Source organism: Rhea pennata, chromosome 1, assembly GCF_028389875.1.
Source record: "Rhea pennata isolate bPtePen1 chromosome 1, bPtePen1.pri, whole genome shotgun sequence".
Taxonomy (NCBI): domain Eukaryota; kingdom Metazoa; phylum Chordata; class Aves; order Rheiformes; family Rheidae; genus Rhea; species Rhea pennata.
Window position 1 is genome coordinate 142,608,451 of NC_084663.1, and position 72,089 is coordinate 142,680,539.

Consider the following 72,089-nt stretch of genomic DNA (forward strand, 5'->3'; position numbering starts at 1 on the left):
CTAAATATCCAGTTAATCAAGTACATATAGCAACACCTTTTGCATATGGTTGAATTTGTCACCTAAATATTAAGAGAATCCACCACCCTTTAACTATACAACATAAGGGTCAGGTCCCACTGCTTTTGTGAGGACTTGTAAGGAACAAGACTAGACTCTGCATATGGATGTTGCCTGTTAGAAAAAGCTTCACAGAAGCCTGACTGCTGATACTCAGGAACTGCCTCCATTAGCCATCAGCAAACTGGTAACACAAGAGCCTTCTTGTGTTAACTACTACAATTAATCAATCTGTTTATTAATTGGCTCTGTATCATGGAGATGTGAGTGCTATAGCTCAAGAGGCTTAGACAATACTAGCAGTCTTTTTAAAGTAAACATTTTGCCCAATAGACTAAAATACTTACATTAAACCAAGAGCTGATGAATCTCACTCTAATTTCCACGCTACCACTCAGTGAAACACTAAGTTTAGGACTGTTCTAACTCCTTTTTCAATAGTTTATAAATTTCAACAGTGGCTCCTAGGGCTTGCATTGAATTTCCATTTAACTGATTACGTTTTAAAAGAAGGATTTTTTTTTTTCATAGGCAGATGACAGTCACAGTTGCTCTTACAAAAAATATAAGGATATTTGTCCGAAAGCTAACTTCTACATTTACCTTGGATATGTTCAGTCTATTTATGACGAGCAGATTTTTTTGTCACTTACTATATCTATCATTATGACTGTAGATAGAATTTTCCTGACAAAAGACTACAAAGGAATTTCTTTGCAATTTTTTAATCTCACGAAGTAGGCCCATCCCTGCACTGGATCCATATGGACAAAGGTTGTGGCCATTAGAATGACCCAATTTAAATGAGACAACATAAACATTACCAAATGAGAGTCAGGTTATAGGGCATATTAAATGAGCAACTCAGGCATTTAATATGCATAGTATAGTATTAAAAAATGAAGCTAAGATACGTAAGAAAATGTGTGTTTGTATGTATGCATGTGCACACAAGTATACGTGTTGATATACTTGTCTGGACAACAATATATATATATGATATATAAATGTGTATGTGTGTATTAGATAAGTTCTGTTCTTTTGCCATTGACAAGATTAAATTAATGGGCTTTGAGTGTATTCATAGTAGTTGAATGACTAAGATGAGAGTGCCTGTGCTATAAATAAGTTGGAAATCAAATAACTTAGAGATGGGGGCATAATTAGGTAAGAATTGTTTTACTCCTGTGAATACAATGAGCTTAAGAGATTATAAAACTGGCAGAGACAGAAGAAGAAATTAGTGACTCACAAATGAGAATAACAGATTTCTAAAAAGGAACAATATGTTACTCAAATCACTCATGGAATTTCTCTTGTTTTCTTTTTAGCTGAAGCAGTAAGATAAGTTATTCTTTGTACAGTTCACTTCTGTATATTACACAGTCATGATACATATTTCCCTAGATTGAGGGTATAGTATATACTCTCCCAAGTATACGATTCAGAACATATTTGTTTACTGGCTCAACTTTATTCAGGAAGGGATTACATTTGTTTAAAGGAAATTACTCTTACAAGAAAAGTTATGGGTGACCACCAAAGTGGACATTTTGGACAAAATCTCAATGAGTGGGCACTATTTCTTTGATGTAATGCTGTCATGATCCACACTTCCTGTTGAGGTTACTTCAGCTCTTTTTTCCCATTGTGCCCCTTCTGTTCCGTAAACAATGACCAGCATTACAACCCCTTGGTGTAGTGACGGAAAATGAGCGTGCTTTCAAATCTATAATTAAATCTAAGTTCCAGTCCATAGACCACAATGCATGGACTTGACTATTGGATTTGTCCTTTTGTCAAGCTACTTCTGTTTATGTTTTTAATTCAGGAAAAATGAAAAAGTATCTCTCACGTACCCATACTAAAACACTTAAAAAAAAATTATCTGCAAATAAGATGTGTTAATGAAAGAAGAGCGGTATTATTGCTTTAGGTCTGTGCAGCATGTTCTCATTAAATATTAAAGAAAATATCTTCTATTTTTATGGTGTTTGCTTTATTGTGGACAAATAACAGCTGTTCAAAGGTAGCTAATGTTCTTCATGGTGTGATATGCCTTGCATGCCTAATATAAAATGTATATAATTTTCCACATTTTGCTTCAAAGTGAGTGCTGAAAAAGCTGGTCCATCCTGTAAAATTACAGACAGTGCAAAGGAATTGTGTTCTTTAATTAAGTAGTACCATATGTGTGTGCATCTGTTCCACTTAACTGTCTGTTAAGTGGAAGACTGAAGCTAAGATTTTCACTTTTGTGTCACAAGGAAATGGAGCAGTATGGAAGCATCAGGCATCACAAGTATCTGCCCACATATTAATCTGAAAGCTGCCAGCCCATTTCAGCCATTTGAGTACTATGGTATCAGGTATTAATTACAGTCATGTTACATGAAAGCTGTACAAATAGATAGACCCAAAAAAAGAAACCTATGCTAGTGTTCCTACTGAAAGATGATAGTGTAGCACAAAAAAACCCCATTGTGTTTGGCTCACTGAATGGCCAGTTACTGCACAAATACTAGCTTATTTACTACTCCACACTTTCCCGAGCTAGTACTTTAGAGACATGAGAGGGGGCTGAAGATAAGGCAGTGAAGTCAGGGAGATGCCAGGCTTTATTTTTGTTGCTCACAGGGAGTCTTTTAATGTTTACCCCAAATACAATGGTAAAGTACAAGCATTATCTTTAGTTCTTCAGAAGGCAGGATGGGTAGCCTCAGTAATAAGCCTCAGTAATGTTGCTCTGTAATTAACATCAAGTTAAATTTGTATCTCAGATTCCATTGTATAACTCATCTTGTGCCTCCTGAAGTCCCAACGCTCCATCTGCATAACAACTTGTATTGGTTCCAATACTAGTTCCAGACTGCTAAGTCTGAGTGGCTAATCAGGGTGTTTTGTATGCTTTCTTTGTTCAAGATGCAAGATGGCAAGAGGCAAGGCCCGCATCCTCTTCTCTATTTCATACCATTTAAAATATTCTTTCTATGAAAATAATGCTAGAAAGAGTTGCTGGATGCCAGCAAGCAGGTCTGCTGAGCAACAGTCTCTGTTGAGGTTTATGAGCAGCCTGTCATCTGGAATAAGTAAGAAAAGTGATTAGCGTTCCTTTAAAGAGCAGAAAAATCAGAAGCCTCTGCACATACCACTGGAATGCACAGAGAAGCTTCAGTGAACAACCTGGGCAAATGGTGATGGATGACTAGTTCATCTCCATACTTACTTCAAAAGCAGGAGAATTGGAAGAGAATCTGACAGCACTGTCTTCAGAAGGAACAGAAATTAAGATTCCTGGCTTGCAGAATGATCTATTCCTAGTTCCTCCACCATAGATGTCATAAGACATGGCACGTAAGGAGGAATTACCCCTTATACAGTCTGCTAATATTACTGCCTACTCTGGACTTTGTTTTCATTTATTCTGGAACATGGTTACCTTCTGAAAATGTTACTGTGATTTGACTTCTTGAGTAAATTGCTCAAGACTTCAAGAAAGCAGTGATGACAGACAAAGCTTATACCGTGAAGTTGGGGTGTTACACTTCCATAACCCATTCAATATCTTTCTTCAATTGGGGCATTTTATTTGGCTTCCTGAGAAAAAGATATTACATGGGAATCCAAGACTGGCCCACTATAAATACAATCAGATATTATCCCTTAATAGTCAGAGAGTTCAGACCTCCTGCATAGAAGTAGGCACAGTTTTACTGTCATAGTAAAACAAGGTGATCAAAACAATCTGAATTGCTCTCTTACAAACCACAGGGCAAATTGCCACAGGAGGCCTCTTTTTATTAATTTTTAATCTTAAAATAGCTATGACATTTATTTATCTATTATTCTCAGTGAGATGGAAAGGGATTAACAATCTCTGATGTAAATCAGGGAAAGATGCAAACGGAAAACGGGTAGTTTGGCTACTGCTTTCAAGACTTACAAAACAGTAAGTGAAGTCTGAAAAGTGAGGCAGAGAAACTGAGTAAACACACTAGCTCCTCCCGAGCTCTGATGTTGCAACAGCTCTGCTGTTAGTGTTTCAACAAGTTCAGGCATGTCTATCAAATTGCAATCACACCTTTGGATGACAGTAGTCACATGCCTACAGATGATAGCAAGTATTGGGAGTGAGACAGTTTTGGGTTCCAGCAACAAGAGGACTCACTGTAAGGTATAGCCTAGCTGATACCACGAGTGTTTCAGCACGTACACAGGGACCTTGCACAGAATGACAGGGAGGATTGCAGCTTAATGGAATAAAAATAGGATTTTTTTTTTTTTCCTCTCTCCCTTTCTATCTTTTAACCCCAGTGAAAACTACATCTTTCATAAAACTAAATCACATACTTTCTCAATACAAACAGATCTGTAATTTTCTCCCCATAAAGTTCCCAGATAATTATCCGAAAATACAATTACTTTGAGTCAAAATCTTTGGAAGCCTTAGATGACAGTGGTCTGTGGTTTCCTGGCTAACAACAAATGCTTTAGCTGAATAGCATGTACTACGGGATGGAGTAAATTTAATGTAATATCATCAATAGTTGCACTGTCTTTGTTACTGACTAAATATGTGATCTATCAGTTGGCCTTCAAGAACATGGATACATAGTTTGTGTCTATGTTGGGAATTTAGGGAGCAATTCTGGGCAGCCAGGTCTGGGTCAGAGTCACAGTTGCTTGCCAGCTCTATACAGGAGACCTCAGTTTGCACTACTTCCCCACTACACACACACACACACACACACACACACATACACAGTGAAAACAGTGATGTATGTGGTCTAAATGTGACCTTCAACATGTTTCAGACAGCTGTATGATCTTGATTACTGGGGAGTAGGACCTCACACACCTGCTCATCACAGCACACTCAGAGTAGGAAGTATAGACATAGCTAAAGCTGAATTACTACAGATCAGGTGAGCTGCAGTAAATTGACTTTTGGCATTAGGATGGACTTCAGTTGGAGATCTTTCATGAAGTTGTTTTACCTTCCATTTGATTTGGGCTAAGAGTCACTCAGGCAATCAGTTGCTGCAGCTCAGATTATGAGATAATTCATGTAACCTGCCTAAGCCTGGAAATAACAAAACCTGCAAGATCATAAATAAAAGTATAGAAGATTGCAATAAGTGTGTAAGTTTCTGAACTACATGCTTACTTCTGAACTCAGGCCTCACTTTTCTTGTGCCATGTGGTACCTGGTCATGTCACCCTTCTGTTCAGAAGGGCCCATCAAGTTAGTCTAGACAATTAAGTGAAGAAACCCTGATAAAAAGGAAACTCAAGATTGTAAGGGAACTGATACAATCTGGCCTAGCTGTGGTGATACAGACATTTCTAAGAGTTATCACAGATGGTTACAACTTAGATTAGAATTAAGGCTGCATATAAAAAGGTGAACTATGTCATAGACATTCCCACCATAAGGACTTAGACCAGTCTTTTACCAGCAGCCCTAAGCCTTTCCCATATCATCTCTTGTATAGGAGTTAGAGGTGGTTCTTATGAATGTCTCCTACATGGTAACACAGTAACATGGTAAAATAACACGGTAAATATTTTGATGCTAAAATTCAGTGGTTGTTGCCTTAGACTAAAAATAATTCATTTTGCTTTTCTGAAACAGATGAAATAGTTTCTGCAGTCTTAAGACTGTGCTGAAATACCGCAGTAGCATTCAGAAATGACTTGTTCCCCTAAACGAGGCTTGGACTGGCTCTAAGTTCGCACATGTGTAGAGTAAGAATGGTTAAGTTGACTAGCCTTGTAATTAAAGTGATAGAGCATATGGAAATTGGCTTGCACATGCTTGTATAATTTGGATAGAAATATTCAGCATAAGAGACTTCTCCAAAACAAGAAAGTCTGCATGCCAATAATGTGAATCATTGCTGTTCAAAACAATGCGGTATCTACTGTCACCGTTCTAGTGCTCTGTTGTTTCTACACCATGTTTCTGGCTAAAAGACCTCCAAATAATTCTTCATTTTTAAATATGAAATTATGGTAAGAATTAAGGGCAAGTTTTTTTTCACTACTCATCACTGCAAGATCTCCTGAGGATTCCATTTAAAGTAAAGGGAGGACAGAAGAGGAAAAGCCACAGCAGCTATTTTAGAACTAGTTGTTAATGACTGATTTCTTCCTACAGTAATTCACAATTCTAAAATTATTTGCAATAATCACCATATACAAATAGCAAAAAGTTACAAGTCTACAATACAGCACATTCAGATGAGGCCTGTCCTATCTGCTTTGATATCAATAAAAGTTTTACAGAATGTTTTGCTAAAAAGAAAATTACTCTGAAATTTAGATCAGAGGTTCCCCAACTGCTCTTCTTTCTTCAAAAAGTATGTACAAAATGCATTCAATTCTGCATTAATCCTAAATACAAAAAAAAAAAAAAAAAAAAAAAAAAAGTGTATGCCTATATATGGGTTTTACATATTCAGGAATATAGCCGTTCAGGTTAATAAATTAGCTCCAGTATTAAAACATGAGTGTCTTTTAACTGCATGAGCAATTGTTTTTACAACATAACTAACACATCTCAAAATACGAATGAGCAAGAAAAGCTCTTAAAGCATGAAGTAAGTATTTCACTAAGGATCTTTTGGGAAATCAGAAATTCCCCTGGAAGCTCTCATTTTAAACCATCCATAAAAAATGTTTATACTCAAGTCCAAGCTTGTAAATGATTTTAGGGGAGCAAGAGAAAATGAGAAATGAAAATAAACAATTTCTACTTAATATGCCAGCTGTAACTTAATTCTGTTCCTCTATCAAATTAATTCTTCAGTTTCCCTTTTGGACATTATGAGTGATCATCCAAAAGACATGTATCTTTTGAGAAATAAAATCTACAGTGGTACTCCTATGCAACTGTAGCAACAACAAAAAACAGTAAATATTTCTAAATAAACATATATTTGAGGTGTTTGGGCTTTTGTTGATTTTTTTTTTTTTCATTTTTAATAATCAGAGCCTAGAAATAAATCTTAAAACAATGTAAATCTCACTTACCCCTTACATGAACCAGAAGAAAACCAAAGCACAAAAGGAGGATATTTCTTAATCTCCCCATGGTCTTCTATGCAGTGCTCTGACTTCACCAGTTGTTTTTTCCAAGCGATGACAACAACAGATGCTGCAAGCGCAGTGCCAAGGTTCAAGGGAGACCTTTTAATCAGTGCCTCTTTCTGAAGAGTTCACTCACCATCACAGTCAAGCACTGAGAATCAGAACTGAGAGAAGTCCTTAAAAACCTCCTCCTATTTCTTATAGGAGGAATAACAAAAGCAGACAACCACTCTACAGCCACACCACGACTAACAACGTAGACACCACCTGCCCTCTAAGAAACCTATTTATCAACCAGGCAGCTAATGTGGAGGGTAGAGGAACCAGCACCAGCACCCAATAAGAAGAAGGGAGCCAGCGCTCTCTTAATTCACCTCCTTCCCTGAGGGAAAGCCAACCTGTTTTGCATGCTCACCTACTAAGTAGGGTGTGGTGCTGTAGGAGCTAAAATAACTTCAGGCCTCCTCTGAAGTGTACTTGAAAAATCTCTCATATATCTTCTGTCTGCAAAGAGCTGTCTCCCTACTCACTTTTTGAACTGGTGATAGAGGAAATCCTGACAAAGTCCTAATCAGTAACTAAAGCAGTGGAATTAGGCAAGTGAAGGACAAGAATCTGCTTTGCAGAGACTCAGGGATTATCTACAGAGGGATAACAAAAAAATCTAGGATGCTAAACTCAAAATGTGATGTCAGACTCCTAAACTGAAGAATGCTAAGCTCCCTGGTAGATGCCCTTATTCATAAAGTAAATTTTGTCCATATATTTTTTTCCATTAATCCAAACAAATTTTTAAATACAGATATCCACACACTTCCTAAATGAAAAAAAGATCTCAGATCATGCCATAGCACAGTCTGAGCAGAAGAATAAAAAGCTTTGGAAAGTGACATCATAGATGCATACATCAACATCACTGATCTGATTTAAATACAGTTTTGTCAACATCTCTTTCTAGGAAACATATATGTCAACATTTGTGTGTTGAACTGGATTGTCACTGTCACACTGGTGCCCTGCTCCAACAAGAACCCTGGTCCACTACTTCCCTCTCATTTGGGTTAAGCTGCAGACAATTTTGCCATCACTATTTTGTCTAGGGCAGCAAATACACTCAGGACGTTGTTACCATTAATAGCAGACCCATACGCAGCCAATGTTGCTGGGTGATCCAATCTGATCTGGAGCAAAGGTGGGCCCCAGGTGCATTCCTGTTGAATTGCCTACAACAGGTGATACAGAGTTTGCATGAAATTCATACTTCTTTGTTAATTACAAGAAAACAGATGATCCAAGCTAAGCTGGACTGATAAAAAATGACAGTTCTGGATCTTCCAAGAAGCTTGGTGTTGAAGCTGATCAGCATATTTTTTCCCCATAAATTTCAATCAATAAAACAGGAATAGGTTTATGCTGTACTGGCTTTATGTATCACATGGCTTCACCATTTTTAAGCTGTAATAGAAACCATAAAGTTGAATTTATGTGTTATTATTCTGCTTGTCAAAGTCAATTGCTACACCTCAGAAAAGTTAAGGACATTTAGGCTTGAGAGATGACTTTGTCAACCACAGACTTCACAGACATTCACTAGCTTTATTTCAAAATAGTTGTTCTCATGAGTGAAGTCTTACCTAAATGCCTTATCTCAGCAGGTTACTGATAGTAGTTCTTAGGGATGATTTATTTAGGATTGAAGATTATTACATTAAGTTTGAAGACGATAATACCCTCTGTCTATTTCTTCTGTCTAGTTTGACAAAAGCAATAAATACAAAGATGGCATAGGAGGGGTGAGCTGGATGAGCACGCCCAATGTGGGAGTCAGGATGTCCCAAATACTTAACCAAGTTATGCTCCAGTGCCTTCCAGGAGCTTCTTAGCATCAGCTCTCTCTGTCAAATAGACATGCAATCACTAACCAAAAATATCAAGTATATTGAACAGTAAACACAAATACAGGGCCTTATAACAAACTATAAAGTTGTTTCTGTCAATTTGAGAAATCATTTACTCATCTTTTCCTACTTAAAAGGAAGACAAAGCTTCACCTACATTCACTTGACATGGCTCATGACTTGTCTTATTTTTGTACTTGTTCTTTCAAGAAAAAAAAGAACATATATTTAAGAAATAGCAAATGAGTGGAGAGATGGAGCCAGTATGTCTGTCTATTCTCTACACCATATACTTTTACCTCATCTTTTAAATGAGACAAGTTAAAGAAAAACAAGAGGACAGCCACAGCCTAACAATGGTTGTAGCACCATCCTTCCTGTGGCCAGAGGTTAGACATTGCTCTCTTTGGCACAGGTGACCTGCTCTGTGAGTCTTTCAGGGAAGAAAGAACAAAATTATAAACTAGAACTACTTGGGAAAGCCACTGACATCTTACAGTGTTAATATTTTGTCATAAAAATATAAATATTTTAACTAAAATCTTGAAACATTGGTAACTTGAGACATTAATCTAACTGTAAGCCAAACACATAAGTGATTCAGTGATACAATTTCTTCACAATAGAAGAATACAATTGTTACATGCAAGCTATTTGTTGTAGTTAAAACTTCAATATTTTTGCAAACAGATGGAGGAACATGCATTTTAGTATTTAATTCTTGTGGTTCTTTAAGTTCTCCAAACGTAGGGGTTTGAATAAACTGTTTTACTCCATTCAAATGTTATAGTCTTTTTCCTATCCTTAATTATCTCTTCACTTTTTTCAAGCATGTCCTTTATACCAGCATAATAGAAAAGAGAAAAAAAATCTCTGTAATTTATGAAAAAAACACATGGTGGGGGGGGGGAGAAGAGGGTTCCTTTCACCCAGGAACAGTACAGTTTAAGCAGTGTAAATAGTGACATAAAGGAATGTCAGAAAAATACTGAAATACATAACTGCAATTCAACTCTATGTAAACTGAAAGTTTAGTGAGTTAAAAAGTGATTTCCTTAACATTCAAAATTTGGTACAGATTTTGAAATGAGCATGAATAGGAGCTACAATAAAAATGTTGCTATATTTTATGTTTAAGAACTGCCCTGTTTTCATCTCTTCAGCTTGAGAAATTCCTTTGGATATGTTTGCATAAGTATTTGAAGTGCACGTCCCACTTGAAAACCCTCAAAACATTTTTAAGGTAGTCCTTTTACTGATTATTGGGATGAACTAAACTGCAACCTCAGCTCCCTGGTAAGACAATGCAGTAACAGAATATTTTAGAACAAGAAGATCCTGCTTTACTTTTTTTCTCCTGCTTAGGTTGCTTGAACACCACCAGGAGTGAGACAGCTCCTGCACCTCCTCAGAGGAGCAAGCTAAAGAAAAACCACAGCTCAAGAAGGCATACCAAAGCAACCAGACAGATTTGAGTGTCGCCATCTATTTAAACTCATTTATTTTAATGGTGAAGGTACTTCACAGGAGTGAAACTTATAGTTTGGGCCTGGAAAGAGCAGTATTTTTTTCATTCCACTGCACTTTCTAATTGAAACCCATCTCAAAACCAGGACTAATTCCCAAATTCTCTGTGATTCACAGAGAACACACAAGGCCATGACGGGCAGCAGCTGATCTGTGGAAGATGACCACGAATATAGTTCAGTGGGGTGAGAACGAATTGTTGACTGATGTTCTTTGACGCAGTAAATGTGAGAACTAATGAATGAGGATATTTAGCTAGGCAATGCAATAGCAATCTGGCTAGGAAGACAAGAGATCGAAGTTTCAAATGGTAGAGTGGTGTGGCATTTAGTGATATATTCCGGTTAACACTCTAGTACCTGAAAAAATAGTGAACTCCTAGGTGTTAGCCACAGATGGCTAACAGAAGCCCACAAAACAGCGGTTTCTTTCTCGTAACAAGAGACTAGCCTGAGATTTAAAGCCTTTCAGCTCTCCTCTTTACTTGTTCCTCTCTAGGAGGCAGCAGCCAATCTTCTGTCCTTCTGGGACAATTCCAGCCTCCAAAGCCATAAAAGGACAAAGTAAGAGGAGAGGGCTGCTCATATCAGCCTTATGATATACCTTCCCTCCAAGCATCATCTTTAGGTTTGGCTGCTTTGTGGAGGAGAAGGTAGCTGTGCCTAAATTTCACACAGCAATCTATGTCCGTTTATACTGAAAAATTCAGCAAGTTTGTTACTATTTAGCCAGTTGGCAACCACTGCACTGCCATCTCATTTGGGCTTGGTCCTCTCACGTCAAAGGGTGTAAAGGACACAAGAATCACTGCAAGGGTGTCTGCTCCTAAAGGCACCAATATCTGGATGGGGAACACAAACACCCTTCTCTTTGCCATTTTTGTATGTCTAGACCAAGCACTATTTCTGCATGTATTTTCCATTTTATTTTGTGTTACAAAATCTAAGTGTTTTGGTTGTTTTTGTCATTCACATAGAAGATGTCCTCCGAGGCACTTCATATTGTAAACACTCTGTGAAAGCACTTGTGGCTTTGTGGCTACTGGCCAACTTCCTTCTCATTTGATTGAGACTTCGTAAAAAATAAATCTGTTTTGCTGATGGAAGAGCAAGAATCTCCCATTGAAGACAACTTCTCTGGTACAGCCCCCAACTTTTTTATTTCTAGAGCCACTAAAAAGCAAAATACTTAAACATTTTATTTTTTCTTTTTTTTTAATTTATTTTTTAAAAATCACAATTTTGGTAGGAGGGTTTAGTGAATAGTTTTTTTGGCTTGCAAAAGCTGAAGAAGGATTCAAGAGTCTGGTTAGCTAAAAGCTAGTTGAAGCTCCCCCCCATCCCTACTTCTGTCCCTGACAAACACTGCCCTATTTCTGTTTTCTCTGCATTTGGCATTGATATGAGATAGCTGTTCATTCATACAGGTAAACAGTACATTTCCTTTGTTGGTATTTACATATATCAAACGTTTTACATATAAATCACTTCTCCACCCTTGAATATACTTAAAGGTTTTAGCATTTTTTATGCTAAAAATAAAATGGGGAAAAATAGGTTTACAAATTAATTCCATAACAAAAGACTAAAACTGGTGTAAAGATTTGCGGTAAGCCAAGAAACACATGTAACAAATTCTTGAATTACCCTTGACATACATTTATATTTGAATGTAGATATTTAAAGGTTTAAAATCCAAAGTGATAATGATTTCCTGGATGTTCCATGCAATGTCATCTTTCTCTATAACTTTGCAAAGTGGCTAAAGCACATTACTAAGATACATACTGTAAAACTGCATGAAAATTGGAAACAGTTAGAATGAAAGCCAACAGAACTGGTCAGGCTATTGCTTTCACACACCACTAGTTATTATTCCAGACTCAGTCCTTTGACTGTTACAGGTGAGCAGTTTTCCATGTTTCTGCAGATACTGGAAACTTTTTTGTGGCTTTCAAGAGGTATAGCAAAGCTCCTAAGTGATTTCAGTCGAGGATGCAGCCATAGCCTCTTTCTTCCTGACGGCAATCCTTTACAAGTCCAAAAGTACTCATCACGTTTGTTATTTATGCTGTCCAGTGGATGCTTGTAGAGTTAGGTTGGGTTGTCGTCAGTCTTGGTATTATGATCTTCCAAGTTGTAGTACTGTTTCTGCTTTCTTAGTGCTGCTAAATTTCTGGTAAGGTAAGCCTGAAGATGCTAATCTCCACTTCCCAGTACTTCATTCAAAACCGTTCAGACAATTGCCAAGTATCAATCTCACATGATGTACAAAATTCAAATATTTTTCATTTGTAAATCAGGCTTTTTTACATCTAAATAGCTCAGTACTTGCTAAGCAGAAAGAAGAGCCATAAAGGCTGAAGGATCTGTATGTACTAGTTTGGATGTTTTGAATCTGTACCAGACAGATGCAATGAAGGAAAAAAAAAAATCTAAATTTTTGTTTCTTAGATGCTGAAGAACATGTATCTTTTCCCTAGTGGCTGACCCAGGCAGCTAAACAAATCATATAAACAGCATCCACATTAAGATGCATTATCGTATCCAAACACAGTGAACCTTATTATCCAACACATGTATGTTCTTTCCTAGGTAGTATTTTTGCTGTCAGGTGTCCACAATATATACCAAGTTCTTTTCTTTCTTTCTTTCTTTTCTTTTTCTTTTTTTCTTTCTTTTTTTTTTTTTTTTTTTAATGTTCTTCACTTTAAGTGAAGATGTAAGAAAGTCTTCTTGGTACATTCATTTTGTACAGGATATTAAAAAAGGCTTGCACTGCCTAAAAGTAATGGCATAACAAAACATTAATTGTTTATTGTTTTTGGAGAGGTGAGGGAAAGTTAAACATACTGAATGCACTTGAGACACACCCATTTGTCAAAAAGAATAAAGGAAAAAATGTAAAGGCACAACATATTTCTACACTCCTGTCATTAAGGCCAAATATCAGTGTGCAACACTGCTTCACAGGACTAACCATACAGAAGTACTCAGGCACACTCCCAAAGATGCCTCAAGCAAGGACTATTTTCTCATTCATCTTCAGACTCTGCTGTTTACATTATACTTTATGGTTTTATTTTCTTTCTTTTTTTTTCAGGTAGAAAGCAGGCTCTCAATCCAGTTTTAATGGTCTGTTCTTCACCATGTTTTCCTTGATTTAGTTCTCCAGAAGCGTGCGCTGTACTAAAAAGTGAAAAGACCTCAAGATTAGTATAATATGTTAATATATATTGTAAGAACTCACTTAAAACAGCATATTTAAAAAGACGACCAGTATTTGGAACTGTGGGACAAATTCAGGTATGTAGAGGCTTGATTCTGTTTGTATCTTGTATAACAAGGGACATTACATCCTAGATTTTCACTCAAATAACTACATCCTACTAGATCCATCTAGCTATCTACACTTCCAGTTTGTGCAATCCAACATGCAGTTTCAAAGATGCCTTTGAGTTTTGCAAAAGAAAAAAAGTAAGTGGGGTACACTCTGCATATCTGATGGAAATAGTGTGTTACTGAAAGAATATCCTAGCCTGGGTTATTTACAGTTTCAGAAGTCCAAGAAAAGTCTACAAGGAAAAATTAAAAATATACATAAACTTGTTCTGCCATGTCATCTGACCAGGGTTAATGCAAGAGTGTTTCAAAACAGAAGTTATGTAGTTACATTACTATAATAAAGGCAGAGGTAAGACACCAGATTCCCACAACTTAGATCAGGAACAGCACTATGCTGCCCATAGTTTCCACACAATTTCTTGACTCAAAATATTCTCACGTCTGCCTGAAAAATATAGTACAGATATGAAATTTGGGAAGCAACACTTTAACATCCGTATGTAGGGAGGAATAATCATTTATGATAACATAGCAGATTTAACTTCATCAGTTAAAATTAAGTCTGCATCATCTGATTGGGAGTTCTGACGAAACTCATAGCCAAAATTTTAGCATACCCTGACTGCAACTCATGTGTTGTCTGCCTTTGGTAGAGGACTTTGAACAATAGTGCTTGCTTCACTATCCCATGGCTGAACTGAGGATAACATGCCTATCTTGAAGCCCGATTTCAACAGCCTGTGACAAGAAAATGGTCTCTCCTTGACAATTTCAAATATATAAAAGCTTAAAAAAAATGTTTGCAAGAGGATCATGGGACAGCTGGAAGCCTTTAGTAAAAGATAAATATCTGAAAGAAATAAGGTATATTTTTTAGTTAAATTATAAAAAAACAGAACTACTACTGCTAGTTTTAAATTAAGCCCACAGAAGAACATATTGAATATTTATACTGATGTGAGATTTTAACAGCCAGTATTTTAAAGACAGACAGAAAACTTCAGCATGAGATTGTTTTGCTTCTTCCTTTGTTGGCTAGTTGCCAGAAAGTAAAGCTTTTACTTATTTTGTTTCAAAAATTCTCCACGTGCATCTATGGTTTTCCTGTAGTTCAATCAACTGTTCCATCAGGTAAGTACCCTAGACAGCCACATACGTTCTAAATTAGGAAGAATTAGGTTGTTAGGTTTTTGTTGTTATTTTAGAACAGCTTCCTTCTTCTGCTGTCACAATTGTAGAAAGACATTATTTGGTGATTCTTTCATAAAATAATTCTCTGTTCACAGCAGAGACTGTTAGAAGAACGTGCGAGTAAATTCAGTCTTCCTCGCCTCCAGTAAGTTTTGTCTCTGTTCAAATACTGTTAATCTTTTATTAAAGTGCATTCTTGCACAGTTCTGTGTGGGTTTATGACCAAACAATATCATATTCCTATCAGACTCAATATACAGTAAAGGAATGATCTTGTGTTCTTGTAATTGTCTTTAATAATACTCTTACAAAGAAAGTCGATTCCTCTTTTAATGTTTCTAAGTTCCCTTATTTCAGGGACCCCTTAAGGCATTAAACCAATGTGTTCAAACAAGAAAAATTACAGAATAATGGCTAAGTAATAACAACTGAAATCTTGATTCAGTTCAAAATTAGTGGTCATGGTAGTTACAAACATTTGGTTAATGAAAAGATAATAGTGCATTTTCTCCACTAGGTTTAATGTCAATAAAGTGCATTTAGTAGGATCACCACCAAAAAACTTGCTCTTCCATCTAGATTATCCTCTTACCAGGTGGCTCAGATTGTGCTCCACGATGGCTTTCCATATTCACATTCTCTTCATCTGCTGAGAAACAAATAGACATTTAATATTCAGATTCTCTTCACTTCAAAGTTGTTGATCATCAGAGATAATCTCGTACAAGAGAAAAAAACATAACTGAAGAAATTGGGATACTGAGAGTAGCTGAGTTTCCCTTGTACTGCCTACATAATCTCATCGTGCATGGTAGACAGCCCTCAGTTTCCAGACACCCAGAATTCACAAATATCAGTGTCTGTCTGGATTGCTGCTCTACCCTTTCCCTTCACCAACCAGTCCAGAGGACTGGAAAAGCTTATGTCCCACCTATCAGCCACAGTACTCCCCAAGTTCTCTGATCCAAACTACATCTTATTTAGAAAGGAAGTAGACAACAAGTAATAGACTGCTGCAGAAGAAAGATCATTTTGGGATGAACATTCAGATACTCGTCATAAGCCAATACGCAGGCAAGTGTTTTTAGAAGACACAAAAGCAAGATTTAAAAAGTGGAGATGACATAGTATTTTCCAGGCAGATAGTCTCTAATACCCAACCCCCATTCAATTTTCAAAAAGAAAAGTTCTCCTGCAGTCTCTGCTGTTTATTCTCTAGCAGGCGGTGGTTATATTTTAATGTACACAGAGACTTAAGTCAGTCTGTTTTTGAAAGTCTAAATTTTGAGTCAGGCAATCTTCAGTCACCCTTTCTTAGAGGACTAGTAAAAGAGGACTAGTTATTCCCTGCGAACACTAATTCACTAAGCTATTAAAACTACCTGAAACAAAATCAGTTTCTAGGTTCTATATAAAATACAAAAAAGGAGAGCAGAGCTCTATAAAAGGTAGAAAGAAATAATCTAGAAATCTTACCGCTTTGTTTGAAACAGAGTTTCTTCTTCTGGTAAGCAATGAAGCTAGATACCGCTCCAATCACAGTAGCAACCACAGCACTTACAATTCCAGCTACTGCTCCCTGGGAAGCTGAAAAGAAGAGCTTTGTATACATTTCTGTACAGAACCGAAAGTGATGTTATACTTGAATTGTCTCAAAGTGAAGCCTCTGCATACTTCTAAGAAGTAAGAACATGAAATAAGTGCAGTGATCAACTTTTTTCTATCTTTAGGAATGAGAAGTAAATCCTCTAATTTTATAATCATTCATTTTTTAGCAATGTTTGTTGTTAAATAACTTGACCATTTTCTTTTTGGTTGTGTATAAGTTCCACTAATGATTAAGAAAAAGTTACCATTTTATAGCTAAATTTAACCTGTAGCATGCTGCATGCAATCATTTCACCAGTATCTCTGAGATGTTATCATCACCTCACGTTATCAGACGTGAATCATCTGCAACATAAAGATCTTAAAGAATTCTGAAAGCAGAGCCTAAAGGCAAAATTCCATAAAAGTTGAGAAGCTGAAACACGCTGCTAGCAATAAGTATCCTGTTAGAAAAGTAACAATGCAGATAAGTCATTTTGAATATTTGTTCAAAAAAATAAGCTTCAGATGTTTTAGTATCTTTAAGACATGTAGAGACCATAAATAAAAATCCACGCATTTACCCTCAGATTCTCCACCATTATTTGGATTTGAGTCCTTTCGTCCTGCAAAATGAACGAAAGGTTTAGTTTTTACATTTCTAAAAAACAGTAGTTTCACAATTTTTTTTCTCAACAGATCATGCAAAACAACAAGCCACTTGCTAATGCAAATTTATTAAAAATGTAAATAATTGATGTAATTATATATATATATAGAATGCTAAGCTTTCTGGCACTTATATTTTTTCTTTTCAAAGCATAGCTCATACCAATGCCGACTTCAACTTTAAGCTCTAACACGGTTTTGTATTTCTCACTGTAAGCATACCCTACATCACTTGGAAGTCTAAGGATCAGTCCACCTTGTGAGACAGGTGAATCTTTGAAAACATGCTGAAGGCCCCTCTGAGGCTTGCTAACCAAAAAAAACTAACAGAAACAGAGAGAACACCACAGAAGATCTGGAAAGAACATCAGGATGCTTTACAAAGTTGTTTTTATGGTGATTTTTGAAATAAATACTACTCTCCTATCTCAATTTTAAAATCCATCTTCTTGGCATAGTAGTAAAAATCACTGAAGCTTCCAAAATCAGTTTTACTTAGTCATCTGCTTTTTTGACACAGATAGAAAAGATGTTGCTTTTGAACTGCAAACTATGTTCTCACTTTTCAGATAGTGAAGGAAAGCTGTTACAAGCTAGGTCATGCTAGCCAATTTGCAATCAAGCTTTTATCAAAAAGTCAGATAGTCATGGTATCAATATGAAGCACCACCATTACCATCGCTGCCGCCACCATCTCGTCCTCTTGGTAAAGTGCTATCGTATAGATCTGAATCATCAATGCTGCCTACAGAAATAAAAATAATATTGTTTTATGTGTTCTAACTTCAGTGAAAAGACATCTCAGGACACACAATGATACATAATTTTTCTCTAAATCATTCGGCTGAATCTGTCAGTGTTTTAGGCCCAGGTCATAGTCAGGGCACATTCAACTTTCAAAGTCTCCCCAATCTCCAAGTCTCTTCAGCTAAGCACTACAATATTTCAGTTTAGTGCAGACTTTGGGCTTCCTGAACAACTGAGAGAGAGCGGTGTCCACGAGCAGCCTCTACTGCACTAGCCATGGGCTTAACAAGTAACCTTTGTAGGTTACTTTACTTGAATGGCCCAAGTCTCACTCTCTTGTTAAAGCAGAGAAAGGACATGGACAGGAAAAGACCATTTCTGTTCAAGACTACAGCTGTAAATGTTTTTCCAGAGTTGAGTTTCTGAGTCACAACTCAGAACATGTACAACACAACTTTGAGCATTTACACATAATAACTAGAGGAAAAGAAGTACTGCAGAAGGCTGCAGTATCTGCTTGCAAATGGGAAGACATGGGTTTAATTCCATACTCTAATTTACTGCAGGAAACTGAGTAAGTTCCTCTCCATTTCCACTGGATCTATCTCATGAGACCTGGAGTTCTCCTCCTTCCCTTCATTGCCAAATGAATCTCCAGTTCAAGCAAAGTAATACTGTCTCAAGGAGCAAAGCTAAAAGCATCACATTAGAGGATGTTTTAGCAGGGCAGCACAAACACTGTACTGAAGTATGCAAGACCTGAATTCAAGGATCTGCTGAAAATCAAGCAGGAGAAAGAACAAGTAACCAGAACTTGTATTTCAGGAAAGGACTCTAACCACCACATTCCTGGATAATGGCATCATCACAACTACATCCATCCGTATTTGCTTTGTTAGGAGTTAGGCAAAGACAGAGAAGACCTTTAAAGTACAACAGGAAAAGACATATATCTTAAGCCTACCTTTCAAATAGGAAAAAATTTATTTCTTAATTTGGGATCTTAACAAAATCTAAAACAATAACCCTTTAAATTTAAGCTCTACCTTTAATTTAGATGTTTTAAGAATACAGGTCATGGGCAGTTCCTATTTACTTTAGCAAGATTAGCAGGGATTCCGTTTCTAAGGATGAAAGGAGTCAATCTGCTAAACAGGTGTCCTACTGTGGATGCCTAAGAGCAGCACTGCCCCAAGTGCACACACATTGCTTCATCCTTCCTCCTCTCCCATCATCCTGCTTTTAAGTGAAAAGAAAGTGACTCAACAGGTTTATCATGGAATGTCAAGACTGCTGCTGGGTTTACTTACAAGACCTTTTTTTCCCCCTCAATGCTCATTGTTTATCCAAACCAACATCTGACATACAGAGCAGCCATTTAAAAAGGAGTCATTAAAAGTTTAACTGGGATAGTAAAAATAAACTACCATTCAGGAATCCTAGGAAAATAGAATCTACGTTCTAGTAGAAACTAGAAACCTTACCAGTGTCTCTAGGATGAGCAGGTGAACCTTGTCTGGGGTTATCTACACACAAAGATATTTGGAGAAAAAAATAAAGAAAAATATTAAGAGACAGCAAACTATATACTAACTTTGAAATGGATTAGGAAAGCTTAATTGGGCTACTACAAATGCATGTCTAGTATTCATAAACTCTTGTTAGGATAGTCTTACCAGGGTCTCCAGGACGTGTAGGTGAATCTTGCTTGGGATCCCCTATAGGCAAATAGAGTTAGAATAAAGTGACCAAAGTTTCTAGTACTAAGAGACCAAAAGCAGAGCATATGGTGACCTTGAAAGACTATCTGACCTAAACAATGGTATCTATCACATTATCTATCCCACATTATTTTCCTTTCCTTCCATAAGCTAATGCTGTATTTGTTTGGTTATTTTAGGTTAAACACTGTATTTTAAGTTAATGAAATCAACAGTCTTTCTGCTATGCCAGCCTGTTACATCTTGAACCTGATGCATCTGAACATATACAGTAGGATTCACTCAGCTTTATATAGCATTTGTTTGGTAAGTCTGACTTCAAACACTAAAATTCAAAATTTTTTATTTTATTATTATTATTTTTTTTTTTTTACCAGGCACTGACTGTTTGGCTGTTTCCTCTTTTAAAACTACTACCACTACTTCACCACTACTTACTAAAATAAAAAGAAAAAAGAAAGACAAGATATACTCTGTAAATTATAAAATATGGTCCCCAAAATGACATTTCATTTAGCTTGCTACAGAATAAGAGCTCTTAATAAATCTCTCTGCATTGTTTGGTCACAGTTTTTATTGCCCATATTGAATTAATTCAGTATCACTGTTTTTCTATATCTGTATTTTTACCAACAACTAACCAATCTAGTGCCCCACTGCTTCTGTATACTATTTCTCCTTGATGTTGCATGGTCTTGCTTTCTCTTAGCTCTAGCACAAGTCAGATCTGCTCTCCTTAGCTTCTCTGCATGTTCAAGGTAAGGAGGCTGGCACCTCCAGAGCACAGTTCCAAGACCCAACTTAGGTTTGTCATCTCCTTAAGGTAAGTGAAGAGAGAGGATCCTTTATCATCTGACTCAGCTGTTTCTGAACTAGCCAACTCTATTTTCAAGAATTTCAGCATTAGGAAACAGACTGCTTTAAGAGAGAAAAAACTTTGAAGGGTTTCTACAATCGCTGCTGCTGTTCATACTACTAAGCTGAACTACCTCAGAAAAAGTACCTTTCCTCAAATTATTTCAAACAGATTAAGGTTTCCTCATGCTAGCAAAATTACTTCCTCGAAAGGCAGTGATTACTTCAGATTCAAAAACTGTTTCCATAACAGTTTATGGAATTAGTGCCATCTAGTGAAGCTACAGCAGTGAAACACTTGGCTAAGAAATACGTAAAACACGCATTCTTTTGTGATCCAGACCCTTGAAATGAAACTAAACAAACATTGCTGGAGTGCAATTATTTTTATCTGTTGTTTGCTACCTTAATTAACTCAGTGCTTTTATTACACTTACCTAATACAGGATGGATAGACATTGCACTAAGTACCACAGAATTAGGAAAGCATACGTACCAGGAAGAACAGCATCTTCCAAACTAAAGTCATCTACAAAGAAGAACAGTTTTAAGTGTAATGTGAAAACTTAACTAACTTTAGAGTACTTTTACACAAAATGTACCTCACCATGTTTTCATCAAGAATACTATGACATGCTCATTAAACCCATAGAAGAGCATCACACTGTTGTTAGGGTTTATCCATCAAACTACATGCTGCTTTTGGTGACCACAAAACATCCTCAGGCCCAGCTCAGTGTGAATGAGCTCAGAACATGCAGATTGAAAGACAACAGAAGGAATTTTCAAAGGGTCTTTAAGCTTGTGAAATCATAAAGTAACCTTGTGAAAGAACTAGCAAAAGACTCCAAAAAGTAGAAATCTTTTTGCCACTAGAGCATTACTTTCTTTTATAGCAATATCAATATTCAGTGTAATGTGCTACTAAACTGAAAAGCGAAGGCTCTCGAATCCATGTGTACAATTACACTTCACTTCACAGTTAGAGGCATTACAGGCAACTAGAACTCACCGTGATGAGTTGGTGGCTTCTGAGACACAGAAGGTTTCTTTGTAGGTTCTGTCAGTTAGAGAAATAAAAGTACAAATATGCTGTAAGAAAATATCTGGAGGACAAATTTAACATCAAGATATTTTTCCCTTACAAGCAATTATTGAGTGTTCCCTAAGACAAATTTCAGATCTGTGTGTTCAACGTTTTGACACACCAGTAGTTGAATTGTCCCACTGAGGTTTAAACAAACCATATGTGGGGGAAGGTGTCATGCTAAGTCATGCAATATTCAGAAACAAATAGTCAAACCAGTCAAAAGGGTAGCCACTACTTCTCACCCACACTCCCCAAAATTTGCAAGAGTGTAATACTTGCCGAGTGCATGTTCTAAGCTGAAGTCATCAAAGTTGCCTATCAAAAATGAAAACAAAACCACAGTAAGAATGCTGGCTTTTTCCTATTTCAAATGCATGCTCATTAGGGTCATAAACATGTCTTTGATCTACCTAGAAGAATGTTTTTTGTTCTATATGTAGGACTAGAATGATGTTTTCAGTCAGAGCTGAAGACAGATATCCTCTGCATCTCCAGGTCAACACCCTCCAAAACCACCTCCTTAGGAAAAGAGGAATAATGATAAAAAACTGTCTCTACAGAAAGCATCTGCAGTGCCAGAACATATATTCATATTACCAACAAAATGCATTCTTTCTTTATTCTTGCCACTGCTAGCAAGTGTCTTCACTGCATAATCTTTTCCAGCCTTATTTCCACTCAACTGCAAATGAGCAGGAACTAAGCTCCAGTTTGCAAGAACTCACAAGATCCAATGCTGAGGAAGAGCCTCAGAGCACAAAAGCTAGTATGAAAGTTTTATCATCACAGCACCTTGGCATTAAAAATAAATTTTCATCATTTTATAAGATTTATCTTTTCCTCTCACAAAGTTTATCAGTACAAGAGTGGTTACGTTATTAGCATAGGTAATCTTGAGCAGGCTCTTCAGCTTTCTAAAGGACACCTAAATGCAACTATCACCACTATGGGTTCTCTGCTCCAGGCAGATTAAGTTTCATTTTCAGTTCTTGGAAAAATAACATTTTCCCTGATTTGTTAGGTCAACTGGTAGAGCTACTGCTGCTTACCCAGCCAATTGCAACACAGTGACTCAATGCATTCATGATACAAACTGGTTTCATAGCATAAATATAGCAATAGTACAGTGATCTCAGCAGCAGTGAATTGTAAGCTAAATGGACAGCTAAAACACCTGCTTGGGATACCTCTGATAGTTCATCATTCCTATTTGCACTGAAGCATAGGGCCCCCCATCACCCCAAAACATGGAAGACCATACCAGTCATTCCATAATGACATCCAAATATACTGCTCCTGGCCCAGTGAGGCTACAAGAATTTTGAATCTACTGAATACCTAGCCAGCCAGAGCAAAATTTAATTCTAACCACAGGTATCTTTATTCAGAAGATATACACACAAAGCCCTGATGTATCTGGCTTTTCCTCTAAGAAGGTAGCTACAGAAGTAGAATCAAAATTTACTAATTAATGAGAAATCTGAAGAGGAAATAGAAACAAACAAAAAAAAAAAACTTCCAACAAACCACAGGCAGAACACTCCTGTCACATACATGACAGGCTAAGTCATAACAAGGACGTCACGGCCTTGTACCAGGAATGTACCCGGTACCAGGAATGAGGAATGCTCATATATGTGGAGGATAAAAATGTTTCATCTCAGCTGCAGTCAAAATTGAAATTTCTTTTCCTTCTCAAAACATTGCACTTCTCATGCTCATTTTTTTACCCCCCAGAGAATAAATAAGACTAAGATGCACTTTTTTTTTTTTTTAATTTAGAGGTAAAGAATGACAAGTGGAGTAAAAAATTCTTCAAAGAAACCTTGCAGTTTTCTGAAATATCCTTCAAATTAGTCTTCAGTTTGAAATCTGAAAGTATAAGCACGGATTCTCAAGCTGCAACATTTGAATCAACCACCACTTTGCTCACAGTCAAGAGATGAGTATCCCGGCCCAGACAGTGACTTGCTTCCCATGAAGGCATGGGAACAGGCAGCAAAAATCATGGTTTTATCATGTTGCATGGGCAGAGAGAGTTTAGGTCATTAGTTAAAGAACTTGGGCGGACAGCAAGAAGCCATTTTTATGAGTTTTTTTTGTTCTAGATAGAGATCATGAAATTTTTCAGAGGCTTAGCTCATGAAAATTTGTTTTGCAGCATGCAAAATATTTGTAAGTCACTCAACTGAACCTTATATTATCTTGCAATAGTATCTTAAAAACCTCAGTAAAAAGGGCAGTTGCTAGATCCACATTTCATTTACCTCTGTTAAAGTTCCCTTCATTTAGGCTACACTAAAAAAATTCCATATTAACAGGCAAAAAAGGTTAAAACACTCAGGAGAAAGGAAATCTAAACAAGAATTTATATAGTTTAGTTGTTCCTCAGATGGGATTTTTTTTTTTCCTCAAGTACGTACATCTTTCTGGCAACACACCTCCCAGGAGGAATGCCTAAGGTGAGATCTGCTCAGATATCAGCTAGTCTAAGGAGGGTTGCAGAAACACCTGTTGAAGAGGTACGCTTCTGCAAACACACTACCAGAGTAACAACCAGAGGAGGGACCACTGCCATCTGTTAATGCCATCTGTCAACATCATCTGCACTAAGGTTAAAGATACATTAGTAGATCAACGAACTGGCAGGCATGCTTCAAGAGAAATATTTCTTTCTAGGGGGAAGGGAAGAGAGAAAAAAAAACAAGCACACACATTCAATATTATGCTTTGGTGCTGCATAAGTTTTACTTGGAGCAGAAAAGAGGCTATTACAACAATTTCCCATTGCCATCATGAAACAGTTTGAGAATCCCGGGTGGTTCCAACTGCAATGATTTCTCTCAAGAGGACAGTATAAAAGAGTGAGTATTCATGACACTATTATTCTAAGGGAATTTTCTTGTATGCAATCTTTGTGCAGAAATAATCTAGGAAGACTCTGCTGACTGCTATACTGTCTGGAATTATTCAGCTTTCTGTAATCACAATTCTGTATTCCACACAACCAGTAAAATATCAAGCTTTTCAAAAACATAATCTTATCTCAGTAACGGGTACAGTAATCTTGAAAATCTAACCTATAAAGCTCATTACAATAACCCATATTCTAAACCACTTGCAAACTTGTTTCCCAGGACAGACTAGTTGTCTCTGCATTGTTCGTGACAAGCCTTCACACAACTTTAAAGCACTTGCTTTAACGACTGTACTTGCTTATTAGCTTTTAGTATGGCTGGATCCAACTAAACTCAAAGTTCAAACAGTTTGTCTGAAAAGAGTGGGGCTCAAAACCAGGGATTCATTGGTTTCAGGGAATAAGCAATGAGATAACAGGGACAAAGCTACAAAGCTAGAATAAAGGTAGTAGCAGGATCCAAGAAGAAAAAGCCACTGAGGACATGCTACACTTCCTAGACATTTAAGCAGTACCTAGAGTAACCAAACTTAGGAGCCTTTTCTTAATCTAAAAAAAGATAATTGAAAATAAAGCAGATTGGCACACAACATAGTAAGCATGTCTAGCTCTAGAGGCATTCAAGAACATTTCAGAAGTCTCTATGATATTTTCTTTCAAATATCAGAATCTCAAAAAACAAACACACAAAAAAATCAAATCAGCTCCTCCAACAGGCATAACTGTAATTCACATAGTTTGTGTCAGATAGGGAAGAAGCAACAGATAAAACAAAAGGTGCAACACTTTGCTTTTACAGGAACTAGTGTATTTCAGAGAAAATATAAGCTTTCAAAAAGCTGATGAGCTAAAAGGTATCCAAGAGAACCAAGTAACTATGCAAACAGAAGTCCTTTGTAGAGACTCATTACTGCTCTCTCAGATACATACTGCTATGATGTTAGTCATATTTATATACCACTGCAGAAGCTGACATGAGCTTTGAACTAGGGGAATTCCTCCATTAGTCACAAGTGTGGCAACACACCAAGAAAATGGACTTATAATGAATCACCACAAACCGCTTTGTTACTTGAGCAACAGATCCTTGAATGCCGTTTTCTCAAAATGTGGGTACTCTCCTTCTCCGCCTCCCTGAACAGCACCCAGTGCCACCACGCTGCAGCAGACTCTGCTGTAGTGAGTCTTAAAGCTGCAGGCCTACTGCAGGTGACAGCAGCTAGCTGGAAGCTGCCCCACAGCTCGATTTTACCTGCCATTCCCTTAGTGACTTCCTTCTACCTTTCTGTTCATGAAAACCGAAAAAAAATGTTGCTATTAATGAGGGCTCTGATCTCTGTAGAATTCACATGAATTTTGACAATCATCTTAGAGGACGGAATGCTGGTAGCACAAGTGTACGAACCCCTGGGAAAACAGGTTAAAAGCAGCTTCTCCAACTTCCAGCAGAGAAACTGAATTTTATAAGCCAGTGTCTTGTATTCCTTCTCCTTGGTTGGACTCAAAACAGAGGTAGAATATTCAACATCTAGCCATGATGGAAACTAGAGAAAACCCAGGAAAGCCAACACATAGAAAGTTATTAACAAAACACATGAAATAGAAGAGCAAAACCTTTGAATCTCTATAAACACTCTTTCAGCTTACCAACACTTGATTCCAATTCAGTTTTTGCCCCATCAGCATTAGTTACCTACAATAAAACTGCTCAACTTACATTCTGACAATTATTTCCCAAAATGTCTTATGCAGGTAAAATTAAGAGAAGTAATTTAATGACAAAAATCTGAGTGACAAGTGCCTTTGTTTTTCATACCTTTCTGCAAGAATTGCCTTTTCAAGGTTTTAAATGGAGAAACTAGAAGGTGAAGACCACTCACTGTGGGTGGAGGAACGGACTTGAAACCAGATGAGTCATCTCAGCCAGGACAGAGGTGTGCAGGCAACACCAACGGGATGTTTACTCTCATTGCCAAGCAACAGTTATAATTAGCTGTGCCTGAAGTCTCGCAAAACTAAATCTCACATGGTTTGTTTCAAATCCTGTCCTTCCTGTAACTATCTACCTACCAATCTTTCAAGTTTAGTTTCTATCATACACACATAGCAGTAGAAAACAAAAAGCTTTGTACAAAGTTCTGTTCGAAAGAATGAAATGTCTTCTTATATAAAATAAATATGGTCTAAAGACAAACAACAGTCATATATCTGTCAAGAAGCAGTGTTTTTTGTTTTCTTTTTTTACATTCAGAGAGTCTCTATTTTCCATTCATCTGGAGAGTTCACTAATATATCTGACTGGGGAAAAAAAAAAAAGAAAAAGTCAGTGAAGCTTTCACCTCAACCAATAAAAATACTTTTAGATTTTAGACTAATCTCTGATTAATTTTAATATTTTGAATTACTAAGTACTACTTCTAGCCCCAAATTGCAGTTGTATATCTTTGATAAACAAGGAAAAAAGACTACCAAGTCACATTTTGATTTAAAGTAAAAAAATCTTTCTCTGCTTTTCTTTTCTTTTCTTTCTTTTTTTTTTTCCAGTTTCTAGTCATTTCTCTATGAACTACATAAAATATACTGCAAGGGAAGCTAGGTCTCATCAAAGCCAGTTTATTACTACAACACATCAGTTGCAGAAATGCATTTTAGGGAAAACACAAGTTAACTTCCTTTAAAACTTCAGCATCAAGATTATTCTACTCTAATATTTTTCTGGCAAGTTATTTTAACAGCAAATGATAAAACATCATTAACTGCGAGAGAAAAAAACTGTATTTTTAAGCACTGTTTGGGCTTCTAGACAATTTTCCTTGTCTAGAAGTTTTCTATGCACTGAACAACTTTTGTTGCTGTTTTGAGCAGTGGAAGGTAGGAAAGTTCAAAGGGACTATAACTGTTAACTAAAAACAGAGTCTTCCAGAGTCCTGATGTAGAAGTAAGGGAACAGAATAAACAGCTCTATGTCAGCAAAAAGTCTACAGAAGGACAATGTAAACCACAAAGCTGGAGAATGATCACAATAGCAACAGTCCTGCCAAATGCTGATCTGCTTATCCAGAAAAGAGAATGGATAAAAACAGAACTATGAAATAGTTGCAGAAGGTCTAAGAACTCCTCTGAAGCCATTCAGCTGGATAGTGACAAGCTAATACTCAGCACCTTAATCACAACCTACAGACTGACTAGTTCTATGCCAAAGTTTAGTTGCTTTCTTACTGTTTATAAATTTTTGCATGTCCAGAACTGATGTGACCACTCTCCCTCCCAACAATTCCTATTTTTTTTCTAGTTACAACCCCATTTGGCAAGTCAACACTAACACAGACATCCAACAGAATGGCTTTTGTGGGGCTTGAATGAATGTTCATTACTATCAAGGAGCAAATGGCAGAGCTACAGGTCCCAGATCTCTTCCTTAAGTTTAAAGGGCTTCCAAAGCACTGTTCCTAACAGCAGGTTTGACAGAGCTAAATTATCTGCCATGTTTCAGGGAGTTATTTCTTGCAAAGAGAACCACCCCCACATACTCAAAAATATTAAAAACTTGACTGGATAGGCTCCTGGGCAACCTACTAGAGCGGACCCTGCTTGAGGACTAGATGATCTCCAGAGGTGCCTTGCAACCCCAACCTGTGATCGTAACATGAGTTAGTTGTAGTTACTGGACTAAATTCTTTGTTCTAGAAAACTCATATAACTACAAGTAAGACAAATCATTCAACACTTCTGCAATTCTTTTTGCAGAAAGAATTGAAACACATTATCCTGTCTCATGAGGTTAATAAGAGAAACCTGAACTACACTAAGACTGTTAGGAGAACATCACAGTATTTGTGGCATGGCACTTGTATCAAGAAATTATAATGTAACTTTAGGAGTGTTGGGGTAGGATGGGGCAAGAGAGGAAGATGGATTCGCAGAAAGTTTTTATTTTCCTGAATCAACAAGGATGGGAAAATTTTGAAACTTAAAGCATTTTTATATAGGTACTAAAATCAGAGAGCAACAAACAAAAAGGTGTGTAGAGATTTATTTGATTTTTGCATATTTCTTCTTACCTGTGATTCTGTAAGGGCCTGGTCAAGCTTGAAGACTGCAAATGTTATTTAGGATGCTTATTCCTATTTAATGTAAGTACTTGACCTTACTATGCAAAAATGAATTACTGAAATTAGTATTTTAATGAAGCATTTTCTAAAAAGTAAATAGTAAGTTTCTTGTGCAAATACAGAGATTAAGGCAAAATATGACTAGGTGACAGAAACTTAATTTTGTCTACATTCAGTTGAAGTGTACTCTTGACAAATGATGCAAGTGTTTGATTAAATACTGCCTAGCCTTCTACTACTTAAAGCCTACATGTTGGCACTTGTACTTGCAAGTGCAAGGCACAATGAAACTTTCAGCCTTCTACATAACTGCTCTTCAGTTCTTGGTATTCTTTCTCATAAAAACTCCAAGCCACAGAGATGTCACTAGTTAGCAAAAAGTTCCATCTTGCCTTAAATTTAGTGGTTTTAGAGGTATTTTAAATTGCTCATTCTTTCCTCACATTTTTTAACCTATAATTGTAGAAAGCAGTTTTCTTTCTTTTCTTTTTTTTTTTTTTTTTTTTTTTTTTTTTTTAGCAGTGGTATGAAAGATAAGGTGTTACTGAAACCTAGTTTCAGAAACAATAAGCTAATGAAAGTTTAGAGCACGATTAGCCAAACATTTTATTAATTAACATTCTAAGAGTTATATGAAAAAGACCTAAATGATAAAATTCAGAGAGCTGAGGGGAGCAGGACTCCAGCAGCATCTCCAGGGAGCAAATAACAGCAGCTCCCCAAGGCCCTGGTGCTCTGCTGTTCCCACAGCGACAAGCCAGCTGAGCAGCCACCATCTTTGCCTTCTCTTGCTTCAACAGCAGCACCTACTTAAGCCGGCCCTGTCCTACAGCACCTGTACCAGGCAAGAAAGCTCCGTGCCTGTGCCTGCTCCCAGGTCTCAGGTGCCAGTGCAATCACTTTTCCCCCAGGGCGGGGGACTCACAGACCACACACAAGGGGCCAAAGCACCTGTGCTCTCCATTAGCTTCTGTCTTCAGAAGCCAGTTGAAGAGTTGGTCTGGGAGCTCGGAAGCCGTCTTAGGAAACACTGCACTCAAATCTCCTCAAGGTCAAGTAGCCCTTTGGCTACTTTTGAAATTCAGTGTTGGCATTCAGAGGTTAAAGACATGACAGATATGTATTTTTCCTATGCCTGGGAAACCAAAAATCCTTGCAGTATGTGTTCCTATAGGCTACGGCCTATAGCTTCAAAGTTTAAGTTGCTTAACAGGCAGGATTTTAAGCTTCCACAAAGCTGACAAGCCTCACAGTAACTACTCAAATACCTTTGCTATAATTGTTTCCAAAATCAGTTGCACCCTTACCTCCAGGCTCACACGTATTGCGGAAAAGGTCAGAATCAGTATGTCAGCACTCCTCCTTCCTCCACAGTCAAGGAATCATGACACTTCTTGAGGATTTCTGCTTTTACATTTAGTAAGAGCTTCCACAGTTTTTTGTAAACACCTTCCCCTATTTGGCTGATATCTCTGGGACCAGGGAATCGCTAGCTCTGAAGTGTGCACTTCAAAACAAAGAGCACATCTCCAGCTGTTGAAACTGTACTTTGAAAAACTCCACAGCATTATATATTGATGGCAATAAGATGAGCCCTGGAGAAGATGATGGGACTGGAAAAGGATGTGCATTCAAGTCTGATCTTTAGTGTTCTCGCAAGATTCATGAGGTATTAAGCCTCACTGAAGTAACAACCCTCACAGCTTTCCCAAAAATTAACAGTTTAAGAAACTGCAAAGCTATGGAGGTTAACCAAAAGATGAGCTTCAAAAGTCAAGAAAGAGATAAGATAACTAAGTGATCCAAGCAAGATGCTAACTCTTCAGTATCCTGTAATTTAATAAAACCATTAGTTCTTTTGAAAGTAATTCAAACTGACATCTAGTAACAATGCTATCGTATCACCAAAAGGTTATAAATACTTCTATTCAAATAATAATTCTACTCTCTCTTTGAATTGAAAACTTTCATATGCATCTCTATATTTAAATACAATTCCCAGTCTTATGTAGAGAAAGGGTGTTTTCCAGGCAGTGCCATGATCTCTTGAGCTATGACTTCAGAAATTGCATGCTTTTTTTTGATCATCTCAGTATTCATTAAATCATTTTCTACAGCTATAAAGTGATTAAGGTGATAGATTTGTAGTTCATCTCCATCAAATATGTTACTGAAGAATGTCAGCAATCACTTGGAAATAAGCTAGCCAGCAGCTGCTTGTTTGTCTGCAGTACTACTTGCTTACATACTGCACCTCCTGTGGCTTCTTGCAGAAAGGTTAGGAAAGTCTTCACTAAATAGAATATGTTAAGTTTTAGAACAAGGAAGAATTAAGCAGATGAGATTTGAGATCTAGCAGCCAGTCTCAACAGTTAAAAAGTGGTAAATAATCCTCATTCTGATCAAGATAAAAGAAATAAAATTATAATTTATGCTGAACACGTCTCTAAAACAGAACTTAACCTTCCATTTAGAAATTCATTTTTTTAAGAAAAATAAAGTTTAGTTGAAATATACATTTTTTCATGTGTAATATGGACAGAACACAGCAAAAAACAGTCATATTTTATAGCAGTACATTGAAACGATGGCTCCAGAGTAAGCTGAACTGGTTTATATATGCTGGTACTTGTAAGCTAACAATTCATTTCATAGCCTGTTTCTCTTTTACCTTCCCCAGAACTTTTGCCAGTTCAACACAGTTTGCATACTAATAGCAAAATCTAAACTAAGTCTGTAATCTAGTCAGAAATGTTAACTGAATAGTAAGATTGACTTTGCTTTTCTAGACTCCATTTTATTATGGCTCTCAGCTACAGCTAAAACGATTTTTCAAGTTTTTTGCTGGAAGACAAGAGGAGGAAGGTTTCATGTTATAGAATTAGAGTTTCTTGGGGAGGAAAAAGGAAGCCAAACCACTTAAATTAGTCATTGCAAAAAATGACTCAGCTCATAATTTTATTCACTTCACTGAAAAAGAATCAGTTTTGGCACCAGTCAATTCATTTTACAACAAAATCTATTATTTGTGCTCAAACTTCATCTTCAAATGCTGAAGTGTTTCAATGGCACCAGCAATATTTCTCTTCCTGTAAAAATTTATTATTTAGGAGTTAGTCTAGACTGATCTGCATTAACTGACAACTCAGAGACGGGCCTTAGTGCAATTTGTATTCTGTTGCACCATACCAGCATTTGTTTGGAAATACACAGGACTAGCATCAGCCACAAGACGTGTAATGTGACTACAGCCTGCTTCCCTGGATGAAGGGGAACACTGGAAGAGAAGGCTAATTTCTCTACTTCAACTAATATCGTAACACATACACGTAATTAGTACTTAAATTTCTGAAGGACACCATATACACAGGGATACTGCGTGCACACAGTCAATGTACTAGGTTTACCAATGTGCTAGTTACCCAAAACAGGCAGATAAACTACAAACTAGTTAGAAGCCAGCTAAGAGGCAACCATAGATATATAACAGACCTTCGACCTGGCATTCGGTATTTGTCAGTTGAGAGCTCTCCTTCCCTCTTTAAAAAAAGCTTCTTACTTTCCATCCTTCATTATTGTTATTTGAGGAACAAGATAAATCTTTCCTTCTGTACTAAGACTACAGTCCTGAGATACTAAGTGCATGAACACGTCAGACCCACTGTAAAACAGACGGAATGCATTCACATTGAAGCCTTCAAGCCTTCAGGATTTCCAGTTCAAGTGTGCCTTCAGAAAGTACTTCTGCTCTGCTATATTTAGACAAAAATATTTATCAAGAACGTTCAATGTCCACCTTATGCGTAAAACAGTTTCACCATCTCCACTCTGTTTCTATATGAACTTTTCCATACAAATTGGATTTTATATTCCAGTGTTACCACTTGCAAGTGATGTACACCGTTATGTACACCAGACTTCAGCTTACACTGTAAATTTACTCATTTTGTAGAACAACGCAGGAAAGCAATAGAAGTGAATAGAAGTGGACAGAAGTGTCCCTAGGACAGGTGACAGTCACATGCTGAAGAATGAAAGCCATGCCTGGGGATAAGGACCAGCAGTGGAGGAAGTGACAAGGATGCAGTAGCAACGTTTGAGGCAAGGCAGCAGAAAAAGAAGTCAGAAACTGGGAGGAAGAAGGAGACGCAGAGAGGCTGGGATGCAAAGAAGTTGTCAGCTCACTACAGACACAAGTTTCACAATCACAGCCCTTGACTGTTTTGGGGAAAAATTTCAGGTCCACGTCTCTGCTTAATATGCACAGTAAAAGAGCTAGCCTTTTGGGAAGGCAAAAAGAGCAAAAAGAAAAGCTGAAGTTTTTGTGAAAAGGATGGCAGAGGGTTATAAATCATATTGCAATGTTACTGGGAAAGATACAAACATGGACAGTTCTGAGCCAAAAATATCATATTTCCAGGACTATCGCAAGGATGAGGGCAGGGAAGAGCTGCTGAAATACATAATGAATTTGAGATGAAATCACAAGATGATTAGCCTCAAGGATGCACTGAGAAGGAAAGAAGCAGGCAGAAATTTCTGGCATAAAAGAGAGAGTATGTAAACAGGCATGTATAGCTGGAGGTGAGGGAAGAAACAGAAGATTGAAAGATGAAGACAGACTATAGAAAAAGACAACCTTATGCAAAAGCTTTTTACATAGGCTTCCCTAAACCATTCCTTTAAATCTTGTCATGATACTTCTTGTTTTTAATTTTAACGAGGACCTGAGTACTCCCACAGCTGTTCTGTCCAACAATAGCATCAGGTTTAATAAAAATGTATCTCAGTCTACACATCTTGCCTCACTTATTTTTAACACATCGCATCACCCTACTACTATCACTGCCATTCCCTTTCCTCTTTACAAATGATCCGTATTTTATTCTAAATCATAGGGAAGAAACAGGTGTTGGTAAAATAGAAATTTAAACACTGCAACTTCATTCATTTTTACAGAAAAAAACCTATAAAAGGTTCAGAGTATCGTATTTTTGTAGTAGTTATCTTTAATCTATTGGCACTACCAATATTGCAGAATATGACCAGACTTGCAGAATTTGCTCTCATGGAAATACCAGAGTTTAACAAATTTATCACTTTATTTTTCATTTAAAATACTGAATTTCTTCACAAACAGAAAAGTTGCAATCAATATTTTATGGAGTAAAAGAGAATTAGCATACAATTTTACAATTAAAATCTGAGAAGACTGAGTTTTATCCTCTGCTGAAAGCAGTTTTGAACTGACTGAGAGGCCACTGGTGAAATTCAAGAATTAATTGATTCTTTGGAAAAAACAAGGGAGGAGTTTTTAAACATCTTCAACTTACAATAGTCCTGTCTAGCTTGTACAGAAGCCTAGTGGAGAATTAACAATACACAATGGGAGCTTTGAATAAAGTCACACCTTTATTAGCTGCTGCAGTTCCAGGCATGCTGCAGCTCTTGTCTGAGCTTGGAACCAAAGAACATAACCTGGTACACAACCAGTATTGCATTTGCTTACTTGTCAGTCCCTCTGGCTGAAGGAAGGAGACCCCAATTTGCCTTCACCCAGAAAGGTATGCAATAAACCTAGAACTGGCTGCCACATCTACCATCTACGATGTCACCATTTGCAAAACTTCAAAGCAGCATATCTCTGGAGATTGTTTTCACAATATTGATGATATATTGATTAGAGGAATGACTCTAGAAGAAGCACTAAGTAATGGGCCACAGGTAATCATTAGCTTTCTCAATGCTGGATTTGCCATTAAATCATTAAGTGTGCCAAAGTAAAAGGCACACTTGAGAAATTCCATTTTTAGGTGTGTAGAGGCAAGATGGGGGAGACATATCTCAGCTGAACAAATTACTTGGGTAAACGTAATGGATCTCTGCACAGTAAAACAAGAAACCCAAGTATTAGTGTACGCCTGTCCCCAGTTACAACCAATTGACCAAACCCTTACATCATGCATCCTGTAAAAAGAGTCACTTTGAATGGGAAAAGGAATAACAGCAAGCTTTTGAACTGATCAAGCAGGAAATAGCCCACGCAATTGCATTAAAACTGAGCTGGGAAATTAGTGATGTAAAAACATTTGTTATGCCAGTGCAGATAAGAAAAGCAACATATGGAGTTGTGTGACAAAAACAAGGGAGGAGAGGGAAGCCATGGAAGCCATGATTCTGGAGTCAAAGAGACAAAGGAGCAGAAAATAACCATCCCTCTGGAACGAAAGGTCCTGGCTGCAGCTCAGGGGGTTCTGGGCGCTGAGATGTTAGGCACAGAATAACCACTCTATTCTGTCCTGAATTTTATGTCCAATCATTCAAAACCAGGTGGGAGAAGAGTAACCACCTCTGCCTGGCAAAAATGGGTCCTCACGTTTACCCATCAGGAATACATTAATTCAGTCTCCAGACCGGGACTAGTTGAACTGATTAGTCCACAGCCAGCAAATGAATAACAGACCAAACTCCTCAGGCTATAAAAGCCCCAGCATATGATGAATTGAGTGCTGAAAGTAAACAGTGGATGTTGTTTACTGATGGACCCTGTAAAATCACAGCAGGAAACAGGAGTTGGTGAGCTGCTGCTCAGACCCCTCCTTAGGAGATCTGCCACTTGCAAAGGGACCAGAGGCTCCAGTTAGTTTGCAGAAGTAATGGTCCTGAGAATCACCTTAGAATATGCTCAGGAGCAGCAGTGGCTCTCAGTATATGTATAAGCTAGTCACTAACATGGTGCAGAAACGGCTGAAAAAAAAATCAAGGTTCGGTAAATGGCAACAGTGAGGTAAACCAGTTTAGCGGCAGAAGAACTGAAAGTAATACAACAGGTACTTAAAGATCTACTTTAATACGTTATGCTAACACAAATATCCCAGATTTAAAGGTAACTCCAGAAACATGACAACCAGGTTGACCAGTTAGCCCAACCTGAGAGCATTTGGGATGGGAGCATAAAGGAGAACTATTTCTAGCCAGGTGGGTCCATGGAACTGCTATGCACATCAAGAGGGACTGGACTTACTACTAGGGCAGAGACTTGCCTCAGGAAGTCATAATACAAGCCAATAGGCAATGTGAGATCTGTGGAAATATATGACACATTAGAAAGTACAAATGATGAAATAATATGTGTGATGGGAGGAATGGGTATTTGGAGAAGCCTGCTAAGTAGATAGGCCCCTTTCCCTCCGGTAATACTGCCAAGTGCTATGTTCTCACACTGGCAGAGCTATCACAAGAGTGGCTACAAGCATTCCCCTCTTGGAAAGCAAATGCAAGTAGCACCCTAGAAGGAAAATATAAATGTATCTGCTGACACCACAAATGCAGCTTAGGCTAGAATCAGATAATGGCAGTCATTTCAGAAAAACTGTCCAAGAACGGGCAGAAGATCATCGAGCAGAGTAGGTGTATCATATTCCTTATCATCCCCCAGCAGCTAGAAAGGTAAAATGGTACTAAAAGCCAGGCTAAAAGGCTCCAGAGAAGGGGAATCTTAAAAGATGGAAATCTCACGTGTAGGAAGTGGTGAGGTCGGCTGACATAAAGCCAGGAACCTGTCACAGTAACCCTGCAGAAAATTATATACTCAAGCTCAAAGGGGTGATAAAGTACCAGTGAACCCTGGGGACACTTAGATAGAGAAGCAAGTTTGTGTTTCTTCCCTCTCCAGAAGTTGATATCTCTAAGGAAGTGGTCTTTATAGCTCAAAGACTAGGGTTTACTTACTGGGTGGCCTTTGGAAAGAGAATAATGAAATGCATGCTGTTACAAGTGATACTTTGAATAATCTCATTTTACTTCACAAACTATGTGTTATGTGGTTTGTAGACACAAAGCCTGAAGTTTGTAGTAAGTGTTCAAATTATGATGATGTTAACCCAGTTTGGACCGTAGAGACATGGAGTTTGTGATGTGTGTTCAGACAGTGGTGTTAAACCCTGTAGTCGTTTCCAGGAGGCGACATACACTGTTACTGCGTTAATCTCTGTTGCCTCCTCTGCAGGAAGAAAAGGTAGAGTTTGTAACAGATTTTAAGACGGGAACTATGTGAAAAGTAGGTTTTATAAGGGATTTATATCCAGTCCAGTTCGTAAATATGTGTTTTGCAGAGGTGCGGAGTGGGATGCATTAGGCACAAACGTTAGCAGTGGGCCGCAGTGGCAACCTGTGTGGGAGAAGGCCAGGGATTGCCCTATCAGGCACAGCCAGATTCAGCCGGCTCCAAAACCAATATAAACAACCTGTCGCCCATCAAAACCTCAACCAGAGGAGCACACAGAGTACCCCATTCAAACATATTTAAGAAGCAGCAGCAGCCACTGGGGCAGGAGACAAGGGAGAAGACACTCTGGTAGGCACAGAAAGAGAAACTGCCGAGATGAGGTGGCTGGAGATGTGTTCTCGGAAGGAGAGGCTGAGGGACCGCAGCCCACAGGCAACCCATGATGGGGAAGGAACACTAAGAAGCAAGGAGCAGCACAGGGAAACCAGTAGAAAGCACAGAGGAGCAGCAGAAAGAAACCATTACACACCAACCCCAACCTCTCACAGGGCCTGTCACCTTGCTGAAGAAATCGGGACACATCTGAGTGCAACCAGCGGTGAAAATCAAGGAAGTGAGGTTAAGAAGAGAGGAAGGCGACAAGTATTTGGCTTAACAAGTGTTTGAGCCTGGGCAAGCGGGAGGCAAGGTGTTCACTTCTGACTGTTTGTTTCATCATTTATGTTTTCTCAATACCTGAACAGGGAATAGATAGTTGTGTTAGCTGGCAGTAAGTCTAATTAGAAGTTCCCCAAGCCAAGACTGTTTTTCTTGTGACACGCTCTCCACACACTCCTGCTGGGCCCTGAAGAGTAGGTTCCTGTGCCAGAGCATGGAAAAGCAGTATGACTAAAAAGATGCTCATGTCTGTCAAGATGATCTTAACTGATAAAGATTACTATTATAGCATTTTGCTAACACAACTGTCACTCGATGAAATATGAATTTACTGCAGTGAGAGGTTCAAGAAAGTCAAGAGTTAAAACAATTGCTTAGTGTGGGCAAACCTATCACAGTAATATCAGGAAAATACTGAAAGTGATTTTGGCTGGACAGTAGCCAGGCTTGGGCTTGGCTAAGTCATGCTTAACTCTTGCCAAGTTAAATCACTGCAACTACAGAAAGCTGTAGCAGTTTGTAGGAGTGATGTCATTTTGATCTAGCAGTGCTGTGGCCATTTTATATGAATAACACCACACAAAATCCCAACCATTTCAAACTAGAGGAAACAGAAGCACGGAACAACAAGTGCTGCATTTTTCAAGTTCATGCTGCCAAGTGGTGCCACTAGCACCACTACAAAAATGCTAAAAGAAAGCTGTTTCTGTTTTTAAAAAAACAGAATTAAAAGGCACACAACTCCACAACCTGCAAAGCAGAGACTGGTCTCCAGGAGCCCCTATTCTACCTCCCTATTCCAGCTAAAAGCTCTAACTGCTAGATTACAGACAGGCTGCTTTAATCATCTCTCATCTAACTAGTAATTTTTCTCAGTACTGACTTGCCTCAACAAGAAATTAGTGGCACAGGTGTTTCTTTCCCTTTGCTCATAGCCATGTAGAGTTACAATAGTTTTAGGAAGCAGGGATCTCCACCTTTAATTCACCTTAGGCTACAGAACTTACAACATAGATACCTCAGTTCCAAGGCAAGCATTTTTTTTCGCCTCCTAGTATTCAATACCACAACTATTTCTAGTGGAAACTATGTTTCCATCAAAAAGCTCTATTCGAGCCTTGCAGAGAATACTTGAAGTTTGTACACTTGAACCCAGAGTCTAGATGTACAGTGAACAGACACCTTTTTATGCCTTGATCTTTCTGCGATACAGAAGGGAAACTTTGAGCTTTGTGTCTATGTGCAAGCCATTTTTTGCTCATCATCATCACTGAATTCTCTCTTTTTTTTTTTTTCAGTTCTTCTGAAGTGCTGAACTGTTCTCACACACTGTACAGAAGACCTAGGACCTAGTATATTTGCTTTCATTCTGCCCTGAAAAAACAGATTCCTAAAAGTTAGATCCTGGGCAAAATTGGCGGTGTTGCAGATTTAAGGCAGCTGAGTCAGTCTGATGACTCACCACTGACCAGAGCAGGAAGTCTCCTTCTCTCTCTCTCTCCCCTCCGTGCCCCTCCTCCCCCAAAGTCTCATTTCCACTCCCAGATGTTCAGTCCTGCCACTCCCTTGTGCTGGCTCTGATGTCTGTCAGACACTGCAGAAGAGATTTAATGCACCAAATTAGTCATTTGCTGACTTAAGCTGAACCATCTGAGTACAGGATCTGGTGGGCAGCAGACCAAATACAGAAGGAGAGAAATAGGAAAATCCCACTTCTTAGCAGTGACAAGCTGTTAGACTAGCTCAAGCCACAATGTATAAACTCACAGCCTTTTTCTGGATTCAGCCTCATAGACACCTAAATTCCAGCTTAGGCTGACTTGCAGAGCTCATAGTTGGCAAATATTTAAATACCAGTTGTAACAGCAAAACTGCAAGCTCTTCTTTTAGGCAAGATCAAGCTCAAAATAACAAAGTTCACGATTGCTTAATAACACATTCAGATCCTCACGATATTCTGCATATCGTTTATAACCCTGACACAGTTTTAAAGTGCCTAAAAAAAAAAAAGTCACTCACAAGGCCACAGACACAAATGCTTTAACTGTGAGAGCCAGTAGTCCAAGTGAAACTGGACTGTTCAAGTCCAAACAGCCAACAGTCCAAACAGTTACACAACAGCTACAGAGTAAAATCCTTAATTTTTAGATGCAATGTTGTTAGTTTAGAATACAGACTGCCTACTAACAGTGGCATTTAAGCTTTTAGAGTATGTCATTCAGATTTTACCTATGTTTTAACTAAAGATTGCAGCAGCACAAATTTGAAACTGCCTTAAATTGCCCCACCCTCATCAGACTGACACTCTCAGCAGTTTTTGAATTCTTCATTTTGTTTAAAGAAAAGTGTTTTACTTAATTCATCTACTTAGTTCACATTATGGTCATTAACCACTACTCAGGTAAGTTAAATAGCTTTTTAAAAGTTATCTTTTAAAAATTTAGCATCCTTTCCTTCAGAAGTCTAAATACAAAGCTTGAAAGAAGACTTGGTACACTCTTCCTTCGATGAAGCAGAAACTGGACAAATGTTATTCACCTCAAAAATTTTAAGTAATACTTTTAGATAGCCTGATTTTGAGTGATCCCAAATACCTCCATATAACAGTCAGATATTATAGAATTATACTATTTTTCCAAGAGTTCAGACCGGTCAGCCTAGCAGCTAGGACTGCTATACAGCCATAGCAGGTAACTGAATTCAAACAGGCTTGAAGCCAAACTGCTTATCTGCTATTCTACGATATCTATACCTTCCAGTCAAAGCCAGGAACCAGTATTTTCTCCTTCTCTCCCACAGTGAAGAGACGCACAGCTTTAAGATATGAAAGGTTACTTTTGCAAAGTACTTGACAAAAAAGTTGTCTAGGCATAGCATTAAGCATACTTACTAACAGAAAAGAAAAAAGTATTTCTTAAAAATAAGAGAAAAGTTACATGAGAAGCAATAGTTTGCATTGCATATTGCAATTTAGAAGTCTGGCAATTAGCTTTGTCCTTGGGGGGAAAAAAAAAAGAAAAGAAAAAAGAAAGAAAGAAAGAAAGAAAGAAAAGGAAAAGGAAAATGCAGTTGTGGGAACTACTTTGCCTCCAAACAAGGAATCCCCCCCGCCCCCAGTGCACTTCCTTGCACTAAATACACATATGCTATTACATACACGCTGTTCTGATCAAAGCTGAAGAAAATTGACCCATAAACACACTGAAGCCTGGAGAAGCTCTCCGAAAACACGCGGAGTGTTTTACACTGGAGTTTTCCCGTGCTAAACGAGTAAGGCTGGCACGCGAAAGCGAACTTTCTGGTGACTAACGGCTGCCCTAAATTTATCATACCGCTGTTTTCTTTCCTAAAATGGAAGCTAAACCGAAGGCGAGCTCCCTGGCCGCGCCGAAACTCGCAGCTACCCTTCAAGAGGCACCACCCCGAGCCAAACGCCCCCAGCGCGGACGGTGTTAGCGAGGCGAGTTAACAGCGAAAGAACCGCACAGACGAAAAGCGGCGTCGCCAGCACGGAGGCGGCGGCGAGGTCGGGAACACGCAGCGGCTTAGCGAAAGCAAAGTGAAGAAGGGGCAGCGGGGCAGCACCGCGCCCGGCCCGCACCGCACCACGCCCGGCCCGGCCCGCACCGCACCGCACCGTCTTGGCCCAGGACACAGAGCAGCGAAAGCAGGAGAAGGAGCCCGCGGCGCAGCATGGCTGCGCGCTCCGCCGCCGTCTGCCCCGCTGCCCGCCGAGCCCAGCCGCGGGGGCGGGGGAGAGGGGCGGGAGGCGCCCGGCCCTCCCCGCCGCCGCCGCCCCGGGCGGGACCCGCCGCGCCGCGCCGCCTCCGGGGGCGCCGTCGGGGCGCGGCCGGGGCCGGGAGCCGCCGCGCCCGCGGCGGGCTGCCCCGCGGGGGCCGCGCTTCGAGCCCCCCCCGGCCCCGGGGCCGAGGGCGGGCGGCCGCCGGGGAGCCGCAGGCCCCGGGCGCTGCTGCCCGCAGCCGCCCTCTGCTCCCGGCGGAGTCTCGCCAGCCTGCCGAGGCACCTAGCGCGCTTTACCCCCGCCGCGCGCTTGCTTCCCCTCTGGTTGGAGCCATCGGTGAGGCAGCTTATTTCTGCATTCGCAAGGAATGCTGCGCTAGGCCCGCAGCCGAAGGGTGCGAGTGCAGCCCCCTGTGCACCATGGAGCAAGGGTGTTGGCAAATTTGCATGCTGCGGGAAGGCAGATGTTAAGCAGAGAGACCTGGTTTTGTAGGACTCCCTTTCTAACGGGAATTTCACATCCTGTATTGGATGCTTACTTTCATGGGAGTTGGTTCTTCATGCGCTGCAGCCCCATGCTGTTGGACTGCTGCTGGACTCTCTCCAGTAGCTCCATGTCTCTCTCGTACTGGGGAGCCCAAAACTGGACACAGTATTCGAGATGAGACCTCACCAGGGCTGAGTCGAGGGGCAGGATCACCTCCCTCGACCTGCTGGCAACAGTCTTCCTAATGCACCCCAGGATACAGTTGGCCTTCTTTGCCACAAGGGCACATTGCTGGCTCATATTCCTCTCTAGATGTAGGACCCTGCACTTGCCTTTGTTGAATTTCATGAGGTTCCTCTCTGCCCACTGGAATATGAGGAAAAACTTCTTTACCATGAGAGTGACGGAGCACTGGAACAAGTCACCCAGAGAGGCTGTGGAGTCTCTTTCTCTGGAAATATTCAAAACCCACCTGGATGCAACCCTGTCTAACATGCTCTAGGTGACCCTGCTTGAGCAGGGAGGTTGGACTAGATGATCTCCAGAGGTCCCTTCCAACCTCAACCATTCTGTGATTATTGACTGGATAATAAATACTTTAGTGGCACACAGTGTGTGATTTAGAAGCTAACTGAAGATTTGTTGCATCTTTTTAATCAAGGAGGTCCATAGCTCTGCTGTAGCATTTGTAGGATTTTGACACTTGAAGAAGTAGGAAGTCAATGGGTGAGTCACTGTCAGCAGTTCGTAAACTGATGGTGATATTTCTTCCTCCTCAGCAGTTCACAGCCAAATAATTATCAGGCCTAACTTTAGGCAGTGAAGAATTTTATTGTAGTAGTAAACTTAATATCTTAAAACTATGCCATGTTTTGTTTTAAGTTAAGGATATTTTTTTTCCTTTAAAATACCTGAGTTTTGCAGAAGTAGTACTATAGAATCCGTTGATAGCTGAGGGTAGTTGGGTCTGAACAGCAATAGGCTTTTCCAGTCATTAGTGTTTATGGAATTAATGTTAGAAGCTTTGTTTTTTTTCTGGCCTCCAAACCCAGAACATAAGGTTAAATATATACACATGCATTGTGTATCCAAAAGTGTGTGTCTATTCATTACTGACATCTGTTAATCCATAGGAAATCATTAATGTTGCTCAAAGGATGTCCTTTAATAGAGTGTTTAATAATGATTGTTAATCATCTTCTAAGAAGTTATGTTGATGAAAACTTCTTTATTTAATCACTTTGTACCAACCCACTCTTTTTTCAGGATTACACAACTACCAAAAAGAGCCTAGTTATCTCACTACCAGCTACCATGTCAAATCAGGCTTATGTAGTTTCCTGTTTCCGGAGTCTGAAGTATCCGAAGGGAGGATGTCAGGGGGACAGGGATAAACTCTTTTCAGTTGCCCCATGGGACAGGACAAGAGGCAATGGGCAGAAATTGAAGCATAGGAAGTTCTGCCTAAACGTGAGGGGGAATTTCTTCACTGTGAGAGTGACAGAGCACTGGCACAGATTTCCCAGAGAGGTTGTGGAGTCTCCTTCTCTGGAGATCTTCAAGGCCTGCTTGGATGCAACCCTGTCTACCATGCTCTAGGTGACCCTGCTGAGTGAGGAGGTTGGACTAGATGATTTCCAGAGGTCCCTTCCAACCTCAACCATGCTGTGATTCTGTGAGTGTCATTGTCAAAGTCACCATCTTCAGAGAAGCAACCTCCTGCTAAGGCAGGTTAAAAACCAGCATCTTTAAGAGACATGAAAATTGTGTATGGTTAGGCTCTATGAAAAATATGATTCATACTACAGTACATCAAAGTTGGAAGTTGTAAATCCAGAAGAAACTATCCAGACTTCAACAAACTGAAAAGATGTGAGCTTGAGAAAAGAAGCTGCCTTTACAGCTGTGTGCTAACTATGAAGATAAATGCTCCTTTCTTCTGTTTCATCCCACTGCTCTTCTGAAGTAAGATCTTGCAGCTCTTTTCCTGTCTCTGCTTAACCTAACTTTTTACTCCTTTTGCTTATGAGATCTCAGTGTTTCCGGAAACAGCATAACTCAGATATTTGAAGAAGCAAAGGAAAGACAAATACATTTTTGGTGAGGGGGAGGGGGGAGAAGGGGAAAGGGGAGGGCAGGGGAAGCAGTTAAAACCTTACTGCTCTGCTTGTCACCCGAGGACAGCTTTCGGAAAGGGAGTGCCACAGCCAGTGCCATTAGGCGGAGAAGCAGGTGGGCAAGACAGAAAAAAAGAGAGGTAGTATTGTTCAAGTCAAGAGTAAAAAGCTTTGATGCATACATATATTCATTTACAATAACAAAATTGGTGGGAGTATGGAAGGGAAAAATAACCCTGGCAGTTACTTTGCCTTTCTGCTTGTGCTGTTGACTAGAATTTGACAATATGTTCCTCTGTTGATTCTTCTTTTGTTTGAGGCACAATGTATTTGAACACCAAGAATACTCACATGTAAGGAGGATGTCTAAGTGCATTGATGTTTGTTGTTGTGGCCTCATTTAACAGCATGTACTTCAAGACTATTTGCTGAAAGTATCTCATTTTGTTTCATTCTAATTAATTGGAAACAAACTGATGTGCAAAGTTTCAGTGCTGGTTTCAATCATGATATCTACTGAAACATAGGCTCAGATCTTTGTTTCTCCTTCAGGAAAATAAAGTTTCACATTTATCTTTATTAAAAAAAATCCAACATATGAAACATTATTTCCTCCCAGTGTTTTCATAGTTGAATTGTGAGAAGTGATCAGGTCCACTGCCAAACATTCGTATAAATAGGTGTAATATCACTTTGGTCAAAGTTTTAGGGTCACAAGCAAGCTGATATAGTGTGGTCAGTCGATATGACTTTTTCTTTTTTTTTTAAGAATGAAATATAAAATTTATTATAAACATAGTTAACTCCAATTTATCTTTGGTTAAAGATCATAAAAACTGCATCAAGCATCAGCATTATTTCCAGTTCTGAGAGTATATTCAGAGTTGACTAGAGTCCAAACAACCTTCAGCACCTACTATGTTGCTTTTGATGACTCATCTGTTTGTGGTATTTTCTGATGCTCTCTGCTTTGCCAGATAGAAGAGACAAAACACTGTAGCTCAAGGGCCCCCTCCTAGGAAAACAAATTAGATTCCTCTACAACAGCCTAGGAGTGCTCAATAACAAAGATCTTTCAGAGAAAGAGTTTATGCAGGAAATGCGTAGGTACCTACCAACCTCTCCAAAGACCAGTTACCCAGCTTTCGGCCTTCGTTACTCTAGGCTTTTCCTTCTGTAAATGCCCTCTGTTGATACCACTTGCAGCAGCAATTGTTGCAGTATACCTATGTGAGTTAAGGCACTATCTTGGATAACTAGGCACTAAAATCCATGGCAAAAGAGATCTCATCTTCTTTGAAGTTCATCCCATTTCCATTACAAGAAAAAAAATATTCTACTGTCACTATAAACCAGATACTGTTTCCTTTTCATATTTCCTTCAAATAGTCTTATATGTTGTCTTTTATTTTTCCCTCTAGTAACATATGTACTTTGACTATACTTTCTGCTTCTATAAACTATCCAAAAATCTTTCCATGTCCAAAGTTCTTTTTGTTTTGTTTGTTTTTTTTTTTTCCAGAAAAGTTCGCATGACTTTCTTGGCCTATTCTTTGCATATTAATCCACATTTGAAGAGTTGTTAGGGAAAAAGTTGTTAAAAAAAAAAACTGTACACTATATGATATGAATGCTATTTGAGAGTTTAACTCCATAATGGAACACACAGTTTGTTGATTAATAAAATAACCTATTTCTGTTACAAAAAACCAATTCTTTAGCATAATACTATTTTAACAGAAGGGATATTTTGTTCCCTAGGTAACTGTTTCAAGCAAATGAAACCCTCAACTACAATCCTTAACATGTTCTTCCTAGGTGATATGATACACATATGTTTTATATACAAATCAGTAGAATATAGGAAGGGTATCAAACAGATTCATAGTAGTGATAAACAAGCTATATAAGCTTATTAATCTTAATATCTATAAATATAGATAATACACCATTAATTCTTTTTAAGTATCTTTTCTTAAACCAAGGAACTAACTTACCTGCAGTTTTCTGAGCAACCTGTTCTCTACTATTTCTCTCTCCTTCTCTTAGATGCTCCCTTCTTTAATACATGCAACTACAACCATTTTCCCTTAAAAACCAATCTGTTTCCTTCCTTGATGCTAAATACCCTAGGATATTGAATTACTATATCCTACAATACTACAATATCCTAGGATCCTCACGTAGGATAGTGAATTACTTATGATTAAGCAGTGGCATTCTTAGTATATTTTAATAGTTCCTCTGAAAGAACTAGTGATGTTGAAATAGACAGGCCTTCTTTGCAAGCATTAATTCCAAGGTTTTTTTAGGCTAGACATATCAAATATTGGGGCAGTGGATATTATTTGGGTATGTTTATGTTCCTTTTCTGGTGGAACAAGTGATTTTTCATAGTTACCGTGATGCATTAAAATTTCTATTAGGCATTATTTATTATTTGTATTCATTTTTTTTTTCTATTTTTCTATTTCTATTGTATATTATTAATTGGGTTTTTGTTTATTGATTTATTTTCTTTGATTTCTGTTTCAGTAAAATGAGGTTTACTACAACAAAATAATTGAATTTTAAGGTGATAACTTAATGCTGGTTTTGTTTGCCCTTTTCCATGATGTTAAATTCCATTCATTTCTGCTCTTTAAATAGAGAAGGAAGGAGAAAAACTGACTAAATAAACTCTTGACAAGGTAAATGCTGCACTGAGTTTCTACTATTTGTTCAGGAAGCTATATCTTTCTGAAACTAAGTGAATGTGATTAAGGCACTATTGATATATGTTAGAGGTGTTTTATTCCATAAAACAGGAACATGTGAGTATATATTTTAGTCATTTAGGTGCTGTTGTCCTTTCCTGTATTATCTGACAACATCCTCCTTCATCTTTCTGTTATTTTTTATGTTTTTGCCTCTAAGGAAAAATAGCTCATTTCTGTAACCTGTTAAGTTCATATGAAGCAAAAGCAAGTCAGTGTCTGTATTTTGTAGCCACAATTCATTCCACAGATGATTGTGATAGATCCAATATAGATGTTGCCTATGTGGTAAAAAATGTGAAAGTTTTTTTCTTTTCTTTCATATAAACTTGAGTGTGCACGTCCCATTGTTCTGGAATCGAGCTTCTCAGAAGTTTCTTTCCTGTAAAAATTGAATGAAGTGGTCATACATCCCATTCTGTGGCTACCCCTTTCTTTCTCTGCCATGGGAATCCAGCTCTGCGTAATCACTGCTAACGCTCTCTTTCCTTCATGCCTTCCCAGCCATGCTGCAGAAGCCTGCTGCAGCACACGCTGCAAAGTGGCCTGTACCAGAGACATGAATCAGACCAGTTGCCTTGAAGGTGAGTTAGTTCAACACAGAATTGCATGAACTATAAGACCAGCATGATTCAAGAATTTCTGTGGTTGATCCAATTAGATAATCTTGGGTTATGTGCTAGGCTGAAGGCCTAGGTTAAAAATAATTGCTTTAGAAGGGAGGAAAAAAGCTAAGATTTAATGAAAACTAATTTTTCTTCCATGGTTTGTTGGCTGCTACGTCTCCACCTCTGTTACATAGCACAGATTACATAACTGGCAAATTTCATAAAGACAATAAGGGTGTAGCTGAATTCTTGAAAGAAGTTAGCAGATCTCACAAACAGGGCGTAAATTTAGCAGCCATTCGTGAAAAATTTTGTTCTTAATGATTTTTGTATATGTATGCTAGATGCATCACATTAGGGCAAAATCTTTTGAGCTACACTGATATAACAAAAACATCTCTGTATTTCTCTTAGATCTCCATATAGTAATCCTTCATTAAGACGCTATGAGAAATGCTGCTGGCAACTTCATTGGTCTACAGTCTAAGGCAAGAATAAGTTACTGGAGTTGTGTGTAGCAGAATACAAGCAGCAGATTCTTCAGGATGCATCCTATATCATGTACTGTTTGTTGTTGCATTTAGCTTTAAAGCTTTTGAAGCTTTAGGCCTACTGCATCAGGCCCAGCAGCAGTTTGAAAGACAGTGGTCTCAGTCTTTGCATAGTCTGACTAGGGGCTCAATGACCCAAAGAAGCTCAAGTCACTAAGTCATGTGTTTATATAAAAGAAACCCTAGTGCCTATGATATGAGGTAGAGACTGTCCATTCTTGAAAAGACAGAGTTATAAAAATAAATGAAAAATCATAGTTTCAGAAACCTTGCAATGTTTTCAATATGGGAATACCCCAAATTATTTTATATCACTATAAAGTTAATAATAGTACTACTCAACCCAAGACTATTTTAACAGTGAATGTTAACTGTAGCCCATGAAGAATTCAGGCCTCCAGTCCCTCATTAGTGTTGGGGATCTCTTTTATTCTGAACAAAATGGTTCTCACCATTTTGGTGAGATGGTTTCAACAAGACTCACTTGCTGAAAGTCATTTGCAGGCCAGATTCATAGCCTGATCCATAAGACAATCTGTCTGACACATACACAATTTTCAATGTCCATCTTTCAAGGATAAGAGATAATGTTTGGATTTGATCTTCAGAGGTGCCTAGAGGATCTCCTTTCACACATAGGAGAACTAAAATCATTACTAGTCATGCATGGTCTCAGGAACGCATGAATGCAAATAGGCAAGTGTCCTAACAGTTGGGCGGTTGGGAAGGTGAGTAGGCAACTTGTTTTCTTATTTCCCTTTTAAATGCCTTGCTTAGTTGCAGCAGTAGAATAGCTTTCCTGGTTTAGGATCTTTCCTGTAGTTTATCTCCTCATGTATAAGAGCGGATGTTGTGTTCAACAGTGCCTTCGGTTGGCTCACAAGGCTCCCTGCTCAGCCCATGCAGCTTTTTTTGAATCATGACCCTGAAATGCTTGAGTGTACTCATGTGCTTTGTTGATGAACAAAATTGATTTCCTGAGTTTTGTTCCCGAAAGATGAAGGTTATGGTCCTTCCCTTGCAGCTGTCTATACAGACTGGTGAGGTATGACAGTGGAGTAGCTGAGATAATTGTCAGAGTGGAGAAAAGCAAAAATTTAAGGAGCTGCTGATACTGATGACATAGTCCAGCTGAAAAGAAATCAAAATTTTAGATTATTCTCTATCAATTTACAGTGAGTGATAACATATTTCACAAGTTAATTGTCTGACTCATTCAGATTTACCTTTTTTTTTTTTTTTTTTTTTAAGCTAATAATTTAAAACCAGTTGAAGGAAGGGAGTTACATTCTTGTTTTTTTTTTGTTTTGTTTTGTTTCTTCCACACTAAGAGGGAAATCGTTTTTACCTCCAGTTCTCTGTTTTTTCCAATTCTGTGGTCTGCTGTTTCCAATTCTTTCTGCTTTTGCCTTTCTGCTTTCTCAGAAAAAAGCTTTCTCAGAAAAAAGCACATGTAACAGAAATGCACTTAATAACCCAAAATAAATTCAAGTCTTGTTATATTACTTCCTTGAAGGGCATGTTATGAATAAGTCTTTACTTTTTTTTTCCTATACAATTTTGTTACTAATGCTGGAATCTTTAGGGGCAGGTCTGCACTATTATTCTGAACAAGTAAATTCACAATGTTGCATTTTTTTTCTTCTAGTATTTTTTCTCTTATTATTTAGAGAAAAAATAGAAAACATGACAGCAGCTTACTAAACTAAACTTGTAATATTCCTGATTGATTAATATTTTTACCCTGCAAAATTAAGCACCAGTTTAAAAAAGGAAGTGTGAAGAGAAATAGTATGTATGTGAAATACAAATCACAGAGCTGGACCATCCACTTTTCCTGTCTGTGTAGTGTAGGAAATGTCATTAAGTCAAACAATACAGCCTTTTCCATTTGAGCACATAAAATCTGAGTTCATAAACAGGCTAACATGACTATACCTGCCATGGGAACACTCCCTGTGAATAACTTCTCCATGGAATTTAAAAAATGTGGAAAGCATGTGTCACTTGAGGAAAATAGCTTGGGCATTTGTCATTGCCACATTCATTCTTCTGAGTCATTGATTTTTACACTCTTTTTTTCCTAAATGCCTAGAGTGCTATCAGAAATACTAAACAAATGACAGAAAATCCTCCTTTCCTTTTCTTTTGAGGCGAGGGGAAGAGGGAATTGGAGTGAGGTCTCAGTTGTCCTGAAAAGGCCACATTTTTACATCTAGGTCTTCCAATTACCAGGGTCGGTATCTCAAAGCTATTACTGCTTGCCTTTCATATCATTGCTTCACCTTCTTTTCCCAATATACTATCCTGTTTTGCTGCCTTATCTCATTCTTTTGTATCTGGGTAGTTGGAAAGGTTATAAAAGCCTGTTCTTGCAGTTTGCTGAGAGCTCTAGACAGAAGCTAGCAAAGGAATTCAGTATTTCAATGGGTAATTTCAAGCACCCCTAGCTATATCTAATACCATGGAGCCAAGGAGGAGACCACATTGAGATAAGACTCACATGGAGACCATTCCCCCACTCCCCTGTAAAGTGATTTTTGTGATTAGTAACCACAGGCCCCTGAGCTGACAAAGTCCTGCATTGCACTGCAACCGGCTCTCCTATCTGGGCAGCCGGGAGGCCAGAATGGTGGTGTGTGCTGCACGGTGAGCCAGGCTTGCAGGACAGATACAGCCTCTCTAGTCTGGCTGAAGTTAGGAGAGATAGCTTATCTCCTTAAGCTAAATGTTAAGGCCCTCAAGTAGAACTTGGCTTGTACAGATGTATCCTTCTGTACAGTTATTTTGGAGAGTAGGGAAGAGTCAATAAATTGATGAAAATATTTTTTTAAAAAACAAGCTTTCTCAATAAACCTACATGACTTCTGAAAATAACATAATCTATTTTGGAAGAGCAGTGAGAACTTGTAAGGTGGGTAGAAGCACAGATACTACTGGAATTTATGTTTGAACACAGAAATAGTCTGTAAAAATCTATGCAGCTGCGTAAGCTTCTGTAGGAAGCCAAGGCCAAGACTTGCAAGAAGATAAAACTACATAGTAGTGTCTGTGGAGGAGGGCTCAAAAGGAATATATATATTGATCAGGTTTTCACATCACTACTGTCCATGCTGTGCCTCATCTCTTGTGCAAAAGTAGGCTAAACCCTAAAGATTAATATTGTTTGTGGTGCCTCCATTCTGATTTTGTTGTGTGCAGTGGCAACCTTCAGCATTTTAAAAAAAGTTAAGAAAGTGGAACTCAAAATGTTGAAATGCTTTAATCAAATCTCAGAGGAGAGGTAAAGTTTATAGGATATTTTTTATTATATATTTTATTATACACTATCTCCAGTTCCAGTTGACTTCTATTTATGGATATATCAGAGGGAATCTTTTTAGAGGTACAAAATACTTAAAAAAAAAAAAAAAAAAAAAAAACAAAACAACAACAACAAAAAACCTTTTTTTCTCTGCTTTTTACTAAGAATTAACTGCCTGCAGACTTCTGTCTTTTGAGTCACAAATATATATTTGCCACCTCCTTCCCTTCCCTCCAGGTTCATCTTGCTAGCACGAGTTCCTATAGGAGACTGCTATGTAATGGTGCAGTAGAAGCAACTGTGGCCTATAGGTCAGATGAACTTTAGCAGAAAAGCAAAGCAAGCTGCACTTAGCCTGTGTGAATATTTTGTGGGTGAGTGAGATTATGTGGAATCAGCTGTCCTTTTATAATTAAACTATCTAAATCCTACAAAGTGTTATAGCCTTTATGTTAAAGTACAGTACATGCAAAATGAGTTTTGTTTTATGTAAACATTCAAAGAGGATTTTCCACATTTTGAGAAAAAGCAGTGATTGTTTAGTGATGCCAACAGAAAGCTTAGGAGCTGAGATTCTTGTTTCTGTTCCTGATTTGTTTTCTTGCAAATATAAGATTCTCTTCTCTCTCTTTTCATAGCCCTATAGGTGGGCTGACACCTTTGACACTATCAAAATTTGTTTTTCCTGACACAAAGCTCCAATTTTTTTAACAAACTAAAATGTTCAGGGTGAGACCCTTAGCTACAACCACTGTCAATGCAGTGGATGACCTGAGCAGAGCACAGGTGCCATAAAAGGGAACCATTTCTAGCATTCCCGTTTCTGCATCCAGGGATCTGTGCTCCGGCCTTTTCAGATTAAGTTAACACAGCTGTAAAATTGACCAAAACTTTATTGCATCATCCTCTCCAAGGTTGCGCAGTTAGCAGAGTGCCTCTCACTGAGCCTCAGCTGTGTCTTATTACATTCCAGGGCTAGGGGGAGTGGACAGCACAAAGCTGACAACACCAGAAAAATCGTATGTTCAGAAGGTATTATTTCTTTGACGTAACTAAAGAAAACAGAACCAAAAATGTCAATTTCTAGAGATTGCTCTTCACACAAGAGAGAAAGCAAGTATCATCTTAAATCAGCTACTCTCCAGGACAGCTGCCTAGCTCACCTTCACATCCTCTTTCGTGTTGCAGGAGACAGCACTGAGATGAAGCAGGTAGGAGAAGCTTTTCCTTACTATCATAAGCTGTGCTTAAGCACAGCTGAAAGTTTTCTGAAATACCTTCAGATCCACAGTATTCTTCTCTGCTGCATCAGCTCTACTCACCAGCCTTAAAGTTCACTTTCTAAATCTGACTAATGAGATGTAAAATAATGCTTTGCTTATCCATTTGTCTTACAGGAATGAATTTTAAGCTTCAGAAATAAGGCTGGGCAGGAGAGAAGGCAGCAGATAGGTGAAGTAGCAGAAAAACATGCATCAGAGCTGACAAGTTCTATTCTGGCCCAATGCTTTTGCAGTGAACTTTTTAACCCTACACAATAGGATTTAAAGAAAACATCAGCTCAGCACACCAGTTCTACTGTTTTATTGTCAGGCTCTAATGACCAACTTGGCAAAAGCTGAATGTCTTGTTTGTGCTGTTTTTGCACATGCCTCTGCATCACTATTTACAAATAATACTTTATATGACTTTAAATCAAACTCTTGAGGACACTCACATGACTGGTAGCATTTATTTGTTTAAAAAATTAATGGTATTGTAGCCTACTGTCTCCTCACTTAGCATATTCCCAGTTCCTGTGAGATTCCAGGTATGTTTAATTATCATAGTAATTTGCAGGATAACATAAATTTTCCTGACTAGCTGCATTTCTTTGGTGAGTCCTTTTAATAATGATATCAAAGCATTTTACAGGTATAAAAAGTATAACTTATACACACAATTGATCTGATGCGTGGAATCTGTTACACAGCTAATACCACTTAAGAGCAGAAAAACAGAGGTTTAAGTTTACATGCTTGTTCAAATGTTCTAGCTTACCATATCGGAAGGTAAAAATCAGTACTTGTTCACTCTTGGGCAAATTCTCAGGCATCTGGCTTGTTTTACTCAGCAGCATTAGTTTTGGGTGGAGCTATTTAAGAGCTAAAAAACACTGCCTCAATAGAGAATGGAAGTGCAGAAGAAAATCATTAACTACACATCCTCAGAAAGTATATTTTTTCAGAAGCTGAAGCAGGACTTTTTTCAAGGAGAGGCAGATGTTTGTGTATGAATATGCATAGATATTCATACATAGCTTTGAGCTGTGAAACACTGTTGATCGAGTCACCATGCCTGTTTTCAAGGAAAAAAAAAACATTCATTTGTGTTGTTGTTCTCATACACAATTTGGGAAAGGTCTCAGAAATGCCTGCTCTTACGGAAGAAGTCGAAGAATAGCAGTGGACTGAAATCTGATTTCTCCGGATTGAAAAGAGGCTCCAATTTCTTTTCCATAGAAAGATGCTCTCTGCTAACAAAGATCCAGCACAACTTATTTCCCAATTGTAATTGCTGTATTTGTGATCTAGCAAGCGAATGTTAGATGCCTTATTTAGTTACTTCTTTGCTAATATGCAACTACAGCTGTCTAGCCTGTGTTTTAAAAAGGATGCAACCAAAGGTCTGCTCCTTTACTTTCATTCCTTAAGAGACTGAGAAAAAGAGGAACAGGGCCTGCAGCAGGCTCAGTATGTGAGCAATAGGATTAACACAGACCCCTCTATAGAGACTGCCTCAACACAACTCTCTAGTTTATTTTAAATGTTTTCCTGTTTAAGATCTTCAGCTGATTTCAGCTGTAGCAACCTATTGTAAAGGAAAACAATCTACTTGGGTAAGGCACATGCGCTGTGCCAGAAAGATCTTGTACAAATTACATTCTCCACCCTCAGATAAAGGAAACCATCAGCAAAACACACAGAACAAAGATGCCTATGACTCATGAAACAGTTTAATGGGAATTTACTAGCATGGCTAGTTTGAGCTGAGTATAAAGGATAAAAGATGCCTCAGACCATCACTAGTGAATTAAGCAAATGCTGAGTTCAGCTGCGGTTATGCTTGCCACTCATATTTGGAAGCTGATTTCTGTTAGAATATATCATATCTGCGGTTTTCTTCATAAAATCTTTTTTCAGCTTAGTCAATAGCTGAGGGCCAAAAAGAAAGCATGCACACGCACAAAAGCCGTGGGCTATATTTTAATAGGGATCCCTACTGCTTGTCGTTGCTGCTTGATGTAATTGTCTAGAAAAGGTCAGCACAGTTTGTGCTGTGTTTCCAGTTGAAGCTTTTTTTTTTTCCCCCCGCACTGGACTTGTAATCCTTTGGCTAAATGCAATACAAAAAGGGAATGGTAGAACAAGATGGGGGTATTCCAGCCTCAAGCCATTGCACCTGTATTCTTAAATTGTTCTGAATCTAATTAAGCTAGTTCCAAATAACTGCTGACTTTAAAATGTATAGTCTAGAGGCAAAATACGATCAGATCTTTAGTTCTAAGGTCAGTCCAGTGGTGGTTGGTTGGTTTGTTTCTGTATCTCTAGAATATATTCAGTGTATAATTTTGGTTTTGATTTCTATAGCACTAATGCAAATAGCATGACTTTTTTATCTTGATTATATGTCCCTAATTACTTCTATAGGCTTAGCATAGAATTTAAGGTATTTGTTTTGCTTTTAACTTTGCACAGTTGTTCAAAGCAGCTGGCTGATTGCTTAAATACATCTCAGAAGAAGATAGGATAGAGGGAGGGTGGGAGTTCCTGCTGTTGGCTAAATGAAGGTGGCCTCTGCTGTCATGAGGAAGATCAGGAAGAAAAATTCTGTTTCAATTTTTATTTGAATTAAGATGTATACTGGAGGAAGGCTCTGAAAGAGATTTGGTCATGGCCACATGGGCCTTGAGGGACTGGGGAAACAAGCCAGCCCTCATATGTGACTGAGAAGGCATATCCATGACCAGCCTGTAGAGGTGAGGCAAGTTTTTGCTTAGAACTTACTCTGCTGCAGTGCAATGATAAGAGAGGAGAGGCAAGCAAGATAGGACTCCTCAGAAACAGCATTGACAGTTAAACTGTTTTATGAAGTCTCCTCCAGTCTGAAGAAAACTTAGAGCAATAGTAATGGAACAGGAACAGAAACCAGGTCCAGAGACGACAGTGGCAGAAAGGATCATCCTTAGGTCTCATGCAGTCTCAGAATCTCCTTACAATGTAGTCCTGCACCCCTTTCAGTCTGTGAAGTATCCAGGGAAGGGAGTTGCTTTGCATCCCTCATCTCAGGGCAGATTTAACTCCAGGACAAGGAGCTGAAGGTCTCCTCCAGTGGTCTTAGGAGCAGCCAGTTCAAGTTGCTCCCACTTTACTGATGAGGTTATTGGGGCTCCTCAGCCTTATTGTTCACCTAATCCTTGCTTGGGCATTTGTTTATGGTCATTAGCTCATTGTGGTCATTTACTCACATAACCTGACAGATGTAGGAGAGGGTTATGAGGGGCAGGAGAGCTTGGGAGGCTTCGGGTAGGAGCTGGCCATCTGCATGGTCACCCTGCTCTCAGTCCTCTGGGATACCAAGTTCTAAGTCACTGTCTTGTTGACAATGCAGGTACATCAGATCTCCATGCACATGACCATTCTCATGCACGTCCTGTGAGATGGTGGTACACTTTTCAAAAGGAAGTTTCTTCTGAAAAATAATGTGAGAGAGGGCAAAGGGGATGGGGACTGGATACTGTGGTGCCAGAGAGTAGTCCACAGAGAGTGAAGAAAGGGAGAGCTGTTGAGCTACTTGAACAGTGTGACACATGGGTACTTAAAATTTTGTCTTGTCCAGCATAGAGCATGCAGAGAAAGATTATCTCAAAAAATCAACACAGCTGTGGAAAAGTATATGCAGCCACTGTTAGAACTATTCTGAAGTATACTGAATGACATGAGATGGGATTTCTCTCTCTCATAAAGGTAGAATCTTAGTCCAGAATGGCAGATATTCAAGTGCATAAGAAAATGTGTAGTAGAGCTCTTAGAATAAGAGGAAGGAATCCTTGAGGAGCAGTCTAATAGCACAGGCCCTGCCAGAGGAACAGGACCACCCTATACCAAAATAAAGAACCACTAGTGAGCAGCAGCTTTGGCTGAAAGAGGACTGATCCCAGAATCTGGTGATGTTTCTCCATAGAAAGCCGGCAATATGATCAGAATTGTGAGGCTATGAATAATGTTATATAAACAGTTTCTGGGAAAAAACAACTGATTTCTGTATTTAAAATAATGGTAACAGCACTGAAAAGTTCTTGCTAGGCTCACTGTCAGTTTATAAAAGCAGAGATATGCACAACAGAAACATAGCTGAATTGCCCTGAAAGCATGCATGTAATAGGAAAAGGGATTAACTCCTCAGACCCACTTTGCTTGCAGAGGTTTCTTCTCAAATAGATGAAAAAGTTTCCATCAGCCGTCTTCCAGACTGTGTTTCTATAATAGGAGCTAGAGAGCAATTCCCACCTCTTGGCTTCAGATATAGCATCCCAGCATTGAGTCAGGTGAAGACCCAAGTGCACAACATCTCTACTGGAAACTTAGACATATGAAGAAGTCATAACATTTTCCAGCAGGTTCCATGATCAGGATGACTGTGAACCAAGACATGCTATGGTTCTGCTTTGGAGCGTGTGGAGCACTGTATGTAAATGCAGTCCTGGATACCCAACAACTGCAGGCATGGTTATTATGCAAGGAATCCATCCACAAGCCACACAAGTAAGGAGAAAATAATATCCAGGAGACATGGTTTTTAATTGTGGAGGTTTAATTGTCAAAAGTGCCTTTTGACACACCTCCCGTTGCTCTCATAAAATATTCATAAAAGTATATAAATAGTAGGCTGTAACCAAAGCAAGAGGTTTCATTTCTGAAAGCAGCAATCAAGGGAGATGTATGCTAGATTTTCTTATATCCAGAGAAATTGTAATAGAGTTGTCCCATCAGGATTAATCTAGGAGCAAATTCTTTATGTCAATGGGAACTATGTATTTTTTTCCCCTCTTTGTAGCTGTGTTTTGCCACAAACTGGGTACAATAAAATAGGTTAATTATTCATATTGAATTGCATTTTGAAATGAATAAGGCTTCCTGGGAGCAGGATACCTGTGTGTACATTAGTTTGATTTAGAGAATAATGAGCCTATAAATGGGGCAGGTGATTATACTCTCCCTTCGCTTTCTTTGAGGTTTGTGTTACAACAATCAGGTATTTGCATGTACGCCGTCTGCAGAGGTGCAAAGGGCAGGTTAAGGTCCATAACACCAGCTGCTGCACTTTTGAAGAAAAATACCCAGTTAGACAGATAGGACTGTTGTAGATAACAAAGGATTATAGAGATACTCACATGCCTCTTGCCAAAGGGATTGGTTATTTTACTAATGCCAGAACATGCAGAAAAACACAGGAAGCTAAAATTTCTGTGCTGGTAGGAGATTGCAGATGAGAGTTTGTCCTGAAGAATTTTCTTGGGAAACAGGAGACAAAAAAGAGGTCTTAATTGAGAGTGCAGTTACAGGAAGGAGGTTGACTCCTCTGGTCTCTCTGTGCTACAGACAGTCACCTAATGAAATGCAGAGGGCTCCTGGAGGTTAGGTAACACGTGCAGCGGTGATGCCTTTGTGTGCCTCCTAGGTTTGTCCTCTGGTCTGGATAAGCTTGTGTCTCAGCAGAAGAGCTGGAAGGAAGTATGGGGATAGAATGAGGTTCGCTGCGTATAAGGGAACAAGGCTGGACCCCGCATAAGAAATATTTGGTAGGGAGGATCTGAAATTAGTCACGACTCGAAGTGGGTTTTTGTGTGCTAAAGCAGTTCATTTGTGGTTACTAAGACAGCACTTATGAAGACAGTACTTCAACTGTCCTAAAACTGCCTGCTGGAGACTGAATGCTGCCTTTTGTCAAAAGATCAAATGCTAAATGAGAAAAACCAGCGTGTCAGAAAAATTTCCCTCTGGAACTTAGTGAGGCAAGATAAAAATCAGGAAAAGGCAGTCCTGCCTAAAACGCTAGGGTGTGAGCGGCAAGTGTTAGTCATCAGTGTTTTCTGCGCTCCTGCTATATACGTTAGGGCAGAAGCCGATTGTGTAAGGAGGCCAGATGCAGCTCTGCGGGGAGGGCACGGTGCCGTGCAACAGCCACCCGGCTGCGTGGCGCGGGACTTGCCTTTTCCGACCGAGCACAGATTGAACTTGCCTCTCCCCCTGCTCTCCCCCTCCTCGCCAATCAGACAGCCTCAGAGCACGTGCTCTCCCAAAGGCAGGGAGGACCTCACTTCTCACTTTTTTTTTTTTTTTTTTTTTTTTTCCTGTATGCTCTGGATTGGGTAGACTTCTGTCAAAAGTGACTATTCTCAGAATCCTAACTGGTACTGACTAACATCTGCTGAACAGCATAACGCCAAACACTGCAGTTAACATTATTATTTCCTTGGATGGAGAATTGCTCCTTATACAGCTGTGTGATTTTAATTATGTTTCGGTCTGTGTCTTCTGGAGGTTTTTAACGAGTAGAAAACTGGAGTCCTACATTGCTTGACTTAATTCTGACTTACTAGCAGTGAGAATGGCTGCTAAGCTTTTTCTGGGTTGTGATTTATTTATTCTTAGAGGCTAAAACCCCAGGTAACAGGAATTCATGGACAGTTCATTTAAGATGGGATACTCAGTGAAGCCCAGATAAATAAGGCTGGCTCAGAGAGTCTCACCAGAGTGAAAGTGCTCTTTCATTCCCTACTGCAGAATTTATGAGTGACAAAGCCCGAGCTCCTATGGCACCCATGATTTGCAAAACGCTTTGACTATCAAAATCCTTAGCCATGCTGCAAGTAACCCCTCTGCAAGGAATATTCAATACCCTTCAAAGGCCAAGACAGCTGCACTGCAGAAACCTTCTATTTCTTCCCTTCCCAGACATTGCTCAGATGACAAAATCAATTTATCACTACCTAATGGCATAAAGGAAGCAATTCTGAGGGAGGGAGGTCAGGGAGGGTTAGACAAAAAAAAAAAAAAAAGAGTCATAAATATCTGCACCCAGATATGGAGTTGGTAGTGCACAAAAGAGATCTCTTCTCCGAAGGAGCCTTGGTTGTGAGATACAGCCTCTCCTCTCTCAAACTAAGGCTGAGCTAGTTTTATGTTTTTGTGAGGAACGTGCAGCACAATGTACAGAATGCAAAACTGCAGTTCTTAGATAAAAGAATGTTAAATAACAGCTTAGTTTCTTAGTGGCATTAGCAATGCAAAAACATGGTGCTAGAGGCAAGACCAGGCAATGGCAGCTCGTCTCCACTGAAGTGGAATTGGATGGATTCTCTTTAAATGTATTGCAAATATAATATTTAAGCCTTATTATTACTGAGCATAGGTTTCTGTTGAGTAGGTGTTGTTGGGGCTACTGAAACACTGGGCTAAAAATACATTTGAAGCTACAAGCTTTCCACAGATTTTATATACTAACAGTACTGACTCCAAACTTCTCTTGTCCTCTCCTTGAGATGATGTTTTTATAATGCAATTCAAGGAAACAGGGGCCTAGGCATGGATTTATGTAACTTTCTGTTTTTATCTGACCCTAATCTATGAAATCTTGAAATATTTTTCTGTTTTGTTCTACAAATCAGGGGAAATCTAGGTCAAACATCCTGGAACCTGTTCCCTTTTTTTTCACCTCTTGTCAGTGTAATTATAGAGAAAGATAAGACAATAATTACCAAATGAGAAGTGGAAAAAGTCTTGCCAAATAAGCATGTCTGTCTGTCTTTTGTTAGCATGATCCAATTCACACAGATGTCTGGAGATCATTTCATTTCCTTCCTGCACCAAGAAAAAAGTTTTCACAATTAGAATATAGCTACATTGATTTAGACTTATTTTTAATTTCTGCACAGGAAATTCATTCTAGAGGAAAAAAAACATGGATGACATTTGCTAATTAGTTAAGGAAAAAAGCAGAATAATAAAGTATAATTAATCTCTTACTTTTTCTGTCTTTTTTTGCATGTTACCTCAGTGCTGCTTTCAAAATCCTTCAGGAATGCTAAGCAAGTATGACACGTGCTTTCTCTCACAGCCTCAGTGTCTTCCCCACTGGGGTGTAAGATGCTTGGCTGTAGATGGATAAGAAGCACATTTCAAGCCCTTATAGTGAAACTGGCCACAAAACAGCCATGACTGCAAGATGGAGAAGGGGTATGGTGGTTGGTTCTGAGCTTTTAGCCTGCAATATCAGTGGAAAGGTTTCTACTCTTTGGCCTGTTTCTGTATTTTGCATGAACACATCACTGGGTAAAATGTACAGAATGTCTCTTGGGAATAGTTCTTTACCTCTTCATGAAGATGGCCTGTAATACTGTAGAAATCTGTGTAATCAGATGGTAAATACACCAGAACTATAAACAAACCTATTGTAAAATTGGAGGAAACAACTAGCTTATGGTGATCCCACAATTTTATTTGCATGCAAAAAGAAATATTTTTAAGAAGAACTGATAGTGAGTTTATTTTTCTTGGTTACAGCAATCAAATTTCATTTCATTACATAGATATAAAAGTTCAAGAACTATTTAATAGTACGGTATTGTATCTGAGAGAAACAGTTGGCTTTTAGCTATGGGTTAAAAATTACAGCATGTTCTCAGGATGTAAAAGTAAGCATTCCATAAATATTTACTACAAATGCATTGTTAACATTTGATTAATGTGAATGAACAAGAGACAAATGTTGGTTTGCTATATTTAATGTTGTTGTCCTTGTTCATTTATGTTACTTGGTTTTCTTAAGGGAAAAGGACACACAAAGAGAGTTTAAGCAGTTTAGAGCAATTAAGTTAGCCCTGCAGCTAGAAGAACTGTTCATTTTTTTCAGTAAAATATTAACATGTGAATACTTTGACTAGATGAATGGCAAATTAGATAGACTGTGTAAGAATTTCCATATGAATGTAATAAATATGTTAAGGAAAGCAACCTACCATTTGACAGATGATGGTTTTCAAAAAGATTACTATAGTCACACTGCTGGATTGCTATGTATGATTGTTAGAAGATTAAGTTGGGGCAATACCAGAAATATGAAAAATTCATTGGAAGGCTCAACAAATATATCATTTACAATCACACGCTTGCTGCTGAGGGACCACCTAAGTGAGTTTTGTATATGTTCAACGTTGAAGCACTGCAATACACCGTTGTGCATTAGGGAAATATTACTCTAAGGTATCAAGCATATATTCATTGGTGAATACCCAGTCCATAAACTCAGTCATTTCCCTTAACCATAGCTAACCTCAATGAACATTTAAATTTACACAGCACAGAAATAAGTAACATTAATGAAAGTGGTTGTGTTAGCTGTTTGAGTAACTTTTCAAATTAGGAGAAATACTAGTGAAAATGCTGAAAAACACAGATATGTGGTGTCAGCTTGTGACCTTTTGTTCTGTGTGGTTTTAGGGCGACTTCAATATTTGAAATAGTTTCCTTGATTCTGAACATGAGAAGAGGTAAAATATGTTCTTTAAAGATGATTAGCAAGTGCAAAAATCTTCCTCATAGCTTCTCGACAACTGGTCACCGCTCCCTGCAAGCAGCTCATTCCTGAGGCTTGTGGTTCTGGAGAGCAATTCTTCATTAATGTATCCTTGATATTAAGCCATTTTAGGAATTGAAAGCCCCTATCTAGAAAAGTTTTATGATAGGCTAGGATTTCTATAAAAAGAAGGCAGAAAGAACTTCAATTAATGCATTATATTTTCTCAGATATTTGGCACTTACCATTTAAGGTGATTCCCAAAGATTCTGAACTCCAATTTGTTATAACTGGACCTACCTTTCTCTCTACTGCAGGATTTCTTTACTGAGCAGTATACTGAACTCAGCACTATGTTACAACATCTTTTTATGAAAGGAGACATTGTTTTTTATTGTGTATAATATTTCCTTTCTATTGTCCTCCACAAGTAGATTGCAATCTCAAGTGTGCTTCACAGAGGCATCTGAGTTGGAAACAGTTCTCCATGCTAAGCAAGCATCATCTTAAAAAATAAAATCTGAGGCAGTGCTGGTTAAGTGCATACAGTCATTTGATCAATAAAATGAGCTATTCTTAGTTCTACAATACTCAGAGCAAAAATAAAATCCTCAAAAGGGTTGCCCTAAAATAGGAGGTGCATGGTGGGCCACTGTTCACATTTCCAGTAGAACTCTGAAGCCAATGGCTTCAGGAACTTAATAGCTGTTATGAAGGTATTTTTAAAAAGGCGAAGTATACGTACTTTAACTTGCAGTATATGATTTCTCTTTTCTATGTTACATGTAGTAAAATTGATCAGTTGATGCCTTACAGTATTTCTGCTCCACAATGCACAACCTCTGTATGCGATCTACTCAAGATATGTCAGTACATGGCTGTTTGGGAAGATGGTGAACAAAGACACTGTTTATGGCAGTGTCTTCAAGAGTCTTTTGAAATCCTCTGCCTCTCAAGTTCACAGAGAGGCAGAATCACCTTGGAAGTGGGAGAGGATGGCTTATGTGGTTTTAGACATTTTTCAGATTTCACCACCTCTTTAGAGGAAATATATGACAGTTCATAGATGCATAAGAAACTTAGTTTTGGGAGAGTTCTGAGAATGATGCATTCATATTACTCGCATTTGTCACTGACTTAACAAGATTAATGAAATGTCACCTTCCTGTTGGCTTACATTATTTTTATGAAGCAGGTATTTAAAACAAATTCTAGTTGTTCTTTGTAATGCACCCAAGTCATTATTCATGTAGACTAAATAAGAACAAAGACCGTCTCTGTGTGTGTGTGCGTGCGCGTGTGCATGCATGCGCACATGTGCATGCTCAAAGGGGGAAATGTGGGGGAATGATCAGCACATAGCATCAGAGTGCAATAGCTTTCCTTACTGTTTATGAGATGAATGCCCTAAAAATTACAATGACATGTCTGACATTGAAAAAAACTCTCATTCTGATCATCAAACAAACATTGGATTATAAAAAAAGACAATAGTAGTGGCTTAGAATCATAAGTTTTTTTGTTTTTCATTGTATTCTGGACTTAGCTTTCATGGTTCATGTTTTCAATTGTTTTTCTGACACCATGCCAATAAAGAATTACAATTGCAAAAGAAACAAAAGATTCTCCCTTAATCATATGATTCTAGGAGTTGAAGCTTAAGGCAAAAAAAAAATAGAGAAGGATTTTTGAATTATTACAAATTATGTGTCCCATTGAAATGCCACTCCAGATGCCATACAAAAATATGAGGAGTAGAATCAACAACCAACCACTGAGTTTCTCAACTCAGAGCTGAAATCTAGCAGCTGTTTTAGGGAGAGGTCACAGCTGATCTCAGCTACTTCCGTGACGTTTTAAGGAGAGGATCACTTTGCTTCTTCCCAATATAGTTTAACTGCTTCAAAAAGCATATAGGAGAGAGAAAGGTTGATGAATAACTTTCAAATCTTAAAATGCTAATAATTATTCTTTGCTTTCCCCTTCCAAAGCTTCAAATATTTGCTTCTGTCATCCGCATTTCCAGCACGTAACTTTCAGTGATTCATGCCTGCCTCCTCTTTGTCATGATTGTCATTTTCCCCCCTTGTTTACATGCACCACACCCTGGAGTCTGTTGCTTGTTTGTAAAATAACAGCAGTTCTTATCCACTTAAACTTTCCATCAAGATCCTTCATACAGGAGACATTTGCTTCTCATGTAGGTAGCATGGCAGACTTGATATATCTAGATTTTCAAAAGGATCAGCCCGGGAGTTGGCTTCTTAGTACCAAATGAATGGCAAAAACCTAGAGGTTGTTGGGTTAACTGATTGTTGTTGTTGTTGTTTTGCAAAGAGCCCATGATCAGGCTGGTTTTTGTCTGCAGAAGTCATTGCGGATAATTAATTTAAATTATAGTTATCCTCTGAGTTTTCTACAAGCATATCATGTCATTCTTTTCTGAGGAGGCTGAAGGTTTTAGAAGTTCCCATGGTTACTATGAATTACTTCATCTCACTTCCAGCATATTTCTTACACCCTGTTGGCAGCTACTAATAGGCTTTGAAGAAGGTTCCGATTAAGTCCTAATCAACTAGATCCAATCGACATTGAAAATGGCTTTTTATGCCTTACTAAAGTAAAATTTATGTGACTTGACCAGGTTTACTTGAGGAGAATTTTCACTAAGAGCCAGTTTATTTATGGTAGATTATTTCCTACTCCTATTTATTTATGGACCTAGCACATCATATTTTGTGCTCTCTATAAAGGACTGTCTCTTCTTCCACCTGTTTTCTCTTTTAGGATCTGAATATCTATGTGGCTTTTTCTGACATCAATTAATTTTTTTTTTTCAAGTAGAGCCTCTTCTGATTCATATTAATTCAATTCATAACTGCACAATACTGAGAAGAGCGATGGATGAGTGAAAGATCTGCAAACATCCCTGCCTTCTCTGTAGCTCTGTTACAGGCCCAGGTGTCACTTAGTGTTCTGTTGGCATCGTACTTGCAATTGCTCCCATCTATGATTACACTGTAGAGCTAAGCAACCTCTCAATGCCTTTCAGTTTGAGTAAAGCACCAGGGCACATGGGGCAAAAGTGCATATTCCAGGTAAAAATAGTACTAATGGTCACTGAATAATTACTTCTTAATAGTGTCCAGGATGTCTGAAGTGAATTTGGATTTGATCTGAGCGTGTTTGGTTTTGGTGTAGAAATGTTTTGAGAAATGTTTGTGCTCTTTTTGTTCTGAAAATAACCACTGTAAAGCTACCCTTAATAAAATCTGAATTTAAGAAGTATAAGTTGATTAACTGCTATAAATTGGATACTGACCAAAAGACACAGCTGTGCTGGAGTTGAAGGGAGAGAGGAAGATCAGAAGTTATAATCAATAAACACCAGCTAACAAAAATAAACCTCCATTTGTAAGTCAACTTTTACAATAAAAATGATCTGCCAAGTGGAATTAAGAGATAACCTCACAGTATTTCGGAAGTTGCAAAGATACTGAAAATCACAAGAGCAGGGTAGTCAAATGGTCAAGCTATTTGGACTTCCTGACTCTGAGGAAGAAAACACAACTATGTGTTGACCAATACCTTCACTCAGACGTATTTCCGTATTTCCATTGTTTACTGCCAGGAAGCTAGAGTGTGTGACTGAATTCCTGAAGTGGATCTTTACTTTTCCTGTTAAGGATAACTACTCCAAGGAAGGTAAATCTATGAGGAAAGTTGCCCAAGCCTCACGAGAAGGAGAAAGAAAGCTGAGCAAAGCTACTTCTCTTCATGCCCTGTTTTTCATTCTCCCATCATGTCCCTCTGGGCAATGCTCCTGCCTTGCTTCTCTGCCTTCTTCAGAACTGTTTGTCTTCCAAAGTTTCACTTTATTCCCATCTGACAGGAAGAAATGTTCAAGCTGAGTCTGAGAGAAAGACTAGTGAGTTGCTTGTGTCTCCATCTCTTACCAGATACCTTGCAAGAATGCACTGATTGCTAATGAGAACACAATCAAATGTAAAATGAACAATTTTTAGTTTAAGGATACTAGTTATTGGTAAAAGGCTCTGCCTCCCAAACTGCTTTTTTTCATGGCCTTTACAGAGATACGACTGCAGAATGGGGAGCTGGAAGTGTGCCCACCTCCTTTTTAAGTCTTTCCTGGTCCTTTCCTGTAGCAGATTTCTGCAGAAAGAGCAGTAATTTGGCAATGGGAAATGTCCTGTCCTTTACAACCTTAATAAATGTAACAGATCCTAGCTATGAAACATAAAAACCTGGGCTGCAAACTGCAGCAGCTCAGGAGCTGATCCAGGAGCAGCTCACATCTCTGCTATAGCAGGGAGAAGAGAGTCAGCCACAGCACAGCACCCTGCTGCAAGCTAAGCCAAGTGCTGGCCGGAGCCCACTGGCCACTTTTTTTAGGTGACTGCCAGAGTGTGAGACTGGACTGCATCCCAATCGGAGAGGGTATGGAGCTCGGCTGACATGTCGGAGGTTGACATTTGTGCACCCATATGATGTGGATGAACTTGACACGGAGCTGTCATACCGTGACTTGGGACGTAGTGTTGGGACATGGTAAGTATCTATGAGATATGGGGTGGCAGAGAATCAGCCCTTCAGTGTCCTCTCCAGTGCACCTCTGTTCAGAGATTAGGAAGTGAAGAAGCAGACCTAAGGGGCTAATTCTCTCCCTCTCCTTTCTGCATCTCTTCAAGAGAGATCCTGAAGGACCACCTATATTTGTGGTCATACTGTGTACTCATATGTTCTCCTGTCTGCCTCTGGACCTTTTAACCTGAAGAGATCACCATTAGCAATGTCATAATTAAATAGATATTAATAAAAGGAGCTACAAAAGCATTATACGCATAATTCTGTTTGTGAGCATTTGCTATGCAAAATGTGTATGTAACCCATTCAATGACCCTAGAAGAAGAATGCATTAGAGTGTGCTGAGGTTATCAGGAAGCCACAGCTGGCAATGTTAGATATGTTATAGTAAATAACTTAAAGAATGGTGAAGATAACAGGATCATTCCACTGAAGGGGGGGCGAGGGGAAAAGCAGCCAGTCATTGCATAGAGGTCACACAGCTTGACTAGGTATAGAATAGTTTGTAACAACCTGAGTAGGCGATGCCTACTCAGTAAGTAGGTAAGACTGCAAAGAAAACCACTGGGCATACAGAACTGATTGCTTGGTATCCTGTACTGCTACATGGATAATGTTGTTATATTATCATTAAGGGGAACAAACCATACATAGTTGTGTCCCACCTAGTATCTTACACCAAGGCTTTGTTGCCATTTGGATGCAACAGTCCATCCCATGAAGAAACAGAAAAAATCTCTATTTACAGCCACATAAATTTTCCTTGAACTGGAGGAGAAAACAGGCCTCACAAGTAGGTGATGACTTCATTGTCTTTGCATTTATTATCAGTGATGATTATAGAGCCTACATGATAAACAATTAATGATGGCTTGTATAAGGAGTGAGGGTACATTGAAAAATAATCATGATTAATTTATTTTACGGAAAGTTATTATACTCCACAGCCCTGGGGGGGAAATCATAGTAAGATAAAAATTGTAAACAGGTCCTTGTACAAATCATTTTAGTGAACTATTTAGCTGGCCTGTAAGAGTGACGGAGGGAGGAAATAACTCTTGCAATTTTGTACAGCAAAATCTTGTTAGGAGGGAACTCTAAGACAAGATAATGATATTGTTTCTTTTCTCATAAATATAAAAGTTATGACTTTCCTAGCATGCACCATAAAACTAGCCCTTAATAAATAATCCAGTCTAATCTCAGCTGCAGCGCAGAATTTATAATGGTCTATAGAGCTAGCAGCCAAGCTGGCTGACATGGCATGTTAATACTAGCCCTAACTCCTTGGAGAGCAAGTAAAGAGCAAAAGGACACATGGTCAGAGTTCTGTTCAAGCACTGTAATGAATGCATGTTACCATGGGAAACTTTTTTTTTTTTTTTTTTTAACAGCTTTTTCATATTATTCAGCTGTAGCACAGAGTTGTAGCTGCACTGAGCTTCATGGGGTGAGTGCCTCTGTTGGTTATGGAAACAAGAGTTTTACTGTATTAACATTTGTCAGGGACGGGCCCAATTCACAGATGTACATCAAGATTGACAAGTACAAGTATTTCCAAAATTATTGCACTTTACACAGCAAAACTTGGTTCCAAGTGGCAGTTCGAATTTGACAGCCTCCAAGTTTGTGTATATCTAGACTGCAAGGATTGCCACAGCTGGAATTCTGATTCATATAACTGGTAAAAAAATAATTACTGTTTATTGGTATGTCTTTTGGTTCACCCTCTGAAATTCATTGAAAAGGAAAAAAGATCTTGGTGACTAAAAATAAGAAATGATCAAGTGATCTCTCCAGGGGATTGAATTACCAAGGAATAGGACTATGAGGAACAGCAAATGTCTGTTAATCAAGGTGTTAATAGCATCTTCCTTTTTAACAATTCCTAGTCCTTTTTCCTTTTTCTTCTGAATCACGCCAAAATTTAACTCAGGTAAAATTTTATGATGGAACTGAAAAGTAGAACCTTATCGGGGGAAATTAACTTCAACATGTGAAAAAGTGTATGTGGTGCCGCTTACCTTTTCAGTGATATTTTTGAGTGGTAGCTGCCCTAATACAGCATTGGAGATTAAATGAGAGAAATAACAGCAAAAAACTCCACTTCCACCATAATTCAGCTCCTGCTTTCCAAACTGTAATTGGCTTGATGCCCAAAGACTCACAGTTCTTTCTTCTAAAATTAGCTTTCCCAGCCTTACAAACACACTTGCTCCTGACTGCTGGAGTTTAAATTTTTGTTTCCAGTTCCAGAAGAAGAAAAAATATCTAGTCACTCTAAACAATATAACTTGCTATTCTAAATATTGTCACAGTAAATTGTTATAAAATCTATCAGCAGTCTTTTTCTCTTACTCCCTCCCTTCTTTTTCTTTAGCTAAGAGTACCTCTTCGCAGTTGCCCTCCCAGTTTATGTCCCACATATGAAATAGCTCCCTTTCTCTGAGTATTCCTTTGGGCTACCAATGACATGGTCAAATTGGCAAGATTTTAATAATTTTTTGGAATAAAGTTAACTCTCCAACTTTCTCTATCCTAATTCTTTTATTCTTATTTTACATTTACTGACAGCTCAAGATAGTGTTATACAGGGAGAAATTGAGAATTGAGGCATAGAAATATTGCAAAACTTAGAAGAAATTGGAGAGAGGTCCAGAAACTAAAGTAGGAGGCCAGTCCTAGACTTTCAGTGTATGCCAGGAAAGCAAAGGAAATGTGAGCCAACAAAAGAAAGAGAAAAAAAAAAATGCTTTCTACCAGAAACAACATTTGTTGTACTGCCTTTTTAATGCACTAGAAAACTTGAGAAAAAAAAAAAAAATCTAGTGATTGTTCCCTTCTCTAACCTTACTCAAGATTCTAGGGCTCTTGCTGGAAGATCAGTGTCTATATTTTTTCCCAGTCTGAAGGAAGTCGAACCAACATTTCTAAGCTGCAGTGCCAATCTTTCACCAGTGTGCAGGAGGCTGACCTTTCATGGAAGAACTCCCATTGCCATCTTTTAAATTTTTTTTTACTTCATATGAAATGATTCAAGTTGCTTAATTCCACAGACTAGAACCAACATCCCTGTTGCAGATGCAATGTGCAGGCTTTTGCTTCACTCTAATTCTAGTTCTCCAGTTAATACAGTGAACTTTTAAATAAGCCTCTGCAAAAGAAGTTGAGAGAACCTCCTCTGAGCATATCTCACTGGTCATGATGATCTCCTTGGACGTGACTGTTGTTTTGAGGAAACTTGACCTTGAGTCCTCTATAGATCAAAAAAGTAACTCAGGGAAGAAAGAGTTACACTCATTCTCTTCTTTTGAGGAGATTATCTAATAAGATACTCATCTGCATGTCATTAATCAGAAAAAGCAATAAAAGAAATGATGTGGTTTGTATATTATTAGCAGTGAGTCCCTTGTCAAGAAGACAGCTCTAGAAAAGAGTTGCTTGGGTCAGGATCTCTAAGATGACAAACAACGGAGCAAAGCTATACATGATAAACATCTCTTGTCATACTGCCATACTGCCACTCACAAATGCTGACTTCTTCTTCTTCTTCTTTGTAAAACTTACAATTTATTTCTATCGGTCCTTGATGAAAGACAGAAAAGGAGCCTTAGTCACTGAGTATGGGCAAGCATATAGATAAGGGTGGGAAACTGCCAAAATAAATTTTTAGTATGTTTTATCTAATTTTCCTATGGAGGTATCCAAAAAGTTCACTTGTATGAATATTGACGGAGCAGCACATCACTATGTACAGCTTTTTTCTGTGTAAAGCTATTTCTCTCTAATAAGAAAATGCTCATTTTTAGACTTGTAGAATATAGATGGCTTAAAAGTTTGTTTTAATTGTAGTTTATGAAGATAATGTGTTTTTTTTAGGTCTCAGCTGTGTGAATAATAAAGTATACAAAATTACGGTCTCAAAAGTAAAGATATGTTAGGACTAAAGTTGCATGTACAGCTACTTAACATCAGTTTTTGCCCTTTGTGAATCTGCTTTAAAAGTTAGCTTAGAGAATGTAAATATTTCTTGTGACTCTTTTTATGTTCCTTGTTATAGGTGCTTCAGAGGACTGAATGAACTTACTGTTGTATCCCTGTGGAAGAAGGGGATGGTATCATACCTGTTCTAACAAGAAGCAACTGAGATACAGAGAAATTAAAGGAAAATATGCTTTGGAATGTCTGGCCTGAAATCTGGGCAGTCTGATTTTTTGGGAGCACTTTACATTAGCAAGTCAAAGAATAGTTCTTGGTTTTCAGTTGCAATTTGCAAGAAGCTGGGTTTTAATACATCCTTACAAAATTTGATGATAAAATAATTAGAGATATATGCAATTTAAGATTCTACAGAAATACTCTTAAAAATAGCACGGTTACAGTGCATTGATGGTTCAATTACTCTGTTGGCTTCACTATGGCATAAAACAGGTATTACTGAAAAACAAATTACACTCTTTCTACTAAATATTTATAGAAATATTTTCTTATACAATCACAGATAGAATGAATTTCCCAAATAATAATCAGACTGTGATCATGAAGCTCCCTGACTCTTATATACTGTGCTGTCTCAGGCTCTGTCAAACTGATAGTAGCATTTTATCCTGGATCTAAGCCCTCCTAGACATAGTCAAAATTATTTGCTTCTCAAGAGGCAGTAGTCAGGCTTTTTTCAGTGGTGAAGAGGAAAAACATGCTGATCAAGTGCAATAGACAAGCTGGGACATTCATTATTTAAGCACATTTCGACTCTTTTAAACATATCACTGCACTATGCTTTCAGTAGCTTGGTCTTGAAAGCCTGTTAACCAACTTGAACAGCTGAGGGTCACCCGTCAGATCCGGAAGAGATTATGGAATTAGGGTAGAATTGTTCATGCTCTCTTTTCCATTTGTTTGATTTCAAGGGTCTTGATAGTATCATTGTGTCTACCTTTATCATTATTGTCTTTTGTTTTCTTCCTTGTTCCTCATTTTGACAAAAGCCTTTGATGATTTATTTGGTTCCTATACTTGCAAGTGGAAAAGTGCTTGAGAAGCTTCGATGTTTTGAGAATGTTATAAGAAGCAGTAGTGTTCAAAATATACTTGGCAATTTCTTGAGAAATTAGGAAGACTTTTCTTTGCCAAATGCAAACAACTAACTGAAAAATCCATCCCAGACTAGACTACAAGAAAACTAAACCTATTCCATTGGCCTTGAGATTAAGCCTACCAACCACCACGAAAAAATTCCTACTGCCACTCAAAGAAGGATAGTGGTATATCATTTAAAATAAGAAATTGTGTATTGTTTCTGTTATATTTTATTGTAACATAATTAGCTTTCTCTTACTTATGTATTTAAACTGTAATTTACTCTTGTGTTTTGCTTTCAATATTTTCTTGTTTTCTGTCCATTTGCTCTTCCACATTCTTCTTGTTTCATTTACATTCTTTGCCTTCTCTCCTGTATTTTGTCTGACTTCTGATCTTCCAAAAATTTCAGAACATTTTTTCTCTTATCCATACACTCCATACCTAAGCTGTAAGACCTATTAATCCTTTCTAGACCCCGAATCTGAGCACACATTATGTAAGTAATGAAAGAGGTACACTAGTTGAGTTATTATACCAAAGTAGGTTTTATACAGTATGGCAAAGAGCAATAATGCACAGAAAGCTAAAGCTCTGGTCTTGATTCATAGGCAGGATGCAACAGCAGTTCCTCAGGATTTCTTCAACTCTTTTACAGCAACCAGCAGAAATCCTTGTTGCTCTGCTGCCTCCTGCAGCTGGGAAAGAAACCTACCCCTAATCCTCAAACAGCCTCAGCACCTGCCTTG

The 72,089-nt window shown here is 38.5% G+C and overlaps 1 protein-coding gene across 2 annotated transcripts; it reads right to left on the bottom strand.

Annotated features, from left to right (window-relative positions):
* Positions 1 to 10,538: 10,538 nt before the first annotated feature.
* On the bottom strand, positions 10,539 to 41,252 carry CD99 (CD99 molecule (Xg blood group)). 2 transcript variants are annotated; one of them, XM_062601446.1, is made up of 11 exons: positions 41,113 to 41,252; positions 22,061 to 22,096; positions 21,704 to 21,751; positions 21,188 to 21,220; positions 19,792 to 19,833; positions 19,600 to 19,641; positions 18,045 to 18,113; positions 17,284 to 17,325; positions 16,589 to 16,699; positions 15,705 to 15,758; positions 10,539 to 13,765 (listed from the first exon to the last, which is right to left on the bottom strand). In XM_062601446.1, the coding sequence occupies exons 1-11, from the start codon at positions 41,168 to 41,170 to the stop codon at positions 13,740 to 13,742; spliced, it is 561 nt and encodes a 186-aa protein (XP_062457430.1). In that variant the 5' UTR covers positions 41,171 to 41,252; the 3' UTR covers positions 10,539 to 13,739. The 2 variants fall into 2 exon arrangements, with proteins under 2 accessions (XP_062457430.1, XP_062457425.1); XM_062601441.1 differs by having other exon boundaries at positions 15,705 to 15,761; positions 41,113 to 41,251.
* Between the last annotated feature and the right edge of the window lie 30,837 nt (positions 41,253 to 72,089).

What these genes read in the sequence shown, in the direction of transcription:
- CD99 (XM_062601441.1), bottom strand. Translation starts at nt 41,170, where the DNA reads ATGCTGCGCCGCGGGCTCCTTCTCCTGCTTTCGCTGCTCTGTGTCCTG. An exon ending in CTGTGTCCTGGGCCAAGACG is followed by an intron (nt 22,097 to 41,112) that starts GTGCGGTGCGGT and finishes CATTTTTGATAG; the next exon opens with GCAACTTTGATGACTTCAGC. An exon ending in GGAAGATGCTGTTCTTCCTG is followed by an intron (nt 19,834 to 21,187) that starts GTACGTATGCTT and finishes ATTTGCCTATAG; the next exon opens with GGGATCCCAAGCAAGATTCA.